We start from the raw sequence: 72089 nt of genomic DNA, 5'->3' as shown, positions 1-72089 counted from the left end.
GACAGCAGCTGCTGGCTGCTCTGTTTGTGTAAAAGGGGGTTCAACAACACTTGAGGAAGTGTCTTGGAAGTCAAAACCCTGAAAATTAAGAACTCTTCCTTAGAGAACCAGACCTTACCTCTTCAATGAGGACTGTTCTGGGACTGCTGGAGCCCTGCTCATCCCCTTCCTTAGCCCTCCAAGGAAATCACCAGCCACACCAGAAAACCTAATCTTAACATTCCCAGCATTGACAGAGGTGGAAAAGAAATGTAGAGAAACATCCTTTTTTTTTTTTTGATGATAAAAACCTTTTGGGTTGTTTCTGCCCTCAGATAAAGATATGGAAAACAGGAGAAATCTGATTCTGCAGGTCACCCTTACAGTCCTGACTAAATAATAGACACAAGGGTGTCAGTGACCCTCTTATAAGATGGTTATCTGCTGACCCGCTTGGAGCCAGTTGCGCCTGCATAGAACTGGTCCCACTGACGTGTTTACAGCTCTAAGCCTGTTACAAAGGCTGAAGGGGTTTAGATAAAGGAAGAAAAGAATACATATTTTCTGAGATTTATATCTACAGGGGGGCGGTGGTTTAAAGAATCCTATAGTAAACAGAAGTCAAACACTAATCCTCTTTTATTTTTTGTCTCTTTAGCAGAAGCGCAAGGCTCCAGAGGTGTGAGAAGTGCTTACTTGGGAGAGACAGGCAATAAGACAGGCTGAGAGCCCTCGGCTGTATTTGTACATCCCAGGCAGGGAGCTGGGGCACTCACACGGGAGAGTCAAGGTAGTGACTAACAGATCTACTGCTCTGGGCTGGAAAGACCTGGTCCTCTTCTGCAGAAACCTTGCTTACAGCTGCTATAGCAACAGGATAAGAAGGATGCAGAAGAGGACATTATTTTTTTTAACTCTGTGCTGAGTCACCTGCTCTGCCATGAAGAGCAGGTAAGATTGTTTCATCCTGAAACAAGTGGGTTGTTTCTGTAGTTCAAAACAAAGCATCACAAAGCAGTTAGTGCATATCACAGCTATAATCCCGGTACTCTGTACGAAATAATAGGTCCTGCTCACTACACCCATCGCTGAAACACAGACATACCACAGGGGGACAGCGATGCAGAAGAAGACGACAGTGTACCAGTAATCAAGAACCAGTGCAAGCAGGCAGAGCACAGTGCACATTATTACAGGTTACAGGGCTCACAGCCTTAGTGGTGCAAAGCCTGACACTGTCTAATTATGTCCTAAAATAATCAGGCCTTACCTCATACCACATCTAAAAGGCACCATGCATGCTAACATCATTGCGTACCTTTGGCTGATGCATGGGCCAGTGAGAGAAATCTCCATCTCAGTGGCCTATAGCGTCCTGGGTTGGAGGTTTCCTGTCCAAGTTCTGGCCAGCTTATGAAGACTGACGAGCTCAGGGTCCCCAAGCGTAGGTGCTCTGGGCACTGAGATAATTAAAGACACTTGGTTCCATCCCCAGCTGACTCAATCAGCAGTTGCAGGAGAAACTATGGTTGTGCTGTACAATACAGGGAAAGCCTTACTATCACCGTCTAGGGAAAAGTGACCCTCCTGTAAATATAGATTGTTATTTTGAGAAGGTTTTTTTGGTAACTAACATAGTGGTCCAAAGAACCCAGCCACCTTCATTCAGCAGAGCACACTCTAGAAACTATATTGCCCCAAAAACCCGGCTCCTACAAAAGCCAAGACAAAGCCTAGGAGCAGGAAACAGTCACATCTGCAGAACTGAAGCAAAAGGGATTTACTAACTGTCACACAGAAAGTCTGTGGCCAAGACAGCTGCTTTAAGACCTGTCAGTCTAACAGCTAAAACACAAGATGTTCCTCCCTTTGTAAGCCGAGCCCTGACAAACTTTCAGCTTTATTTTGAAGCTTTCATTTCACTTCACTTTCACTGCTAAAAGTAATACTGATTATCCCAAGAGGAGGAGAATATTTCTTTGCCTCTCAGAGGTGCCATGGCAATTAACATGGGTATAACTTTTTAGGAAGCTACAGAAATGGAAGGCACTGCAGAAGTTCAAAGCAATATTATTATATGGCTCAGAAAATGATACAATATGCTGACAGAAATTACACACTATAGTGCTTAATAAACTTACAGCCAGCATAATAAAAATTCTGTCAGTAATAAACTCCTTTCCCAGTTGACTGCAGACCTGTGTTGCCAAAAATTATCACCCCCTTGCAGATTCTATAGAACTCCACCTTCATACTCAGTAAAATGGTACCCCAGTGACATTGGCAGCCATTTTATTTATTATCTACAGTAATGAAAAATACAAATAATTGACCTTAGAATTCTTGGGCTTAGTCCTAAACTGACACATTAAAAAAGTAATAAGTCTTTATGCACACTTAGGTGAATGTGTCTGCATCCACGTGAGTAAGCCACCAAGCTATGGACCTACCTGAATGTAATATCTTAGAGGTAACCTTTATTCCCCGTTACAGTCTCTTCCTTGCTGACCCAGATGTCTTATTGCAGAATCATCTGGGCAATCCGTTCTTACATCCCTGTCTGGCCTGCAAAGGAACCAACACACATCCAGAAGCCTTAAAAATAATACAGAACAATAAAGTATTGGTAGATATTTTTTCACTTCTGGCATGATGTCAGCTTTTCCTGTTACTTTAACAAGTGGCCACAAATGATGTATTTGTGCACTCAAATGATTGTGGAGAACAAACATGCTGCCACAAATGACAATGGCCAGTAATGTCCATGGGACCATTTTGCAAGGCCTTGATTTACTTGTTAGGCATAAATGATCCAGTCACCGATTATCTGATCAAAACCAATATCTTGTCCACTCAGCTGTCAGCACTTTCCAAAAGGAGAACAACATAGAGAATAATTTGTAAATAACAAAGCAAAAGCTGTTCACGTAAACAGATCAATGGACAAACGCATAGAGAAAACAGCACCTATTGACAGATTAGTCATAAAGAGAAGTGATTAGAATTCATTAAATGAGCATTACCAGTTTACCAGCTCTAACTATCACACTGCAGCAGACACTGGATTTCAGAAGACAGTAGTTTGAGCACAACGTGTTTGAAGTATTTGAATACCCATGAACCACTGGTTTGAATCCACAACCTTTTGTCCCTTTATGGATGATAGGCCACATATTGGGATCCTTACTGAATGCAGATAAGACTCAGAAAGAAGTCTCCAATGCCAGTATAAAAACAATCACTTACTAGCTTTTAATTAAAGGAAAAGAATTAGTCAACAGTGTCCTTGGCCAGACTTCTCAAGTTCGGCACAAGCATGCTATGCATGACTCCTATCTTTCTGTTTGTTGCAAAGCTGTGGACAGTGGCTTTTTATGTTATGCATAGCACATATTTATGTTTCTGTACAGTCCCTTGCCTTGTCACACTGATCTGAAAGTTTACTGCAGACTCTGAAAGCACAGGTTCTGTCTTTCCATGTCATTTACCAGACCAGACCACCACTCACATCACTAACAGAGAATGTGTTAGTTTGTCTTTCCCATATGAATTGAAAGACAACCCAGAAGCAAAATTCAGGCGAACTCTAAAATACAGCCCACAGTCAAAACAAGAGGCACACGCAAGTTGTGGGGATGGAGGGGGCACGAGGGGGAGAGGGGAGACCCTAGGACCCCCTGACACCAGGGTTAGGTTCTGTAGCGTCTACAAATAATTTCTATTTCAAAGGCTGTTGAAGCTGTGGGAGTTCCAGAGAGATCACAGCGGGGCATGACAATAGAGTGCCTGTCAGATCCATGGGTGGGACATCCAGATTTAAGAGAAAGCTGCTGTCTGCACTATTTGATTCAAGTGCAGTGGGGTAGATGGCACTGACCCTACCTGTAACTAGCCAAAGCTGAGTGATAGAGTATGCCTGGCCAAACAGCATCAGCGGGGAGTGCAATTCATTACAGGGTACCAACTGTGCAGCTAGAAAGATACTACGACCAATGCTACAGCCATAAATCTTTACCTGAATCCTACCGAAGGGCTTAAGCATCATCCTGATGAGATTCTTCTCTTTGCATACGTTATAAAAGAGCACTCAATACTTGGAACTGATTCAGAGAAAAATTATTGTGTGAAATATGCAAAATCTAAGACCAGCCTGGTTTCTTCTTGCACTAAACATTTGCTTATGGCTGGTTAAAAAAAGCACAAAAAAAAAAACAAAAAACCAAAAAGAAAAAAAAAAGAGCGAGAGAGAGCTTAGCAAGTCATTTGGCAAAGGAAATTATGAAGAGGGAAGTGCTTTTTCAACACAATAATGTCTTGAGAATGATACAGATTTATCGTACTGTGGGAAACGTCAAAATTCTTTTGATATATTTACAGTGCTGTTACCCTGTGTTATGTCTTCAAAGGATGTGATGACCAAATGCCACAAGGCCTTCTCAGAAATGTAGCATGGACCTAATAAATACTTAAATAATCCAACATTTCTTTGACATTTATTGACTTCCCAGGGGCTCATGGAATATGAAAGACAGGCCTCTGGAATTTTAAGCAGTGTTGCCTTGCGTAATTGAAAGGCAAAAGATGGAAGGACTTTGTGTACCCGTAGTCTGACATGCGAAGAGAATACAAGAAGTTGAAGGTGGGAGGAGAGGAAGTAGCTACTGAGCATGTTCTGAAGTCAGAGATAATACAGGTACCAATCTCTCATCCAGAGGGCCCATCATTTAAATGTCATCTGTCAAAGTGAACTGTGATTGGTGTTTAAAATTCATATTCCATAAAAGAAACCAGAATTTAGGGTTGAGCAAAGTTTAAGATGCCTTCTCATGTCACAGTGCCTTTGCTGAGATTTCTCCCTTGTTCCCTCTATCGGGATGCCGATACTGCTAGAGTCATTCAGTGCACAAGCAGGAAAAAGAGGTTTTCCCCCCTACTGCATCCTACCTCATCAGACAGTGGTAAACGGGAAACAGATTCTGTCATTGTTCATGTACATAGTTTTTCTACAAGATGCTTCAAAATGTATGTAGTTTATGAAGATATTCAATTTGGATAAGAAGGAATGTACTGAGCAGGATTTCATGAAGCAAAACTAGCATTATTGGTGATAGCTGGTCCAATGTTGTGAAGATCTCAGAATTTGTGCTCTTTTTTTAAAATGTATTGTGGCTGAATTGCAAAACAATGAATGCAAATAGTTTATATCTCTGTGTGTATACATATCAGGAAAGAAGCAGAATGTAAAAACAATGGAATAGCTCAAACTCCAATTCAGCTATCATGCTTGCAGATCTTGATTTACTGTTTTTAATAGGGTGTCTTCTCTGTGCTGGAGCTGTCTTAGGCATCATTAAATTACTAAAATTTGTTGCAAGCTAAGAACATACATATGTTTTTACAACGGTTCAGCTCAAATACCATAACTCATCTGACAGCAATTGTAAACCACTGTGAGACGAGGCTGAGACCAGAGTGAACCCTCATGTACACTCTCCTCTCCCGCTCCCCTCCCTCCCCAACCCCCGCCCAAATAGCAAACAACCTCAACATTAGGGAAAAAATGGACTGACAGTTTAATTTCCAGGACTAAATCAGAGAGAACAGGGGTCTGAATCTTTTTATTCCGAATTCAGAACCACCAACCTGACTGCCAGACTGTGAACTCTTCTTCCCTCTATCTGAAAAATCCCGATCTGCTTTGGAATGGTAATAGATCCTTTGAAAATCAGCATTAGGAAGGTCTGCCCACATCTACTATAAGCCATGAAATGTGCATAGAAAGCACTGAAGCCAAACTTGAAGTCCCTTGTTATGGTGCTTTTGGTTGAACCCAAGACAAGGAGTCATGCCAGATGCATCAAGTGGATTCAAGAAAGGACGATACTGAAAAAGACTCTCCTTTTTGAAGTTCTTATGCTCCTGAAGGAACAAATCCAGGAAAGTTATTAGACCTCTTATCTCACTTTTGCACATTTTTTGTGAACATAATGGATCTAGTGTGGCTTCTCAATCTGAATTCCCCTAGAGTTAAAATCCAGATCTGTATGAAATCAATGGAAACTCAAAGAAAGAGGTTACTGAAGCTAGAATTTCACTGCAAATGACAAATGATTTCTTATATCCGTGACAAAAGATGTAATTTCCTTGATATCCTTTCATTTCCCATTCCAACCACAGGCAAAGGTGACAGGTACCCTATATTATGCTCAAGAGGATGCTGCAGCAATGAGATGGCTTTGAAAGTTGCCCATTAGTGGGTCTTTCCCTGCTCATGCAGAAGTAATTTTGAAAGCATCACAAGGAACACATTGCTATCCCTTCGCTACCCCATCAGGCAGTTGTTAAACACCATAATTTATTTGCGAGAAGCTGGTTCTTGTTTCCTCAGCCTCCTCGTTTTTTCCAGAGATCTGGCTGCCTTGACAGACGTTAGGAAAAAATCAGAACCATGTTGTCATTGTTCTCTCCAAGTGGAATTTTTCCCTTGAATTTTCCAAGATTAATTTTTTCCCATACCATACCAAAGACATCTTTTGCTACAGGATGGAAATTCCATTTTTCCATGTCAGTTACAAAAAGTGAATAAATAAAATACAAAAAAGAAGCCTTATCATTGCATTCATCCAAATGAAGTTTAGGCATTTAGGCATGCTTTACACAACAGACGAATGCCTCTCAGGTCTTGGACACAGTTCTCTGCCTGAAGCAGGTCCCAGTGTCCAGAGCTCAGCTTAAACCATTTCTGTGTGCATAGCAACTGAGCTTTCATTTCTCAGTTGTTGCGTTGCCATCACCTAACTACAGCCCAGGTTTTAGTATTCCAGTTCTCCAGGGTAAATTCCATTACATGATGCTGACTTCCTATAACGCAAGTTATTATTTCCAGGAGGGAAGGGGGAAGGGGAAAGGATTTTTAAAAGACAAGAGCTGTAATTCTTGTATTTGTTGTCTGAGTTATAATCATACTTTTTCATTTGTGATAGCATTTTTATGAATAGATTTCAAGGCTGGAAAATTGGAATAATGTTACTGGCACACCATTTTACAGACAGGGAATCTCGTATACAAGAAACTCACATCAGTGGCAAAAGACTACAAAAATCTTAACTCCAGGACTGGTGCCAAGACTGGGTAATTCTTCAGTAATTCACACACATTCCAATTTCAGGTTTACAGGGGTTTCTTTTCTTCAGTATTAGAACTCTGCCAACGGATTGACAACACTTCTGTGTTTGGCCTATCACTTTACAAGGGTACCAGCAGTACTAAAAGCCACTAGTGGATTAAGATGGGAGCATTCTGTCCCCTTGATCTGAACATGAAAACCTACCTCCTAAACTTCCTTAATCATCATTCCTTAAGACATCTTCGTGTCTTTTCATCAAGTGAGTAGTAAGGACAGAGTGCACAAATGAAGTCTAACCAGAAACCTTCACAGATCTGATCTGCAGAAGGGCTAACTACCCACAGCTGCAGCTGAAGGTCACCAACTTCCTTATCTTCACTTCCTCTGGGAGTTAGGTCCATTCCCTCACTTTAAAGATCTTGTAACTAACAGAGGGTTGCTCCTTAGACTGCTATTCCCAGGTACCCTGCCTTACTCCTTTGGTCTAGAGACTGGCACAAGCCCTCCATTTGATGTGGTGTTTTCCACATTACAGCTCTCAGGAGAAGACTCTGCTCTGCTGAGTGTTATGTATGGCTGTCTGAGGCATCAGATTATAGCTCAGCTCTGTTACTCGAACTCCTTCTTATTAACTTTACAGCTCTGTGCTACGTGTTACACACAAAGCAGCCCAAGCGCCCACCAGTGCTGCAGCACTGGGGCCAAACAGGTGGTTTGTCATCATGAAGGGGGAAGCCAGAAAGAGGAGCTCTTCCCAGCAACTGGCAAGTGCAGATTTACAACAGCGGCTTGTACAGGCTCTTCCTTCTCTCTCAGGAGGTAAAGTCTCTGTCTTAAGTAAATTCACTCACTAAATAACCCACAAGGAACTTTTCAAAATGACTCAAAGCGTTGCTAACAGGCTGCCAAGCTACAACCCTGCGCTGACTACACAAAACACAGTTGTCCTGGTATTATCTTGCTGGCCAAGACAGGGCCATATAACTCACCTGCTCCAAAGATACTTGTAAACAATCACTGTCCTCTACAGGCCATACGATATCTTGGGATCTCTCCTCCACTTTACTGTATCTTCACTTATCCAAGCACACTTTTTTGTAAACAATTTGTCTTCAAAGTACTGTGGGTGAAAGGGAAAACTTATCAAGGTTTCATGGTCACATTTCAGTCCCTTAGCACCTCTTGGTAATGTTTCTTTCTCATTTTTGCACAAGAAGACAAAGTTATAGCAAGGAAAGGCAAAATGAAAACCTGAGATGTTCCTGAAGATTACGTTCTGTCACAGCAGACTACAAGGAAAAGAGCTGTGACCCAAACAGCACAGCGCACGTAAGGACCTGTACTCCTTACTCCAACACTTGGAGGAATTTCATCAAGAAAATGGACAAAAAAATACACAGACAGTATTACGGTTATAAACCAATAAGCAAAATTTCTGTAGTTCTTTGAAGAAGATATTCCCTCTCATTAGACACAGGGACACGACACTCCCACAGAAAACATTATCTTCCTCCTCCGCAGAAACTCTTATGAAATGCTGGTCCTAAGAGCCACTTACAACAAATAAGCACCAAGTTCCATGCCTTGTGCCTTCTCCCCACCACACAAACGATATATCCACCCTTTAGAGAAGTGAACCTCATGGATGTCTTACATAAAAGCAGGACTAAAGAAGAACAGTGCCCACTTCAGTTTCACACGTCCTCTAAGTATTGCTATAAACTGTGTCAAAATCAGAAAATCAGAAGGCAAGGCATAGCGAATTTTTTCGTGTATCTTTGTTTTAAATTCCACAAGGTCCTTCTACTTCTAATCTCTACACACATCTGGGTAGGCCTTTTCTGGGACAATGCAAAGGGCACAGAAAAAAAAAAAACTGTGAACCCATAAATAAGGATTTCCTTGAGCAAGGTGTTACCAGAGAGGCTGAGCTGAAATGGCCCGTGCTTATGACCAGCGTTGAGCTGCCTGACATCGGCTGCCTGTGAGGGACAGGGAAGGACATCACCTCAGGAAGTCTGGGGCTCAATCTAGAGTGAAAGAAAATAGCTGTCTATTAACCTATGGCACATAAAGCTTTTGAAAACCTGGCATGAGGGAGTGAATTGCTTTCCCAGTAATCACTGCTCATTTACCTCTCCCATATTTCTGATTATGCTGTTCTGAGACACTTGATAATGGCCAAATGTATCCTCCCTTTCTGCTTTCACACTATTGAACCCTTTTCTTTTTTTTTTTTTTCGTAAGTTTCTCGCTCACCCCAAAGTCAGTCAGTTCCAGTTTTGAATGTGCTCTTCGTGTCCTCCCTTCGGCACCTGTTTACAGGGCTGCTGCCTTACCTTGTCTCCAGACCTCTTTGAGCCAAGAACTGCCTTGTTCAAGGACAAGCTGGATGACAGTTCCTCTACCAGTGCAAACATGCTGCTTCTTTCTCACAAAGTGTCTCTGTCCCTTGCAGCCGCCCAAGCTATCGATTTGATATTTTAAAATTAAAGCAGAAAAATATGAGTCCAACACCTCAGAAAACCTCAAAGTGACAGGAACTAACAGTCTTGCAGCTGTACACTGCAAAGAGCTTCTATACGCCTTTCTCATTTGCTGTCACATCTAGTCTGGGGCTTCATTCTGTGATCACGTCTGTGCGTGCGCAAAGCTCTCCTGTACAGAGTCTCAGCAGAGCACGTGTGGCCGCATGCAGCAGTACACATGCGCACCCTCGCAGGCAGACCTTCCAGTATGGGGGCTGTGGTGTGTAAAAGGCTTTTAGGATATGGGCTGTGTAGCAGCACAATTATCAGTGAAGAGCAAACACATTGTGCACTAAAAATAATCATTGCAGATCCTTTCACAGCTCGAACACATGAGTTAAAGATTACTGAGACTCACAGAAAAGCTATGCCACTGGCAGCAATTGGACATTTGGGGCTTTTTCTTGTTTTAATGACTTTGATCCAGACAAACCACTGTAGGTAATAGATGCTTTACAAAGCATTTAGTTTTTTATAGGTTAATCTGCTTAAAGCAGATGCAAAATTATTAAAAGACGAATTAGTATTCCTTCTAAGGGAAGCCTTGGGTTTTATGCACAGAAGGCTGTCCGTCGTCTCAGTCTTATCTTTCTTCTCAAGTAAAGCTGCCTTCATTCCTTCTTTTCATGGCTCAGAGAGGCTGGCCCCAAACCCAGCAAGGCAGCTATTTTCTTAGTCATACTTCCACTGCCATCTAGTGCCTCCGGAGCAGACCGCAAGGTCCTCCTTCCTTTACGAACTTGTCACAAAAGATAAAAAGTCCTAAGGTTCATGTCAAACCTCAATTTTTCATTTGGAAACCAATCTTTGTGATACCACTATAGATTTTTTTCTGAGTACAGATCAGACTTGCTGTAATGAGGTTTGGGGGTTTTTTTGTGTAGCCTGAAGTATGAGCCACCCCTCCTGACTGACTGGGGTGAGCGGTGGTTTCAAATACCGTGTCAGTCACGCTCAGTGAACTGGAATAGCGTTGCTGTTTATCTGGTTTTGGTTAGGACCGAGAGACTTTTCACAGGGAATTAGTTCTCCAAAGGAAAAGAAGTAGCTATAGTTAAGCAATAATGTGAACAGTCTTCATTAGCTTCAGGAATACGGCATTGAGAAAAGGTGACTGCAGACGTAACAAGGGGACTTGGCCTTGTTTTCCTCTTGTACCATTCTGCTCTTTTGCTAAGTACAACTTACACAATTTTTTTAAAGGAAAGAAGGGAGAGAGCCTGGCGACGAGCATTTCTGAAGGCATATTATGGACTCAGGCCTTTTATAGATGCATTAACACAACTCCTCCTATCTCGTTAAATCACAATAAGTACTTGGGGACTGATACAATTCCAAGGAGACACTATGTAAATTTTACACCACTCCCCAATCTGCTACTACATCAAGAAGGCCGTTTCCAACCTATCCTACTCATGTCCATTCTACCAGTTCCACTAGAAAGGCAGCTCCATGAAGCATAGCATGTTGCCTTACCTTCTCCAGAAGATTTCTTTGCGGGTAGTGGCAGCTATTGGTGATGTGCTTATGTTTCAGCTCACTGACTCCATCACTTTTGCCTGTTTTTCCCCTACTGTGAGACTGTTGGACAGAGAAACCACAGGACACCAAGGTACTGCTGGTACAAGGAATCAAGGGACTCCCCTCCAAAACTCTGTGAAAAGACCCACACCCACAGCGTGACTATCATTAGAGGTAGAGTATCATCACTGTCCTATGCACTGTAAGCCTCTGACATGAAGAATAAAAAAAGGCAGCATGTTCAGTGGCAGGTTCAAAAGGAAATAAAGCCACCGCTCCCAGTCCCCCACCATCACAAACGCAGAGCGGACAACTGGCAAGCAGAGGCACATCCACAGTGGCTTGCTCTCAGAGCACTGTCACACTTCCGATAGGAGGTGACACTGAGCTTTTAATCAGCGCTTTTCCCTGCTAATGCTTTCAGTCTTTGTAGGAAGGAAGTTAAAGCAGCAGCTCTATTTCATACCTATTAAGCAAGAATGTTCAGTGCCACTATATCCCTGTGTTGCATCCCTTTTCTAATGAGGAAACTGAGGCATGGAGTGAACCCAGGACACCATGTTAGGAAGAAATAGCATACTAGGACATCCAAGATTTCTTTAGATCTTCAAACTGTTTGTATTCATTCTGGTTTGCACAGGGACTTTGAACAGCAGTTGCAGTTTTCTACCCTTTGACTGGTGCACTCCATCTACCACTCACTTAAAGCTCAGGTAAATTTAGTGAATTTAAATGTTATAAAAAAATTCAGGACTATCCAGGACTGCACACAGTGCTCCATAACCACTTAAAACCATAACAGTACATTTTGAAAAGTCAATACAGCTTCATAGGTAAATGCATTATATTCTGCATTCACCCCAACAGAGATAAACCTAAATAGAGAATTTCCAGATCAGAAATGTACAGCATGCAACGCGCACTTCTCTTTTACCTGCAGTAGAGGGCAGTGGTAATACTTCCATGGTACTGAGCTCCTTGCAGGATTAAAGAAGTGGGATGTGGTCCACAATCTTTCGAAACAAGGAGGCACAGGGAGAAAAAGACAATTCAGTTAGACAATGCAAGGATAAAACCTCACAGGGCAGAAAATAATCATCACCACACCTGTAATCAGCACTTTAGTCGAAGCCAGCAACTTTTCAGAGAAACTGCCTTCTGAAATGACCTAGTATGGGTAACTACCCCCAGCAGAAGTCTTCAAAGGCATCTGAGGGTGTAGTATATGCTCATCAGGGAGGCTGCTAAACACAGACTTGCTGAAATCAGGTTTTGATCTAATAAAAGCAAGCCCGCACCCTTTCTGCATAAGGCCACTCGGAGAAAGGAGAAAAAAAAAAAAAAAAGAAGAAAAAAGTCAAATGTGAACATTTTGGTGGTAAAAGGAGGAATGATAAATAGAAACCTGGTCCAAAAGGAAAGAAAGAAAATTCTTCAGACTATTAACACTACAATGCCTGATTGCATAAGAAAAGTGAAATTGGCATCTACGATTCCAAAGTCACCAAAAACCAAAAGAAAAAAAACTCACCTTCAGTCATTAATAACACCACTGAGGTAGCCACCTTGTATGGCACTGGGGAGCCTGTGGGGCGATAAATGTAGAGAAGAAAAAATATAGATAGGATGACTGTGGCTTGGCAGCTAAAACACCATAAGGAAGTTTAATTGCCTACAGGGTCCTGCTGATGCCTTCTTGCAGAACCTGTTTTATATGTATTCTATTTATCACAAAAATCCTGTTCCAGTGAAAACCTATTCAGTTTCATTAACTGTAGACTATGTGGGAAAATCCAGTGAAGTGACAATATTCCAATTCAGCACAAGAAAAAAATTAATTAGCTGTAATTAATTGAATTGTACAAAAGATGAAGATTATTGCCTTTTCACCTGGCTAAGTATTTGAGTGGAAAGGGTGACAGATGTCTGTGAGTATCCAATATTTAAAAAGTCTGAACAGGGAAGGAGAATGAAACCAAGGGATATAAAGAATATATTTACGTTTCTGGAGGGTGGGATTTCTGTTGCAGAGATCTACTAGAACTATTGTTAAGAAAAAATTATTTACAGCTTTCTCTTATGGCATTTGAAAGGAATCTCCCACATGGGTTCAGCAACAGAAACTCCCACTGGCTTGGGAAGTTGGTATTCATAGTAATAGAATCATAGAATGGTTTAGGTTGGAAGGGACCTTAAAGATCGTCTAGTTCCAACCCCCCTGCCATAAGCAGGGACACCTCCCGCTAGACCAGGTTGCTCAACACTGGACACTGCCAGGGATGGGGCATCAACAGCTCCTCTGGGCAACCTGTTCCACTGCCTCACTGTCAATATATCTATATGAAAGCATTTCATCTCATCAAAGCATTTTGTCTCTCAAGGTAGAATCACAGGTATTTCACAAAGGGCTCAAGCCACCCCACAAATAAACACTAGAGCTCAATAGATATTAGATGCATTCAGCAGTATCAATCCTGCTTTTATCATAAATGGGGAAGAAAAGCTAAACTATCTCCCTCCACCTCTTACACAGATCATAAATGGAAGTAATGATGCTGTTTGTTTTAAAACCAATAGCAGAATAGCCACCTACAAAAGAAAAGTGGAAGTTCTCCCACTGTTTTGTCTCAGCAGTCAACTAAGGCAGGCCCCAAAAACATACAACAGGAAAAAATTCTTACTTGGCAAGGAAATGGGCTGAACGATCAACAGGGTGTTCTCAGCCTCCTCCTCCTGGTACAGACTTGCCCTGCTGCACTGAGCAAATTTCCTACAATGCTAGCAAAACGTTTTTTTAGGATAAAGGATCAGCTGAGCAGCAAGAAAAAAACCTGAAGTTGAACCATTAAACGGCAATCTTAGACTGAATAGGAAATAGGCAGCTTATGCCAGAGACATCATGCATCCCAATGCAGCTTTATAGATCTCTGCACCAAGACATTAGTGCGTACCTCAACTCGGCACAAAACCTGTCTGATCTCTTGCCAGCAAACACTACCATTTATTGCTCCCACTACAAGAGCAATCATATCAGAAGCGAACATGGACACCCTTAATAGGATTTGCTGTTTGCCATTGCCGTGTGCTCTTTCAAATGCCTCGCTTAACTTAGTGTAATCAAGCTGAAAGGCTATAGAGCCGCTCCTGGGCGATCTCCGATTGGCTGATGTACATGAAGCTTCCCAAAACCTTGGAAGGAGGGTGGCAATAACAGACAAACATTTTCCCTTTTGTCACAGCTCTGCTGCTATGCTAGCAGAGAAGAAACCTCTTGCAACCAGGAGCAGGACTGATTCACACATCACAGGCGTGCCTTTCAGATGCATAACCTGTTAGAAAACATGACAACCTTTTCTAATCCTCATGCTCTTGGAAAACAGCAGCGACTATAATTAGCTAAAGAACATTTGCTTTTTAGCAACAATGAAGTCTTGTATTCTCTATAGGCATTTTAATTAAATTATTGTTCATGGAAAACAGCAAGGAAGATGACTGCATTTCCCAGAAGGAACTGAACAAAGGAAGTCAAGCTAAACCTGGACTGTTCTTCGTTTTTCCCTGATTTTTTGGGTACATGTGTGCAGAGTATGTTTTGGGTTTGTTTCTTTTTGTTGTTATTGGTTTTGTGGTTTGGTTTTTTCAAGTCATTTTGTTGTTCATAGAATCATAGGGTTGGAATGGACCTCTGGAGATCATTCTAGTCCAACCCCCCTGCCAGAGCAGGGTCACCTAGAGCAGGTTGCACAGGAATGCATCCAGGCAGGTTTTGAATGTCTCCAGAGACAGAGACTCCACCACCTCTCTGGGCAGCCTGTTCCAGTGCTCTGCCACCCTCAGGGTAAAGAAGTTCCTCCTCATGTTTAGGTGGAACTTCCTGTGCTCAGGTTTGTGCCCATTACCTCTTGTCCTGTCGCTGGGCAACACTGAAAAGAGCCTGGCCCCATCCTCAGTCAGAGGTCAGATAAGGTGCCCCCTCAGTCGTCTTTTTTCCAGACTGAAGAGACCCAAATACCTCAGCCTTTATCTTCTTTTAGACCATCAAGGGTTCCCAGACCATGGCTACGCAACATTAGCCTACTGTACCAGGTTCTGTTTTCTCTTGCAAACCCTCAAAATAGTACAGTACTGAACCATCCTCTGCTATAGTTCTGCATTTTGAAATGCATCCACGAGCACAGTAAAACAAAAAGGACTGTTCTCCTGCTCTAAGTGAGGTACACTTGATACCAACAGAAAAGACTTTTTTGAAAAAAAATAAAAGTAAACACTAAAAAATATTTTTAGGTTCCTTTCATCTCCACTTTACAGAGATATGCCTAGGTTTAGCCTGGGGTGTACAAAAGTGAAGGACAGGTTTAATGCACTAGTTGCAAAGATAGTTGGAGCCCCCTGACAAAATTGATGTTTGGGTTCTGCATCTGTTTCTAACCTTACCCGAATAGAATTCCTTGAGGGAAAAAATACTGTTTTACAGTTGTTTGTCTTAGCCATGATGAAAACCACACAGAAGTATCTTGGCATATAGTGAAAGCTTGGCGACACTGCTGCAACACACATTTTCCTCTGCTCAATTGCTAGTAGGTGTTTTGGGTTTTTTTAAAAACACAAGTTCCAGAAACAACTACTTTATTGTTTCAGTGACACATGAGCATAAATCAAATGAACATATCTAGTACAAAAGGAACTTGCTCTTGCTAACTTCTCATGCATTACCAATATTAGGCAGGATGATTGCTAACATTCCAGCCACACACAAAAATCATTTAATCTTTACCTAAGATATCTTCGTTTAGAAAATGGATAATCATTTGCATTTTATTTCTCTGTTTCAGCAAGCCCTGACATCAATTGGCACATGGTATTTCTTCTCATTAAAGTATAATATGCTCAGAAACTTAAAATAGCTACCTGATGATTCTGCTACGAGCCTAGCAAGTCTTAAAACCAGGTGTTTTTTTTTTTACAGCCTTCCCCCAGAAAAACCACTCCTAGCATGTGCTAGACTTGTATGAATGTAGTACTTACAAGGGGGGGGTAAAAAAAAAAACCAAACCACAAAACCCAACAAAAACCAAAACAACCTCCCCCCAAAACATCGAAGTGAGGATAATAAGGTCTCCAAGCACTGCTATTTTCATAATATGCACACCCCTCCAGAACATGGACTCTGGCTAGAAATTTCAGGTAAGCCAATGAAAAATTAAGTGAGAACAACTAACCTGCTGCTACCATGCAATAAAACTGATTCCACAAGGAAAGAGCAAACCACTATCACCCCAAATCAAATCCTGAACTAGGAATTTACTTTTGATACAGTGAAACCAGGAGGTGGCTGCAAAAGCAACCATCATCAGTAGCCTAAGGTAAAAGTCTCCTGTAATTTTAAAACAAAGGAGTCCTGGTGTTTTGCAGGAATTTGAAAATCCCAAGAACTGCTGATCGTGTCCAACCTCAAAGGTGGGGTGACACAGAAGGGACAGAATTGATTTTGATGCAGTGTTTGTGTAGGTGGTAGTACATACCTGGCTACTGGAAGACAGCATTTCCAGGGTAATTCATATCTACTGGCATGATAGCCTTGAAAACATGAGTAGTTCTATGGAATGTCTCCCTGCCTTTTAAAGTTTAACGCTTAAGTTTGGGGAGGTGGGGGGAATAAAAAAGAACATTTGAAGCTAGATTCAAAAGGATACTCAGAGTAAAGAAGCCTCATTTAAACTTTAGAAGTACATCCATACAGCACTGTCTGTTTCCATAGCTCAAAACAGACTTTCAGCTAAATCTCCCAAGACTTTAGTACTCAGCAGTTCTGCATGACTCGCCCTCAAATACAACTTGAGTCCCTTAACTAAATGCAAGGTAAAAAAGAAAAAAAAAAAAAAAAAAAAAAACCCCAAAACAAACCAAAACACCAAACCAAAAAATAATAAAAAAAAAAACAACAGAAAGTAGTAAAATGTATATTGAGCACTGTTTTAAAAAAAAAGTCATTTTATCAACAGCACAAGTCCTAATGCATATGGATTTTGAGTTATTTGTTAATGAGGGCTGTTTGGCTATTCAGAGTGTCAAAAAAACTCTTCCAACCCAATTAAGCTAATGCCAAGCATATTTATCAGGAATCACAATGGACAAACCGTCAGCTTTCTTACTGGAGAAAACCAAGTCCCATTTACAGAAGCACTCTGCACAAATAAAGGGTTTTTAAGTGTTTTATTTGTCCTTTTGGAATGATTAGTATTTATAATCAACAACATAAATCCACCCCTCAGTGAAAGACCTGACAGCTTGTTATTGCCAAACATATTACAGCCTGCTGAAGGGTGAAGAATTACAGACACATAAAGATGAATAACATTATATCACCATTAAATCACTTACTCTGTTCTTAACAGTTTAATCCTCTAACATTATAAATTAAGATTAGAAAAAAAATAATCAACACTTCCAGTGACAAAATACATTGTGTTTAGTACACAATATAACAGTACAGTTTATTACACTAGTCCATTAAAAGGTAAAAAAACTGGACAGGTCCTTTGGAATAACTGCATCATTGCTGATCTCTTTCTTACACAAACACTGCTTGCAGCCACACAAGCTACCAAAAAATCTCCAAGAAGTATCCCACTAGGAAAATCCATCACAACTAAAATAAGTTTATTCTGAGAACTACTTCTCCTATACTCATATTACTTGAATATGAGGACCTAAAATTAGATTCCTTCACATCTGGAGTTACCAGTGACATCCATTCTGAAATCGAGCAAGTAGTGAACAGATTTGCACCCATACTTCAACCATCAAATGAAACTGAAGTGGAAAAATGGCTTTCATTTTTCACCCAGTTAAATAAATAGTAACCTAATATTTGGCAGCCTTCTACAAGAGTTTGAAAGTTAAGTGGTTTGGACCATTTTTCAAGGTTAACAGCATGTATGAAACTTGCACATATGAATGATTCATAACCAATCAATAGTAGTATCAGTATAATTGCTAAAAGATAAAACATTTTTTCTTATTAGAGATGTGATTTTGAGATCTCTTCTCCAAAAGCTAATTTCGAAGATAACCTTTATAAAAAATTTCCAGTAATGATTCATATTACATTAACTCTATATTAAATGACAACTTCAAAGACTGAAGTTAACACTTACTGGAATCAGCCTTCAAAATAAAGCAGATCAGAATAATAATCTGTATAAATCAAAGTATACTGCAAATCTGTTTCTCTAAGATAAGATTTTGCATGCTACAGATAGCCTCATACAGCTATTAGTGCCTTATCAAGACTGTGGAACTACTCGCTTTTCAGTTAGGATGTGAATGTGAAAAGTAGACGGACACAGGAGGCATGTTTCATTGTGGCAACAGACAGCACCTTCATTCAAACTGACCAATGGCAAACAAGGAAAATTCAGAAGCCGACATAATTTGGAATGTGTGTGATGAAAATCCTATTCAGTATCTCATTGTATTCCAAATGAATATTGTTTTTATGTAGTGTAGTAACTTGGAAAATAAAACAACAATGTAGTAACTTGGAAAATAAAACAACAATGAAGCAACGACAAAAAAGAATCCCTCCTTTCCCAAGGATCTGAAATTAGCTCTGAACTTTACTCCATGATGCCTAGAAAAATTTCTAAAACCAGATACTATTGTGTCAATGCCACTGCCTGGCACACTAAGCAATTCTGTCTGCGTCCACCTGCTGCCATTTACCTTATGAACAGATTGCAAGCTCTTAAGGGCAAAGACTATTTTTTTTTTGTTTTATTTTATACCAGGATGTGATAATATCCATATCTGCTCTGTGCTACAGTAATATAAGCAGCTGAATAACATTGTTATACTTTAATTATTTTCTGCTCTAAGCTTTAGATCCATCAAAAGTGAGAGATGTTTGCCCAAGTTTCTAGGAACAAAAGGCCAGTTTTAACACGTGTGATCTGAAACAAAAGTAAGCACTCTGCTTGCCAGCATAAATGACGCAAAGCTTTTATTCTTTGCACCATGCAAAAAACCCCCACAAGGCTATCATTAACGAACTGCAAGTTACAGTATCTCTTCATCCATTTCAACCCTTTCATTGGAAAGGGGAGGTAGTTTAGAAGTAAGGCACATCCTGCACTGCCTGATCAACCGTAAGGCACCTTTCCATTCCACTGAAAATACAATCTATTTTAAGGCTGGCAATTAAAGTTGGAAGAAGTAATCAAATGCACTTGGAGTACTGTAATGTCTAGCCTCAGACTGTAGCAGAAAAACAGACAAAACACCTTTTTTTTTTTTAACCTAGAAAAACTAAGTACTTTATCCAAATGAAATTTGAGAATGACAGACCTCCAAAAAGTATGGGGCCACTGGCTCATAAGGCTTACTGGCATTTAATTCTTTCTTTCAGAGTGAAAGGAATGGACACAATCATTTAAGTGTTAAAAGTGCATCTTGAGATGCCTCTGTCTTCTGTTAACTTCTAAAGTTATCTTAAAAGTGAGCTGGGAAGTTAAGAAGTTGTTATTAAGAGATTTAAATCCATGATTTTGTTTTCATCATTAGCTTGAACTAAAATTTACCCCAAAAAAATCGAAGAGCAAAAATCCCATAGCAACCAGGGGATAAAGTTACAGTCATGTTGATATCTATTCAAGTAAACCTTTAACAAATAATAAGGACAGAATTCAGATTCCTTGCCAACAGATCAATCTCAGAGTAGCATTAAGTTGCCCTCAAAGTTTGAGCTGGCTCATATTCAAAGTAATATGAGAACTGTGTTCTTCAAATGCAAAAGCTACCTCAGCTAGCTTCAACATGAAAGTTGTCAAACTGTGCAAACTCAAATGAGCGAGTTCCAATAGCCGCCCAGCCGTTACTTGGTTTAGAAATGGTGACATTCTCCCAGAGCGGATAACCATTTAACAGTCCTGAGGCAGAAGTACCCTGTCAAAGAAAGGAAAAAGTTAGCTTTGTAAAATCCAGTGATTAAGTAAGTGTGTTGACACTGAGCCTACTCACATGGGAGAAGAGACAAGGCAGAAAGATGTCAAGTCAAATTTCAACTATATTTCACACATTTTTCCATGCAGAGGCGCTTCTAAATATTGCACAGAATCCTCCAGTGCCCATGAGCTCTGTGAAACAGATCTAATGCCTTTACAGTGAATACGTAAAAGGCTTATCTTCCGCTAACTCTCAGCTTTGCAAACTCAGAGTAGAATCTGAAACATAAACTGGTTTTCCTCTTCCACTTGTGTCAGGTTCCCTCAAACAGCCCAACTGTCTTAAGGGATATGATACACCCGGCCCTGATTCTGCAGAATTCGGTAAAAATCAAAAGAAGAGAGAGAGATGTATTTTAGACATTAAGCTGAGAGGAAGAGGGGACAGCAGAACTTTTAAGTATCATGCTGCCATTAAAATTAAAAACCGTTTCACGAAAAGTTACAATTTATCTTGCCAGCGTTTCACTAAACAGTATTTAGAAAAAACTTACTTCAGTTTACTTGTATTTCTTAATCCGAAAGACAATCACAGACACAGATAAAAGCAAAGAATGCCTTTCAAGAAGCAGTCAGCGTGAGAATTCCTTAAAGAGGGCTCTGCACTTCTCTTGTTACATCAGAGGCATATTTGGTACAAAATACTCCAGCAGCACAGATGGAAGCTTGCAGCATTATCATTTTAAAATTAGAAGCGCTATTTTGTGTTTTAAACAATTTATGTTCACATTCAGCACCCCATTCAGGTTAGCAAATGTCTTGGCCCATTTTACAGATAAGTGTAGTGTACAAAAGCCAAAAATAAACTACATCCATTCCAGTAAATGCTTCAGGTACAAGTGTCTCTTTGTCTCCCAACGTAAAAGCACAAGAGACAGCTTCTAATACTCACTGACATTTTAGGATTAGAAGACTCAGTGCATAATTTTAAAAAAGAGTTTACTTCAGTAGGAGATCTCCCCAGCTACCCCAGCTAGGATTCAAGCTTCCTCACATTTCAGGCCCCATTGCAGTTGCAAAGGTTATATTGGTCAAAAGGAATAGGCATTCAGCAGAGGAACTTAAAGCTTTTTAGTTACTTGTGCCAGCGTCACAGATATATTTAAAGTAGAGCTTGGGACTACTTTCCTCATCAAGTGACTATGGCCAAAAGGGGTGGCAGGAGGGGGAAGAAAAACCGTGCACAGGCTTCTCATTATCGGTGACCCATTTTTACAGCAACGTTATGCCTACGCTTTTTCAGTATAAGAAGGAAGGATGGCAGCTCATCTGAGTTCTCCAGCCCTTAACTAGCTCCACATTCAAGGCCTTAGTACGCAAAGGGAACTGGTGGGAGTCAGATTTGTAAAACAGGCTAGTTTAGTAGTTTACTGACAGTCTTCGGAACAGGAGGACAAGTCATAATTTTTTCATTAGATTAAAAAGATTTGCCTCTCTAGCCCTCCTATCTCTGGCTTTCAATTGATCTTTACATTTCTTTTCTGTACCCTCTCCAGTTTGTCAAGATGTCTTTAAAAATACAGGCAACACAAGTTGGTATGGTATTTTAATATTGGTTTAAAATAACAGAGATATTACTTATGGTTTAGATACGGCAAACCAATGCAAGTAGACAGTCAACAGTATAGCACAGTTTTGTCTAAACCATTTAGGGCTGGAAGTTTCATAACTGGTTTTATAGCTTTTTGCCTGTGTCCTTACCTGAATGTTGAGAGTAAGCGTGTGCCACGCATTATCCCGGACACCGGAAAGGCCTTTCATTAATATTTCTTCTCCAGCTGCAAAACATGCTTAAGATTAGCAAAGTGTTACATCACCCCTTTGCTGAGACTGACAGATAAATACCAAGCCAACAAAAAGAAAATAATCCCTATTTTTCAGAAGCGTTCATGACTGGCATCTTACCACTTTCAACTGCAGCATGTAAGGCTTAACACACAAACCTGGACTCTACATGATTGGTGCATTCTCCTGTTTTGCCAGGACTGCATTTCCACTGAAATCTCCAACGCTCTCAGAAACCTGGCCTGAGATAAGGATTCCCCTCTATTGATAGCATGGGTTCATGAGTCTGACAGTAGTTACTGCTCTGCTTGTTCTACAGATTTCCTTGTTTATATATTGGAACTATTTTAAATTAGAGGGTTTGAGTTGCCACATAATTACGTAGCTTAGTTATAGTCAAAATTTAAGCTAAGCAAAAACTGGGTGTAACTGACACCTGGATGGAAGACCTGAAAAAAAATTAAGTGCTACAAGTAGGATCTTCAATTATTCAGCAGTTTTAGCTGCAAGTTAATTTAACATTCAGGCTCCCTTCCAGAAAACTATAAAGATCACTGAAAATAGCTGCACAGAAAAAAAATTATTATATTGTGTAACAAGTCTGAAATAATGAGGTGGTTAATCAAAATCCTTTCATTTCATCTAGGAAAAATTATTTTTGACAGCCTGAGAAACTTCTTGGGTAATGTTGTTATGTCTTATTAAAAGTAAATACTGGAGTCAATCCTAAACATGAGTATATTTTTACATACAGCTGAAACTTAAGTTGTTGTGGAGTTTGCGAAGTTTCCTTAGGGAGCACTGGTATGTTGTGAGAAGCTAATGCAAAGCCTTCTTTATGATACCCATGCATGGTAAAAAAGGAAAAGGGGGGGGGAAACTCAAACAAAAAACAAACCTAGAAAAATGAGAAGAAATGAGGAACTACAGCTACCAAATACAAGATGAGACTATTTTTAAGGTCCAGTACAGTGAGAAATGGGTCATTACAGGCTGTTTTCGTATTAGATATACTGCAGATCTAGAAATTGCATTTGACTCATCAAAAACTATTGAAAATTTTAATTTATTATCATGAAGTGATAGGAAATGCATCTAAACAACAAAACTTGTGACTAATTCAAAGCAAATTAAAAAGAACTTTTACCTATTTATGAAGTACTATGTCATACACTCTTTCGTGTGCCTGTCACGTGCTCTATGAATGATCACATATGAATGTTAGCACCACAAGTAGAATATGCTCTCACTCCACTGAGCTCGACTAACAGTAGAATGCATAATTTGTGGAAACAGTAGGCCACTCATCATCATCATCTAAGCCAAACGTATGCACATTGACTTGCACGGCTCTACGGAACAGGCCACTGCATTTCGAGCAGGACTTTCTTTTCAGGTGTAGTATAAGAATACAGATCAAACCTTCCTGTAAATAATATTGTATCAGAGTATTTAGGAAAAGCAAAATAATTTACATTTGGTAGTGTAAAATACGTTTTGCCAGCAGAAAAAAAAAAGAAAATATCCAGAAAGCTCAGACCAGTGGACCAGCCAGTAGCTTTCATATGCTCTCTTCACACACAGAATGTGGCCATCATTAGAGCACAATGGGTTAAATTCATAGTGACGACAACTGGATTACAAAATCTGAGGCTATCAAGGTTATCAAAATGACATGTCCATATGTCAGCACCCACTTTAGCAAAGAGCTGCTTACCTAGGTCACCAGTGACTCTGTAAGTGCCATCTGCAAAAACCCAGAAGAAAACTCCTTTGGTACGCCGAACGTATATCCCACCATTGTCAACTCTTCCTGCAATAAACACGCCCCCATCACGCTGTTTTTCTATGTAGATGTCACAAGTGACTGTCATGTTTACCCTATAAGAGAAGTTTAGTGTTTTAACAAGCAATGAATCAATTTTTTTGAGGAGGCAGTAGTTAGAAGAGTATTCCCTATTTAGTACAGTAAAGTTTTTGAGGAAAGATTTAGCAATCCTAATTGTGATCTGCAGATGCAAGACGCACAGGACTTGTCTAGACTGGTTGTTTCCCACCTGTGAATCCATAGATTTTCTTAGGAAGAGCAATTCTTCTCATAAACCAATAACAAAATGAAGTATATTGTCAGCAACTTTCAATTACTTATTTAAAAAACCACACACAAACAAACAAAACAAAAGCACACAGAAGGTCTGCACCTCCACAGAAAAACTTTCAGGTCTGCAAAATGAAGGGTTGCTTTTAGATAACTAAATCCAAGACTCAAGGTCATAGCACCACATCTGCTAACATTGGATCTTCATTTCTCTAGGATTTTTAATACAGGCCAACTCTTAAGTAATCCAGACCTCTTGCCCAAAAGCCAAAACAAACTTTTTTAAACAAAACTTTCAAGTAGGTTGAAATTATTTGATTTTCCTGAGATGACACTTCATCTCAACAGTAAAGCACCATGTTATACATATAATGACAGCTGTAAAGGAGAATAAAGTGAAGGAATACCAGAAAAATCAAATGGCACCTAGAAAATTTACACAACTTCCCCTGCCCCAGAGCTGCACTACAAGCGTCTTGATAATAAAAATTAAAGGCATTCTTTACCTCTATTAATGTACATTCAAGTTAGAAATCTACATCCTGTGTCTGAAAGGACTTGCAATATGGATACAGCCACAAGGTCGCATATTTAGAAAGTTTCTATTTATCTATAATTATTTACAGAATGGGAAAAGACTCTCTAAGACATCAGCTCAGCTGATAACTAAATCATATTTATTTTAGTAACAATTCTCCCCTCCTCTTACATAATAGTAAAAGTGACCCCAGATTTCATTCTAACGTAATGCTATTAGAAGTATCAAATTCTTGGATAGATATTCATTACACAAACAAGAGTTTTTTCCTGCCTTCCTGTGTACTAAACAAGAGATTCCCACATCTTGCTTAAGACATTATAAAGAGACTGGAAGCAATGTAGAATGAGTTAAATAGTAAAATTTTCAGGATACCGCTAGGTTCAATAAAACCAACAGAGCAAGACACTAACAAGTTCATGAGTAGAAACAAAAAGCTTTCACAAGCACAAGATTAAATTCAAACTAAAACTAACTAAATAATCCTGAAATTTAATCATAATAAATTGCCATTGATGACTGAAGTCAAATATCATTCCACAGAGAAATTCAGTGCAAGACTGGTTTGATGTTTCAATAGCATGCACCGATGGTTGAAAACATCTACCTAGGACAAGACGAGACTTAAATTGAGGATGAAGCAAAAAAATCAGAGGGCCTGAAATGAGGGAAAGTTGATTCTAGGGGAAATACAAGACTTTGCTTAACAGAGTACTGCAGAAGAAAACATCAGGTAACTGAAGAATAACATCCAGCTACAGTCTTCAGAGCAAAGTGATTCAATCACTTTTCCAGGACAGAAATTAGAAGTGCGAAGCATGTTCTGAAAAAGTATTTGGGGGATCAATGATCCAATCAAAGTGAAAAAAAAAAATAAAAGTGACCAAATGGCTATTTTAAAGAACATATCAAAGAATTTAAGCTAGACTTCCAAACAGAAGAAAAAGATTTAAGCATAAGTTCTGTGATTACTTACTATTACCAAACCAATTAGTTAACAGGCTCTTTCCCAAATGCTTTTTAATTTTAAATAACCATTATGCTAAAATATGCTGCTTGATTCCAAATTACCATGATTATAGCTCCTAGAAAGAATTGCAATCAGAAGCATGCTCTTATCAAACCAGTAAATCTCAGTTACGTTTACCCAGAAATAAAACTGTTTAAAGTAGCAGTTGAATCGCATCCACACAATTCTATGAACTGCTCAGGAGATGGCAGTCTGCAACAAATATAACTGAATTAACTCCCAGACTATTTCATTGATTCAAGATTGATCAAAATCATTAACAATCAAGCAAGACAATTCAAAATTAGGTAATTTAAACTGAATCAATTTTTTTGTTCCATTTAAAAATGTATTGAAACTCCATGCACACTTTGAATTAGGATTTTGACTTGGTCTTTCTAATATGCCAACCCACATCCATTATTCTGAAAAAACAGCTTGAACAAACATGCCCAGCAAGATATTAGGAAAAAAAAAATTCTAAGACAGTGCAGCAGTGGACCAAGCTACCAAGAGATGTGGTGGACTCTCCATCCTTGGATGTTTTTAAAACTCATTTAGACAGAGACACAGCTGATCTCTTAGAGTTGGCAAGAGCCCTGAGCAGGGCTCAATGACTTTTGGAAGTCCCTTTAAGTCATCATTTCTACATGCCTACAGAGAGTCTGAATGCAAAAGCCCTATGTCCAAGAGAAATGAGGCTTGAAACAGATTAACTGATCATAACTCAGACTGGTAAGGAGGTCATTTCCCCAGATGCCACTAGAAAATAGTATTTACATACCACTTAAAATTTCCTATGAGACTGATGGTCTGGTCTGCATCAGAAGCCCAAGTGATGGGTCGCTGAACCACCACCTGACGGAGCGTGAACACATGATCTCCTGGGTCAGAAACATTCATGAAGTATTCAAATACACCTGTCTGATCGGCAAAATTCGGGGCTTCACTGAAAGGTGGATTAACTGTTCAGAAAATAAAATACATATCAACACCAAAACATTACTTTTCTTCTGTGTATTCTTGTTTTCAGAAAATTCGTCTGAAAATATTCTCCAGAATTTTGACTTACTCTTTCAAAGCACAGCCTCCAAAGCTGAAGTTTCAGGAGTTACAAGGTGATTTTAATTTTGGTTTTGTTTTTAAGCAGACCCCAGTCTTTGCAAACACATCAAAGTAAATTGCCTTCTTCCCTATCTTCCATCCAAAAACTACTTCACTACGGTTATGAGCTATATCATTTGCATCAAGAACTTTAAAATTGTTAGTGACCACCCAGTTAAGACATAGAATTAAATACACCTCATTGCAAGTGACGTATACAGGTGTAAGTTGTTGGAGAAGCAGGCATAAATAAACAAAAATAAAACACACATTCAGACTACTTCATGTCACTTCCATTAGAGGACTCAAATAACGTAATTGTTATTGTCTTTCTACATTAAGACTATATCCATGTGTGAATTAAGTTTCTGGATAAGAGGATTCTGACTTACGAATATTGAAATCGTCTTTGTAATTTGAAGGAAAGGGTTGAGGTGGTGGAGGCTCTGGGCAACCACATTTCTTCCCTGTCTTGAGTGTGGTTAAAGTATAGACTTCATCCACATTTAGATCTAAAGAAAAACTTCCCTTCCACACCTGGAATTAAAGAAAGCTCAAGCTGCAAAAATCAAATGGGTAAATAACAAAATACTCAAGTTCCTGAAATAAAGGAGATCTATAAAGTCCTGATTTAAGGCAAAAATCTCATCTTCTTGCCTCAGCACTTAGTATCTCCGAGCTATTTTGAAGACCCCTTTCCCCCAGAACCCTTTATTACCTCCAGGTAAGCTTGAATATAGCTAGTAAAATTGTAGTCAAATGGAGCTAATGAAACACGCCCTAATTAGGCAGTTTAGTCATGAAAGTACAGGGGTTCCAGCAAAGGGAGAAAACCACCTGAAGTTGCAGACTGTAATTAAAACTGATCAACTTACCTTTACAGGATAGAGTTGCTGGAAAAGACTAGAGTTTCCAGATTCAAAACCAAGTCTAGAATGCCACACTTGAAGAGTTTCCACCATATACTACAATCAAACACAATATAAAATTAAAAAAAAACCCCAAACTAACAAACAACTTTAATATTCACCTTGAGAAATATCAGTCCTCTAAGGGTGTCTAATTTTTGTTATTTTAGAGCTGTTGATCACATTAGAGGCCACCACTCTATTCAGCTAGCCGTTACATATGGCTTATCTTTTTATAGATTATACGTCAATAAGCCATTGTCCTAACATGCAGTAATGCTGCTTATAAAGACAAAAAACATTGCAATCACACATGCAATCTTTAGCTTCTCTAATACCAACAACAGTATCCCTTTGATACAAACTCTCTCCCCCTAGGAGCAACCAGGCTGAAATAATCTCCTGCTAATTTTGCTTTAATGAGACCTTTAGTTTAGTTGCTGGTTCTTTTATATTATTTTTGAGCAAAGTACTTTGCTTACAGATCTCCAAACTTCTGCAATACTATGGCACATCACCTACATTAGTTACAGATTTTAATCATACACAACTCCTAGAATATTTTTTTTTTTAGTTACCCAGGTGAAAAACAAAGCAAGCAACCTAGAGTTTGGTTAGGATAAGCTGTCTGATGCTTCCCGCAAAGGGAGCTGTATATCATAAGTGACACTCAACTACACTTCCCGAGCAAACCAGATTATTGCCAAAAGTATTGTCCAAACTATCTCCTCCTAAATGAAAGGAAATTAATGCCACCAAAATTCAAATTCCAAATAAGTAAACACTTCCAGATTCTAAGAAGCAATCATCCAAATCAGCTTACAAAGATTCACTCCAGTTTACACTGTGAAAGTATTGTTCACTTTTTAGAGGGAAGTTCAGTTTAGCAAGGTTTTAAAAAACAAAAACCAAACAAACAAAAACAACAAAAAAACCCACAACTGTGAGGTTCTCATAATATCTCTTCATAGGATGGAACAACATAACCTACAATATACAGTCAACTGCAGCTACTCCCCTGGAAGCTGATAACAACCAGAAAGGTCGTGGCCATGATGGCTGGTCAAAGTATATCAGTATGTCAGGGCACCCTTGGAATAAATCCTAAAGAAAAATCCAATTGTATTTCTGTATTTCTCCTTCAGTACACAGATCATTAGACTGGGAGGTAGTAATTCTACAAATTCCATTATGACATTACATCTCACAGTAAAAGCAGAACTAGAATGCTTAAAACTGCCAGGTACGTAACAGCCTCTAGTATTAGAGATAAAGAACTCCAGTTTCTTGCTAACCTGTGATACTGTCTTGCATGTATTTGATTATGGATAGCAATTCATTTTACAAGACTGATCAAATGTATTCAAGATCCACTTACAAATGACCCTTTGAGGTAGAAAGTTGCCCTCTGAGGTGTCACACTGAAATGAGGTAGTGGAGGCCTGATACATTCAGAGTGATTATGAGTCTGAAGAGAAAAATAAATGTAACAGAAGGAACATACGTTACTGGGATGCATCATATGGCAATGTTCATGAAAAGTATATAGCATAAATTGAAATTAAAAAAGAAACATAGGATCGATTTACAATTATTTATTTTGCTGTTATCTGAATGACAACTGCAATTATACTAGCTTAATAATTTTATCTTGAATACCACTTAAAAAAAAGTACATGATTGAATTTCCTTACAGAGTGTCATCAAATTAAAGCTAATTTGTGATATAAAGATGACATATAAATTGGTCTCTGGGAAGATTCAACTACTCACTCAAAATTTAGACAGAAAGAAGGACCTCTACTGGTCTGACTAACAAAGCTACAAGCATCAAAGAACATATCCATAGATAATGAACTACATCGATCAAAGCAGGTTCTTCGTAACAAAACATTTCCTATCTCTTTTCTAGTTCATTGGAATTGCTGATGCACATACCATAGTTTCAATGATGATGGTAAGGTTTCCTAGGCCATCTGTCAGAGCTACAAAACTGCCACCTCCTTTTAAGTGTCCATCCACTTGCAAGTACGACCAGCCTGGCTGAGTAAATTGCGTCGTGTGTGCTGAGACAAACAGAACAAAAAGCAATAGAGGAAAATAATTAAGTCTTAATAAAAAATAATATAATTTGTGGTCTGAATTAAAATTTCTCTCCATTCTTACACAACATAACTTGATTTTGGGAAGCAAGTCATGGAACTTCCAAACAGATTCTACTGATACAAGAAGAAAGATTAAAGAATTACACTAAGGCACAATTAAAAACATTATCTCTGTGGCAGACCAAACAGTTAAAATAATAGCAATTATTCAGACTGGAAGAAAAAACTACTACACCACTATATAAGTCAGTCATGTGCATTCAATATGAATATTCACCAGAGTTTAGATTTTCCAAAATATCTTTTTTTTTTTTAAAAAAAAAAAAGATTTGAGTGAGAGAAAGCATAGATGGGAATCTCCATGAGGGATAACTAAATAAGTAAAGGTTTTCAGCACGTAAGAGAGAGTACGAAAGAAGTATATGACCTAGATCATGAAAATCCTGAGCAACATGGAAACAGGAAAAACTGCTCAGTTGTTCTGAACTGTTCATATGACAATATGGCCGTTGTTTTTTTAATATGTTTTTACATATACAGGTAACTAGCAGAAGAATAAAAAGGAAAGCATTTGCCTTGTCACTCCTTTATGGCATTGCATATGCTACCTACTCTACTGAACTGTGGCAAAGACAGTAAAATATTACAGGACTACAGAGTAGCCACTGAATACACGTGTCCATAAACACTATATCTACGTAATTCCCCTTTTCTCAAGCACAAGGAAATGCTGACTTACACAAGCCAAGAATCTCAAGCAGGACAAGAATACAGAGGTTCTTTGTTCCATTTTTTCAAATTTAGAGGTATCAAATGTCTACTTAAGGATAAAAAAAAAAAAAACGGAAAGGAACTAGGAAAGTACACTAACATTTATGGGCATTTTAGATCAAAACACTTTAATAGTAATAGCTATAAAAGGCAGTAGTTTGTTTATTTCTACTGCATCTAACAGTCAAGTATTAAGATTTCCCTTGCTAATGGATCTTTCTGCTTTCTATTGAAAGGAGATTTTTTTCCCTTCTTCTTCAAAGTATTCACAAAACTTTCCACAAAAATAATTTAATTTGGTACAAAAAATATTACACATAAAAACACTAAATAAATAAAGGCCTTGGAAAATACAGTTATGGTCTGTGTTAGATCATCACAAATTTATGTACAAACTTTTTACCTGTAATCCAGATAGGAGCTTCTACTTTGTAGTGGCCACTCCACGGCTCTTGTGCTGTCATTAATCCACATCGACCAAAGGGCAACTCTTCATAATAACTAGCTACCAAGTTCCATGCAATGGTTCTGGAAGAAAAACAGGTTTGCTTGCTTCATTCATACAGGTAGCATTAGATGAACTTAGTATAATAATTTATTCCTCTTTTCTCTAGCATACCAAAAAAAAAAATAATAATCTTTCCAGCTAAAGGAGAAAGGAAAAAAAAACCACAGGAGAGGAAAATAAAACAAATCAAACTCTTACAAAGCTGATGATACATTCTCTGGCTATATCACCATAAAAAGTTGCACATTAAAGGACATGTGCACTGAGGGTTAGAGACTATTCATATTTACTTTTCCTCCTGTTTTGAAGGGGAAAAAATTGAGTTACCAAAGTTCACAGCTTTTTGTTGAGGTAGTTTTTGGGGGTTTTTTTGGTTGGCTGGTTGTTCCCGCTGGTAACTTTTTTTTTTTTGGAAGCAAGGTGGGGATGGAGGGGTGGGACAGTAGAAGTACCAGTGAAAAAAAAAATAATCCTTCCTTTATCTGTATAAATAACAAACCAATAACAATGTTAACGAGCCATCCTCCAGGAGTTGCTGCCATTTCAAGCAGTTGTCAGGACACTGGCAAGGTTAATTACTTCAGGTCTTTTGATTTGGTCTTCACTGAAAATCTTCTGCTAGGACCTTGAACTTAAGACCTCTGCCCCCTAAGTATGGAAACGCAGCCAATAAAGCAGTTACGAAGAAACCAAAAGCTAGCATGCTGCTCTGCTATTGCATACAGATGAGTGCAAAGGCCTCATATTCTAAAGTCACTGCCATAGATTCAGCACACTATATATGCATTTCAGAAGAGATCTGAAATCCTACAAAAGTTGCTCATAAAATAAACAACTCCTGCATTGTAAATTCAACAACTTGCTCACATTAAACTTGTTCCGCATAGTTTCAATCTTAGAAAAGGCATGTAGGCAACTCAAATTCAAAGGAAATGAGCTTAGCAGAAAGATAAGCTGCCTGTCATCAGAAAGTCTGTTTACAATATAAAAGCCAAGATAACTTCAATATTGGATATATGGACTTGGAACTATTCCACAATAAGTTCTAAATACAATACATAGGTCTCGCTATCAGGTTGCTAAACAAATGGGGCATATATAATTACAAAGCGCTTGTCAAAATGAAAAAAAAAAATGGGAAAAGAAAGACTCTAAAGTAAGATACTAAAGTATATGAGAGTCAAGAGGCAACCAGAAGGGTCAGGAATTCACATAGGAAGTATTCACCTATTAGAAAATTTCAGCTTGGAGAGTAGACAGAAGAATCATAGAAACCATGTTACTCAAGAAACTTCCCTTTACGAGTATCCAAGTGCTTTGTGTTGTGCTCCATTTCAAGCATTTCAGACAAAAAACATTTGTCTTTTTTGTTGCAAAATGAAGTTACATAAAAACTAAAAACTTTGAACAATTATGCTTACATCTTGATGTCTAGATTTTCTTTAATCAGATTTTTTTTTTCTTTCAGATTAGTAGTTGTTGCACTGGAAACATCAAAGTGTGTTTTCTATTCTCTTTTAAAACTGCAAGTTACATATTTCCCAATAAACAGAACAGCTTTCTCCCATATTTCAGTTTGGAAAGAAAATGTGCAGGAAACAGTAAACATATCAAAAGACTACAGCAAGTTTTAGAATGGACTCTGAGAAAGAAGTTGTATGGAAAAACTAGATAATGACATCTGTACCTACTTGGACTACTGAAGACAAACAACATGATAAAGACCCTAAGAAAAATGTAGAAAAACTAGCTTTACTGTTATTTTCCTCCAATGTTTTTCGTGTTGTTAGTTCTTCTTAAGAACATTCCCTTTTTAACAAATATCGTCAGAGTCTCAAAGGCATCTGAACTCAGCTGCATAAGCCATTGGATACTGTGGAACAGTAACTCAAGAATAGATTAAAACTTGTGGGACTTCTACCCCTGAAAGAGGTAAGGACAGTAAACTTCATACCTTACTATATTTGAATTCAGACTGACAGTGGAAAGAGTTTCAGTTTACTTACTATATTACCATAGCAGATGGATGTGTTATATAGTACCTGAAACAATTCTTACATATGAAGCTGTGAAGGCGAGCAACAGTGCACAACACTTACGAGGTCATGTTTCCATTCACGTAGTTTTGGTTCAGGATCCGAGCCCAGCAGCCTGCACCAACTTCATCATTGAAAGTACTGTAATCTTCTGAAGACCACAGTTTCTTCTTAGTCAATAAGGCATTTGGCACTGTTTTTGTTCCAGGATAGTGAGCCCTACACAATGTTTTAAAAAGAAAGAGCACTTACCACAAAAAGAAAAATCAAAGCCCAGAAGTACAAACAGAAGCAATGATTCACTAAAAGCTATGGAAATAAGTTGGAAAAAATAGCGATGATAAACAGGATTAAGGTTACAGGCAGAACAAACAGGTTCTAGCGACAGACTCCTTCAGTGTATCTTTATTGACAGCTATGCTCCACTTACAAGCCCACACACATATAACATTCTCATTTTGTCCCATTGGTATGCAATCAGGTAAAACAGTTTCAACACCAGCTGAGAAATTAATAATTTTTCTCTGCTCTTAGATGCAATTTCTATTACTGTTAATGAACATAATTTACATTATATTTGCTTTTCACTTACAGTGCTGTTAACCGGGGGGGTTTGTTTTACTTTCATTAATATCTAGATTAGTCCTTAAGAAGTAGGACACAACTAAAGAGTTTGTAACTCCTATTTCATACGAACACTATCTTTTTAAAAAAATAAGTACACCAACCTTTTTTTTTTTTATAAACTTTTAATAGCACTGTAGAGCACATACTTTAAAAAGACCCACCCAAATACACATTTGCTATGGGATTATAATGAAGGCTTTCGCGCACAGTATGCGCTGGGCTTGCTGAACTCTATGCGATTTATATTTAAAGAAAACACTAGATCATGCCACAGCCCTCTTTTAGACCTCTTGTGCCACTCTACAGCCTCAACAACTAACAAAAGGTGTGCAGCAAAGGACAGGAGATTAGCTGCGTCCAGAACAGCATGCTCTGCTTCTTCAGTAGTGAAAACAATCTTTTTACCTCACTGGAAATGAAAACTCCTATGAAGGAGCGACTATACTCCAATTACCCCCAGGAAATAATTGGTCCACTCAAGGACCACTACCATTTGGAGAGACCTGAGTATCATGATTAATATTTCAAGAAAAACCACAGACACCTAAACACCTACTTTTCTTGCTGCCTGAAAAGATGAACTGGAGTAGATTTTATGCATCATTCTTACAAAAGCAATGCTTCAGCAGAAGCAGTGGGATTTTGGATTCTCTGGTCAAAAGAGCAGAGTCAGACACACTATAGCAGAAGACCATTTCAGAGAAAGAGGAAAATTGATGTATAACATGAAAGGGGGATAAAGAATGGATCTTGGTGGAGAAAAGGCAATGAAAGGAATAGTAGGAACAGAATTACAATAAAAGTGACACCTAAGTTTAAAGCTTACCTAAGTTTACAAAGAAAGACACCTAAGTTTAAAGTCACTGCGAGAGAAGAATTTACCAACAGCTATTACGATCAGTGTTTGAATTCTCCAAACCACTGTCATTTACTAAAAAAATAAAAAAGAAAAAAATATTTCCATTGTTCCCTCTTTCTTTCAGTCTCTCTGGAACCAGCAGATGGTTCTAGCTGGTTCATCTATCATTAGGGCCTCTAGCTGTTAGAGTGGTAACAAAGTGTTTTTAAAATAATAACTATTATGAGATTGAGTGTGTTTTATACAGCAGATGATGGAACAATATAGCTCCAATGTAAAAAAAAAAAAAAAAACCCAAAACCACAACACACAGTTGCCTGTGTAGGGCAGCTAGACTAAATCAGATATATTAAGAAAATAATATTAATTAAGAAAAGTTCTTCTACTTATGGATTGCAAATGCTGCTTTGCACAATTGTCCACAGTGACTTCATTTGAATAACTTTGTTAAAAAACAAACAAACAAAAATCTTTGTGTCATTTTTTGTTTTGCATATAGCAATGGTCTGCAGGAGAAAACGACAATAGAAATAGCACATTTTTCCACCATTTTTCTCTTATGCATCAGAACATGGCCTTAGAAATAACATAAATCTTAGAAAAGATCAGCCTATTTAATAATACACTACAATGAAGCTTTGCAGAAAAGCACTACCTATGAAAACCTAGTTCTCAAAAACATCTCTAGAAAACAGAAATCATCAGCTAACAACACTGTCTTTCCTGCTTCTCATTCTATGTCAGCACATAGGCCCGGGAGGGACTTGGGACAGTTTGCATTCCCACTACTATAGATGCTTCCAACCTAGACAATTCTATGATTCCATCATGGAGTAATGTCACATCATCTTGTTTTTCTTAGGTTGTTAACTTGGGCATAATTAGGTCTAACACATTGCTGTAAAGGTCTGGTTTTCTTTGACACAGCCAACTGTGTTCGGAACAGATCTGGTTAAGAACACTGATGCTGCTAACCAAAAAGACTGAATTGTCACCTAATGGCATATTAAATTTATATAAGATGAAAATGAAAGTTATTACTTCTAAACTCACTGAGACTTTCTGAACACTTCCTATTTTCTTTCAATTAATAGCAGGAAGAGCAATGGTGGGTGGCTGGGTGTGTGTAAATTTTCAACATGTAGAGTTGGAATAGCTTGGTCTCTAACTGTAGAGAATGCAAAAATCTAACTGGTTTAACTGTGTTACAAATAAGTAGCACATCTAAAGTACTACTACTACTAAAGCACACCTAAAGTAACCATGGAATTTGCAAGTCCATCCGTGAAAAACATTGTTTTCAAGAGCTACAATGTAATTTAAATTTGTTCAAAGTAGGAGTAATACTTGTTTATAATTCATTATATTTCATTTCACTGGTAAAATTGATGCATCCATAATAGCGCTGAAAAGCTGTTTGGAAGTATCACATTATAAAGAGCTTTGGTGACCTGTGTCATTCCTATGTGGGTGAACATCTATTAATAGTTTTACAGTGTGTCTTCAGGGCTCCACCTAGTTTCTAGCCATTACAGTATCTTACAGATGAAGCCCCAATGCAAATAGTGCAAAAAAAACCCCAAAAGCAGCAGTTTTAACTGATCTCCAATCCAGCTTGTCTGATGAGAGACCTCACAGATCACAAATTATGTTACAAAGTCCAAAACTGATTTATGTGCATTCATGTAAAATCCTGTCTATCTGAAATACTTTTGAAATAAAAAAAGAAAGCCAACAATTATTTTTTTAAAAAAATACCATGATGAGATGTGCACCACTAGGTGTCCAGTAGCCAACTGATTATCCATTACACAAGAGAGTGTTTCATCTCTCTGTTAAGATTGAATCAGAGTAAGGACATAAAACTCACATTTGCAAAGAGTTAAGCAACTATAGCTTAGTAAGATATTGTAAAAACCATTGAGCTTCAGGAACTGACTCTGGATGCATACTTGTAGCTGACAAAAGCAAGAAAGGACGCATGCTCACTACATTGGGATCATGGTAACTACAGTGGCTTTGTATCTGATCAGAGGGAATTCACAATTGCTTTCACTTGTTGATCCACAAATTATCCAAGACTCTACTTGCAAAAAACTGCCAGGATACTTTTTGTTATTCAGAATGGGGGGGAGAGATTGATCTGGAAGGGACATGGACTGTGTATCTGTATTTGGAGGGAAAGCCTTCATTTCTACACCTCCTGCGGGTCAGATATATAAAGATGAATTAAAAAGACTCAAATTGAGGCAAGGAACAGCCACATTTGAAACATGCCAATTGGGTCAGGCAAGTTTATGGAACCTAATAATTAAAATTTAGAACTACTATAAAAAGAAAAGTTAATGAACAAGTCTTACACACATATCCATTCAGCAGACAAGTCAGTAATCAATCTCACATTTAGTCTACTACTTTTGCAAAATATTAGTATTATATGATGAAACCCAGAACCGGAAAAACAAGTCAGCTGTTTGCATGCTTTTCAAAGAAAGCTTTCCCATCAAAACGGGGAGAATCAAGACGTTATTGTGACTCAAAAAAAGAATCACAGCCCCAATTCACTTCTGGATCACGCCCATTTCTGTAACAGACCAGTGGAAGTCTGTAATACAAGGCTGTATACAAAACTGTAAAGCTAGAGCACTTTTGCATACCAAATACAGGAACCAAAACAACCCTCAGAGTAAACAGGGTTGTCCCAAAAACCTGCAATTCATCAAAAGTGCAACCACAGCCAACCGGAATCTTCCACCTTACAGGAGACTCATGATTCAATTAAAGGGTTGAGGCTGTCACCAGAACAACAGCCAGGATGTTAGTAAGAAATATTATAGTATCAATCCTTTCATTGCAGGTAAGGGTACAGAAAGGTAAAGCTATGGTTGTGCTAGTTATAAATAAGTGAGGTGAAGACAAACTATGAACAAACCACCAAGAAAGAAAAAAAGAGAGAACCCCCTACCCAATCACATCGACCACTTCGTGGAGCTCAGAGTCAAGCAGCAAGACAAAGGAAATGGGCTCCCACAGTCTATCGCTGGCTATGATCCTCACCTGCTGCAGACCGTGCTTATCCAATGTGTATCTCAACAGCTTTGGGAAAAAAAAAAAAAAAAAGAAAAAAAAAAAGGAAAGCAAAGAACAGAGAGAAGGGAGAAATAAAAAAATGTTTTTCAAATTGTTAAAAATTTATATCGGGAAAGGCAGCATCTTCATCAGCACTATTTGAACAGATTTCAAAATAAATCATGTTCCAATTCTTGTTTTTACTCAGACAACAACTGTTACATAAAACGAAGCGTAATAGATTGTGGAGCACAAAGTGCCTTCAAAGAAGGACACCTTCTTCCTCTACCATGCCAAACCCCAAAGCACATGACAAAGGAAAAATTAAAAACATTTAGTTCTTATTTTCTTACACACAGAAATCTGCAGATAAAGTTAAAGACAAAGCATATCACATTTCATGCAAGATACTCTATGTGCAGATCAGCCACTTAGATGTTACAATGCTGAGGGCTAGCTACAAGGACCACATACAGGGCAACTGAATTGTAACTTAAAAACCTTGTGACAGCACAGTAAACATTCAATTAAGAAACGGAGTTGATTCCCCCCTATTATCCCTGCTAATCTACTATTTCATTTTAACAGTGAAGCAACACAAATGAGATCAGCTCTTCCTAAATACAAACAAAACAAGGAACGAGAAAAACACTGGACACATACACACCTTATTAGTCAACTGCATTTTATTCAAAGTTTTAAAACTGCAATGACTGTAAACTTCCCTAGAGACATTTTAAGGCCTCAAAAGTCAATGAAACAATTCTAAAATGTCACATAAGACCAAGTCTAACAACGTAGTTTCTTGAAGTCCAGAGGTCCCCTAAACAGCGTTTGCTGTACTTGTAAATTCAGATAACGTCAAATGCGTTACCTTCAAATCATTTCTTTCACCTTTCTGATTCTCACCCCTATCTCACTGGGGAGGAGTGAATGAGTAGCTGTGTGGGGCTAAGCTGCCTACCAGGGCTGACCCACAAAAGCAATTATATACTGAAAAAAAAGGGCTGTTGTTTAGAGGGAATTAATAGACCAGAAAAAAACAGTCTGACAGGAGCCTCATAAAGTTCAACAGATGCAATCACTAAGTCCTACACCTGGGACAGAATAACCCCTTGCAACAGTACAGGTTGTGGACTGAAGAAAGATTCAGTTATGTATAAGAACTTAAAAGAAATGGAAAAAAAAATAAAAAAAGAAAGAGCATGCGTATGCTCAAACACACAGAATAACTTGCCCAAAGGGGTTGTGAAGATATTAAAGCTAAACAAGCCTCAGCACCACAATCTAATTGCACTTGCTTGATGCAGTGGAGTTCAACAAGATAACCTCCAGAGGTCCTGTACAAACCAAGTTAGTCAATAATTCTACCTAATTATGGATAACATCCCCAGAAATAAGATCCAAAAAAAGCAGCCCCACACAAGGCTGTTCTACCACTAAAATCTATTGTTGTTAATTGAAACAAACATTATGTCTTAAGATCAGTTACAGCTTGTGCTCTGAACTATGTAATACAAAAATCCTGTTTAAAATCATGGCAAAAGCAGCGTGTTCCAAAATCATAAAATAAATGCAGAAGACAGTATTTTCTGTAATTAATCTTTATTGTTGCACCAGCTTAGCACAGTCTCAGCCAATTCAATTCATCTTTCTCTCTTACAGAAAATGTTTTCTACCTCAGGAAGAGCAAGTAACAGTGAAGTGAACTTGTTCTTCCCACTGAACTGAGAAAGCATTCCTGGATCATAAGACTAATGCTTCCTCCAAAATTGCAACTATATTAGCTACGAAAATCAACAGAACTCCTTACATAAAAGCCAGAGTCATTGACAAATAGGTCTTATATATGTCACCCATCATCTTTGTTCATTATGAATTACCATGATTGTTTTCTTTCTTTTTAACTAACAGACACTAGGAGACCAAAAAAAAAAAAAACCAAACACCACAACCTGAATTGTTTCTGCTATTTTTTGCTATTTGAACATTGTATTAGAAAAGCCTCCTGCTACATCAACTTAAAATAAAATATGATTTGTTCTGTCTGGTAAATAAAAACTGATGAAAGCAGATTTTTTCCTACCACCTGATATACAATTACTGTCCACTGTAATGGCTTACAAGGGAAAGATAACTTAAATCATTGATAACTATGGAAAAACATTTTCAGTTTGTCCACTTTTGGATAAAGATCAGAAAAAAAAATATCATGGCATGTATTCAAGTCTAATTGTGTATTGGCATACAGGCCCTTAACAAAGACTTGAAAAATAGAGCTAGGCATTGTTAAACACAGCAACCATAATCCCAGTCTAATAGAAGATGTAGTACTGAGCCATAATACAGCCTGGGAGAAAATTAATATGAATATATACTATAGAAATACAGAAATAGCACCCATCAAAATAGCATAGGAAGAGAGTAGTGAAGACGGTCTTCCAAATAAAACAAGGAAGCATAACATAACGCAGTTTAAGACTTGAGCTAACTATATTCCAATTATTTTTCCCCATTTTCAAGCATTTTATGAATACTGGGTAAGCAATTAGATTTAGTACCAGATAAACACTTTTCCTCTTCTAACAAAATTCCTGTTTTCAATGGCAAGTACTGCAACTCATTGGTATGAAATGATGGCAAGCAATATGCTCAAGACAACCACTCCCTCAACCAATGATAATAGCTGGGTAGCCTTTACTCTAAAGAGAAAACAAGAAGTCCTCTATCTTTCAAATCACAAGCCAGCAGACAGCAAATACGGAGGGGAAAAACAAACATACAAACTTTACCTTAAATCTACCTTAGATATGCTTGGGATTGCAAATGGTATTTTAGGCAGGGATAAAGCTCCACAGGGAGCAGTGCTATCAAGGTAAAAATTACCCGATGTGAAAAAGAAAAGAAAGGAGAAAAGAAAATGAAAGGAAACACAAAGAAATGGAAAAGTTACTTTTTGTGGATGGATGCCAAAGCAGTAATTTCAACTATCTTGATAATTTCTAAATAAAACAATATAAATTCAATCCCAGGTTTCCCTTTCAAAATAGAAAAAGTAAGAAAAAGTTACAGAGAGGCTTATACTTGAAAAAGAGTACAATGTACAGGAAAGGATTTCTGAGAAAAGAACTTAAGACTATTTAGGAAAACAGATTGTCAAGCAGATTTTGCAAACAAACACAATTATCTAAGAGACATACAGATACAGTGTACTTTTAGCAACTTTCTGAACCTGAGCATTTGAAGCACAGACAGCTAAATATTATTATCTTTTTCTAGGTCAGCAAGAACTCTGTTTGGTAGTTAATGCCTTCAAGTCAGCACTGGCTGAGAAACATGGTGTTTTGTACTAACCTTAATTTCTTGATATGTAACAACACTACTGCACAGGAAATATTCTCCTAACTCTTAATTTTTTTCTGATCAGTAGGAGTGGGGGAGTTGGGAATAAAATATGTGTGACATTCAAGAAAAATCTCTGATAAAAGGGACTTTCATCTTAAAAAAAAAAAACAACAACAAAACAACATGTCCATAGCCCTGAGGGCTACAAACAGAAATAGGTACTTCTAGCCTTGATTCTGTCAAGCTCTTAAAGAAATAAGAAGCATAGACACTCAGTGCATTCATTCTGGAAGTTTCACTGGCATGGAAATCACAACTAAAACATTTCCTAATGCACTATAACTTGCTGAGGTGCAAGTCTTGCCTAACCTAGAATCATAAGTTTTTAAACCAACGCTGGCATTATAATTAGCATTTATCAGGCAGCCACTTCCAGGTGATCAATTTTTATAAGCTCCACACATACACAAGCAGTTGCTTTATGAAATCCCTGCTTAACTGATTTGCTATAACCTTTGGACCATGCATTTGTTTAAAAAATTATGAGTATATTATCACAGTCTCTTACATATAGATGAGGATAAATGGTACACTAGGGACCACAAGCATGTTCTTATCACAGTAAGGTTAACCATAGAGGTAAGCATGTTAACAAATGTAATACAAGTGAACAATTTATACCTGTATAAGTCATTTACACTGGGAGCATGCTACAAATTTTGAAAACCTATTTATAGTTTTGAGAAATCGGAGGTTACCAGAAAAGCAAGAGCAGCAGAATAAGTATCAAGCCACTTGACAGAAGCAAGGTAGTAAGAAAGCGTATTATGGAGCAAGAGTGCAGACAAACTTTCAAGTTGCCATTTGCTAGAACTACAACAGTGGGCTTCCTAGCTGCTAAAACTGAGATGGTGGTATTAGTTTAAAAGAAAACAAACAAACAAACAAAAACTTCGGATGCTTGCTTTTACTTCTACTTCACCAACTGTGTGTGCACTTTAATACTATCTGTTATCAGATAAAAGACACAAACAGAAACTCCTTGTTTAGGACATGACCAGAAAAATCTCAAGCAAAGGACACATAACAGAGAATGCTGCAAGCATGGAAAGTCCCAGAGTGATAAATTCTAGTGTTAAAGTTCAAGTTCACCTAAAATTAAAACTGACTGCAGACTAATAATTCAGTCCTAAGGTTTTTCTGACTTTGAAGATGCACATGCAGATTTGCTAAAAGTCTCTTGTCATTCACTAGTGCCAAGATAAGAAGCCTAAAACACAGCTCCTAACTGAACACTTGAAAGAAGTGATGGAAGCGTGGTAAGGTTACCTTACACATGCACTAAACTGCAAGAAGAGGGGAAGACATGAAAGAGTAATCAGTCACCACTGTACGTGATGGTGACAAAACTGGAAAAGGCTAGGAAGTATGAAATAAGAATATATGGCTTCTCAAAATGGAGATGAAGATTTACTTACAGAAATGAAGTAATAAGCAATGTGTAAAACTTCTTCCTTCTCCCACACTTACCCGACTACCTCAACAGCATCATTAAGATAGGGATCAACTATCATCTCCTTTGAAATGTTCCAATCTCCATCTGCAGCGATGATGCCAACGTTCCTTAGACCCACTCTGTCCAAAGATTGTCGAAGTACCTTAGTAACAGATAACACCACAGCCTTCATCAACCAGGCAACATGAAAATTTTAGACTGAAAACAATTTAAGAACTGCAGTAGTCATCAGTGGAAGCATTTGTCTTCAAACCAAGATGGATAAGAAAAGTTCTCACTTCCCAAAAGACAGCTACGATGATAACTAAGACAAAGATAAGTATTTTTAACACTGGAGGGTTATTTATGACATTCAGATAGCCATTACATAAAAATGGGCTTCTCATCAACTTGGATTACTTTTGACACCCCATGTGCATACGTGTACTCCACTCAGAAACTTTCAACATACTGACTCCATCCACCGCATGCATGTAATGCATTACTTATGAGTAATGGATTTATCATACAGTCAGTCACGTTAAGTTCATCTAAAAGTGATGATCGGATGGAACGTGGAAGTGGACACGCCTTTACAAGTGATCAAAAGTGAAAGTTAACTTGATCCAAAAAGAAGTCTATTGAGAAAACAGGGATTGAAGTTTTAAAATAGAAAAAAACTTGCAACCATGCAGTTCACTACAAGAACAAAAGTCTTTGCCAAGCATCTGTCCTTTTCAAGTGAAGAGCATCCAAGCATTCTTTTCACAGGCAATTTTACTGAACAAAAAAAAAAAAAAAAAATCATTGGTGTTTTAAGTGTCTGATATTTAAGTTTACCCACTACTTGGCTCTCATATGTCACTAATTTTCAAGAACATAATGCATAAAACTGGAATTGCATATTTACAACAAAACTGACAGCAGTCAACTTTGAACTCAAACATGCCAGTAGAACAGAATTCCTATTCTGTATTTCCAGATTCTCCTTATTATTTCACTATCAAAGATGATAAACCTCTCACATCTGCCTGTAGATGTATACCTGCAAAATATACCCAGCTCTAACAGTTAAGAATGAACCAGGTCTATACAGGACTGATATTATACAAGCATGTTTCATCTGAACACTCAATTGAAAAAAAAAAATTAAGAGAGAATTTTCACCAGCTTCCACATACAGTTGCGTCTGAAAAAGGACATCAGTCCACAGTTGAAACTCCTTTTTTCAATCTTGAATATAAAGGAATGATGTACTACGTGCTGTATGTATGCATGCATAAGAAAGATTTTTACAACCATTTGAAGATCAGTAGGCGTGAATCCTTAAATAATTGTAATAGCCCTCCAGCAATGTGAAGGAGAATAGGGAGCATTTATATTTTGACTTTAGTCAAATAAGAACACAAAGCAAAGTGCAAGTGTTGGTGATAATAAAAACTTAGATCTAAAGGACATAAAACTTATTAAGAAGAAGAAAAGTAACAATGAAGTTACATGCAGCTGCTTGAAGCCTTTGAAGCATAAAGTTTACCAGAAGAAAAATTCATAATGGCAGAAATACTTACAGTAAGGTCCTTGCAATTGAAAGCTTTCTCACTAGCTAGACATTCAGGAAAACTGCTTAAACATGGAGATAGTTCAGAAGAACAAAAGGACTAGAAAGGGTGCAGAACTTCCACGTTGATAGATAAGTGTACCAAGGACACAGAACTGTAGACACTCAAAATGCACTCCATAACAACATATGCAGATTGCTTCCCCCACACCCAGTATTCACATTTATATACACATACTACTTAAATTATAGGGTTATTTTAAGATGACAATATTTAAAAATCTAATTGGAAGAATACGATCTTCTTGAATAAGAATTTATAAGACATAGAATCATTTCTTTTTTCATTTTTTCTACTTAAGAAACATAACTAGCACCTTAGTGGATGAAGTAAGTAAAAATATAGTAAGATAACTAAGAGCTTATCTGTGTCATGTATTTGTCAGACATTACCGACAATGTTTGGTGTGCAACAGCATACTTCAGTAAATAGACCATTTTCCAAAGTGGCAAATAGAACTATCATGCTGATTAGAGAATAAATGCTACACAACACTGCAAAGTAAGAGAATGAATGGTAAAACAGGTGTTTAATAAAAAGCCTTATATCAATTAATGTACAGCGGAGGGAAGGCTGACACTTTTCAGCAAACATTGGGGTGATTTTATGATCAAATTTTAAACTAAACATTTAGCTCTAGAAACCAAAAGCTTAGTCCTAATTCAACAGCATTTAAAAAACTAACAAGCAGAATGCCACACCTACGCTCCATAGTTTGTTAATTCATTCTCCCCACCTTAGGAAGCCAAGTCAAACAGATGAGAAAACCTCCAGGTGACATGACATAGGACTGAGCGAAACAGAACACTTCTATTTCTTACAAGACATACAGAAAGCCAGAAAAACAGTTTTTTTTAAAAAAGAGCCAGTGATATAGGGAAATAAAATTAGTATTTTATTTACAATAAAATCTGCCTTCTCTCTGATGATTCTTTGTAAAAAGGGTTCAGTCTCATAGGCATTCCAAGCAAGATAACATCTAGTCAGAAAAGACATAATATTTGCAGCTCAAAAAAAAGAAAAAAAATACATTTCTCACTATTTATCTTCCATTTTACTTGCATTGGTTTACTCCAGCCTGCAAACAAGTGTTTCCAGTTCTGTTTAGTTTTGCTTCTGTAGTATACATACTGAAGAACTAGAGATTTCTACTTAAAGTCCACACACACATCTCCCCCTCCTAGCCTACCAGCATAACGTACCTACTATTAGGGTTATCCTTTAGGAGACTACTAGTAACCTTACTGATTTCTCCATTGAAAAAGAAATCCCTGGACCCCATGCTGCCTGAGGCTAAATATAACAGAAAACTTCTGTTTCCTGAGGGGTTTTTGTAATAGACAGCACCCTATGAACTTGTTTCCCAGCTTTAAAAAGTTAGGCTATGGTTTGTAGTTAACACACACTGGGATGGGATATTTTAAGAGGATTCTAAGCACACCCACTGAACAAGTTTAGACAGGGATTTAAGTTGCTTCACTAGCAAAATCTGAAGCATCTACACATCCACTAGAGTTTTGTTACTTAACGTGCCCAAAGAAAGAAGACACCTTGACATAGGTGCCAAGATATTCTGCTGTGTCACACTTCAGTGTATTTTTGTTTTCTCTAGAAGGGATTTTGTAAGTCACTTGAAAACTCTAGTGCCAAACCTCTGTGTCCAAAGGAACTAATGACCTAGCAGCCTACAAAAGCGAGAGTCTAGAAAATACCTTTAATGAAATTAGTTGTGGAGTGAAATATACATAACAGAATTTGGTCTAAGATGTGATAAGAATTGGAAACTAAGTTACTGTGGTTACTGACCCAGTAGATCAGTTTAAAATACATGGTTGATTAACATATTTTTTAACAAGAAACTCAAAGCTGGATATAAGGTATTCCTCTTTCTTTGTACAAGCTATACGCCCAGCATAGAACTTTCTGCCAGTGCTTCCTGCCCTCCCTCAGTCAAAGCATTGCATAAATCATAGGAAATGGCTATAAGGGTATTCATCTAATTCTACATTCTAGGAAATAACATTTTAAAAAGTAACATTTTATAGGACAGCATTCTCAGTTTTCAAGAGTAGGCAGAATTTTATATGCCAGCTTCATGACAAATACTTTTTTGCTCTACTGCAATGTCAAGTTTAACTGTTGTACACCATTTCCTGTATCATTCTATTAAAACTAATGATTGAAAAAAAAAATAACTACAGAAGTTGCCAAGGACAAATGATGTGAGTAACCTCATCCAGTGTATACAAACTGTAAGAACTGAAGCTTTTCTAACAGCCATGAATTGGCTAATTTTAAGCAGATTGGATTCAATCCCTGCTAAAAAAAAAAAAAATCAATTCCTGGAAAAAAAATCAGCATTTTTTCTAGACATTCAATTTAACTCTTACTTGCTTTTAAGAAGCGGTAATGCTATTGCTTCTTAGCCTTGAAGCAGCAACATGGAAATGAACAAAGCAGAAGCTTGTACTTAAGATTCCACTTCAACATAACATAACAAACTGAAGTGAGTTTTCATAAAGGGCAGGGAGCAGCAGGGGCTGACAAGCAGCAGGGGCTGAGAGCAGTGAGAGATATTAGAGATATCTCAAGGTTGGTTATGTGGAATACTGTATTCTTTCAACTCCTTTGGAACAGGAAGTACTGAATTTTACAAAACTAAAAACAGAGAGCCTTTATTATGTTTTCCATAAAATAAGAACCTAGAGTTTTATAGCAATAAATATAGTATTATATCCACTGGAACTTTACTACAGAATTTTAAGTAATTCCAGGTCTTGGACTATATCCAAGGCAGTAGAAAGATGATGAATTTGTATGATTTCAGTAGCATCAACTGGAGCTTCCATTAAAATGTAGAGGCCCTAAACATTTAGCATAGACTGACACCTTTAAACTTCAAACTAACAGTTTCACACACACACAAAAAGATATGTAGAGATCTGATCCTGTTAACATTCCATGCCTGCAATTATGAGAAACAGAGCTCAGTAAGCAAAGCAGTTGCAGAATTAAGGTCCCTTTTCTAGGCAAATTCAGAAAAGCTAGTTGTTTACATATGATAACAAAGACAAACATTTCACTTTGGAGAAAGAAGAAAAAATACATACCTTAATATATTTGCTACTAAATGCCCTTTCATTCCATATCTATAAAGGAAAAGCAAAAAGCCATTTAGAAAAATCAGGATATGGCAATCCATAATGAAAGATTTTATTTACGTATATGTAAAATTATACAATCCATTAATGAACTCCATGGTTTCAGTTTGCTAGAGGAAAGTACTCTGGTTGGTTTTGTTATCAGCTCTTCAGGGGAAAATTCTGTATGAAACTTCAAAATAACTGCTTGTTTATCTATCTCTGAGGTCTACTGATCGCTGCTTTGCTGAAAAGAACTCTAGAGCTGCTTGAACTCTACAATGGTAGCAGTGTTACGCATTACTACTAATGGGTCTACAGTTTGTTAGAAATCATTGAGAAACACATTGTGGCTTCAAGGTGTGGTCCTAATGAATGGCTGCTGTTGCCACACACTGACGTAGGAAAGCTAGAGTAAGTTACAGTTGCCTACAGTTTCAGGGGGTTATTCAATTACACTTATAGTTCTTTCTAAGCATGGACTAAATCCATACTTGAGTAAGAGAGACTAGCATAGTTTAAGTAAACAGAAACAGACGTAAAATGATCTCATTTCTGTTGCTCTGCATTTTCCATCTTTTATGGAAAGAGTGTTTAAGCTAAACACAGCTAAAAATTTAAATGCAGGAATGCTGGTCTTCCTTTCTACCGAATACCCTGGCCAATAAAATGCATAGTCAAAAACCTTCTTTCTTTTTTTCTAATCACAACATAAGCGCTATGTCTCGCATTCACCAGTAAAGGTGAAAGCATCCCCCTGTACGTGTAGATTACCCAACCATGTACAAGCAGACAGTTTCTTGCAAGTGGGATGTGTCCATTTGATTTTGATACTTCTAGATCTTTCCATAAGTGCTAATATGTGACTTCAGAAATGAGCCAAGCAAAAAGTCACTTACTGAAAGGCTCATTTCATCATAAAGGAAATAATGATATATAATACCTGCTATAAACCAAAAGTGCAGTAAAGGCTAACAATGTAGAATCAGAACAGCACTAAAATTGTTTTGACAGTTTCTGAGCCTTCACAGACCTCACTGCTTTCCTGTATTTCAGATCATACCCACAGAGAAATCAGACAATATGCAATGTTCTGCACATACGTAAAGTGCAGAACTTACCTTCTACTCTAAGAGCATAGCAAAGAGAAAAATTAACAGCAGTTGTTCTCCCTGTCTCACAAGTTGAATTGCTGAAGCATCACTGTGTTACTCAAAATGCAAGACTGACACAGCTGAACTAAGTCAGCAACGTCAAGGGGACTCCGCTTCCACAAAACAGTGATCATATTTTATGCCAAGAAGTCATGTTAGCTGACTTTCACAAACTCTCTTAATTAATGCTTTTTGTTAGCTGGTAACTGCTGAAATCCAAGCAGAACAAGCAAGGCAGAAAATGACAAGCCCAAGACTCAAGCAGATTTCAGAATTCTCAAATTCTCTGGTAACTTTGTTCTAGAATTGTGAAAACAGGAGACTGGCCATTTTACACTGGTTCTGCTTTAATGGCCATAATTGCAGAATGACTGTAAACTACCATAACTTCTGCCTTTCCTCTTGCAACAGAAAATGCCAAAACTGCAATTACAAAACAATATCTCTTCCCATCCCCCTCCTCCAGTAATCAACAAATAGAGACAAGACCAAGATTTTGCAACTGAAGACAGATAAAATATACAGGAGATTTTGCTTTACTGACCCCAACATAATCAATGTCTAAATCATGATACTGTTTAGCTCCTAATATCCAAGAAATAATATAATAAGCAGTGACATCTGGATAGTCATAGGGCCAGTTTTCACCCTTCCCTATCCATGCTGGAAATGTCCACGGTAATCCTGAAAAAAGAGAAGAAAAGCAAATGAATTAAGTCGTTGGTCTACATTACTCAGTAAGCTTCAATAGCAAGCTGTAATTTGTTCTACCCAAAATGACGGAGCAGATATGGACTTCCAATTCACATAGTTCCAGTGAAGACGTTGAAACAGAACTTTTTTAACTGGCGAGTATGCTCTAATATAAATATTGATCAAACATATTATAGTTGCTTCTTTTTCTAAGCTAGAAAACCTTCATTACTGGAGAATAGCTGACTACGTGCAGTCTTACAATTTTGTGGTACTGGCTCTAACAGGTTTAAAATTCCAAAGATTTTAGGATAAAAATTTACAAAGTTATAGACAAAGGATCAATACCGAACACCAAAAATCATTAATCTCCTCAATATGAATTTCAGAAGTGATGATCTGATCGTAATAGGGGAAGAAAGATTAGGATAATGAAAAAGCATTTCCAAGTCTCAGCTGTTTACTGGATCTTGAAGTAAACAAGAACAATAAATTTACCTAACCTGATCCTGCTAAGTTTTCAACTGACTTTGTACAAGATACCATAGGCTAATTCAAAGGCAAACCCTCCTTCCTTTGTTGAGAGCTTGATCTGAGGGAAGAGGGAGGTTATTAATAATCACAATCATTCATAGATGGTAAGCTTACTGCTTGTCACAGTGCTTGTCTAACAGAACCTGACGAGCAAATCCTGCCCCAAGTCATGCCTTGTGGCTGGATGCGGCAAAGACTGATCCCTGGAAGAAGGGGCATTAGATACTTTTTAATTGATAGATTTATTACCTTGCTTCATGCGAAATACATTTCGTAAAGTGTTTCAACTAAAATCTAGGGTTCCACATTTGTATTGTCACAGCACACACACAACTCGTCATCAAAACAGGGAGACAGGAAAGTCCCCTTACAACTTAGCTACAGACATAAGAGAATTCAGAAGACAAGAACCACTACAACGGTGAGGGGGTGATTGGTTTGTAGTAAGAACATATAATTGAATTTAGTGCATATAAGATTTACATATATGCTTCCTGTAAGTTTAATTTATCCCTCCCAATTTTTTTTACTCTATTATTCATAAATTCAGCTGATGATAAACCATTTATGTTCATTGCTGTGATACAGTCTAAGCATTAATGTTACTTGACAAAAGCAAATGATCCTATGCTACTTGTTACATTCATTCTTGTTATGCTACTTGTTACAGTAGCACAAAATAAGAATGTTTTGCTACTGTAACAAAATAAAACACGGTAAGTTTAAGTAAAGCATCAAGGCAAGCTTACGAAATATCAGAGATTCTGCTTTGTCTACTGCAACATCAAAACATCTACCCATTAAAATAAATATGCTAATTAAGGGTCAGATATGACATTTAGTTGGGGGGAAAAAAGCATTTAAATCCTAAAGCTTGAAGCAATTTACCAATCAGTTTAATTTGGGGATTCCTCTTTTTAGCTTCTTTCATCAGCCACCATTCATAGCCCCGGAAGTAGTTCTCATCATTTTCATAGTGCATATGGGAGGGTTCAGTACCATCTAGGAAGGAAAGAGGCAGCTCACAATTATCTTCTGTGTCATACACTGTTACACATCACAAAGTTTTCTGTATTGCTCACCACCATAGTATGTGAGCACATATCTCCAACATGGTTCACACATTCTTTGGCTTATATTTCACAGCAAAATGACTAGTTGGAGGAGCACACAAGACTTGCCACCCTTCATTCTTAGCATATTAACTTAGCATAAATTTAATATTTTTAAAGGACTATGCCTGCTTTTAATATCAGAATGTGATTAACTATTGGACATTTTCTATCCCTAACTATGATAATACTAAATCTATATTCACAATTATTTTGGTCCCAACAACCACTAGGAAAGTTACAGCATTAAGATCAGGAAGGGGAAGAACCCCCAACGTTTGTAGAAGCAGGTTATATCTAAACCAGAAGGCAAACAAAAGAAGGTTATAGTTTGTTTCTTCTGTGCAAGGCAAGTCCAGGTACAGAAAGGAAAGGAACTGCCATTACAGGACAGAGATTGTTTTATTTTTATAGTAAAAGATCTGGTTTATAATTTCCATGGTGCTTTGTGACTGCAAGAAGAGTTTTCAGAATTGAAGGCTAAGCACAAACTTCCCTCAGGCAAAGGCAAACAAATTAGAAAGGTGCAAAAGAATCAGTGCTGCATGGGAAGTCATTACACATAAAAAAAATCAATTAATAACTTGTGCATGCAACTGCAACAATTACTCATGCTAAACTATATGCCTAATTGTTCCAGAGATCTCTTCTGATGAGACACTTTTTTTCTTGTTATAAAACCTGCTGAAACAGCACATTTCATTACAGAAAATAGGACTGATTTTTTTTACCTGACTATTTGAAAGTTCTACTTGTCAGAGACATAGAACAACAATTATATTCCAAACTTAAGACTCCTGATCACACCTCTGAGGTCAGAATAAGAACTGCAGTCTAGTGTGTTAAAACATATGCATCTTATTTGTTCTACTTCTAAAATCTGGAAAGCGATCAAAGAAGCATGTAACTTCTCCTTCGCCAGTAGCAAGAGCGTTTGAAAAGAAGGTCTGTGTATGCATGAAGATGACTCCATTCTCCTCTAACCAGCAATTTATTGATCAAATACCAAGCTCTTAAATGCAGCATAATACTTTTCACCATGTTAATTTTTCTTAAGGAAAGTAAACAAAAGACATATATAAAATGCAGCAAAGACAGATGCTATGCTTTCTATTTATTAACCGAGCCTGCTTTAAGTCTACTATTGATGTGCTGTAGTCTAGCTACTGCTTCTCAGCTTCACAAGCAGTTACTAAACAGTTTCTCCTATATGTAAATATAACCAGCTAGGCAAATTACACCAGGCCATTTTCATTTGCAATTGTGGCCAGGCAAAAAAAAAAAAAAAAAAAAAAAATATAGTGCCTACTGTCAGACAGTGCTACTCCAGTGAAATGTAGCAGCTCATTAAACCAAAGAAACAAAATTGCTTCTCACCAGCTGTCTTCACATTTTCATGTTTTTAAGATATAAACTACCTAGTCCTACACTAGTTTTACAGTTTGTATTACAAAACCAGTGTTTGAGAAATGCTCAGCAATTCAGAAAGCTACAAGAACTTCCTAAATCTTGGGGGGTGGGGGCGGTGTGTGCAGGGGGAGGAAAGAGCTCATTTGCTCTAGAATGCAACTTATTAACCACATGATAGTGACAACTGTCTCCAGAATGTTAGTGTAAATTTCTCTTCTAAAAGTTAGCAGACTTCATTATGTTTTTCTGCAGCTTTAGTAGAACTACAGAATGCAACTCCACACTTCAGCTAAGTGACACATGCAGGATGTGTTGCTTACGGCATCACTGCAACAATAAATTAAACCCTGTTCATGCAAAATCCATACCTGTTGATTGTCCATCACCTCCAATCTCTACTTTAAGGATATGTAAAGAAGCACCAAAATTAGGCTATAAAAAAAGAGAGACAGAAAAACAAACAGAATCCTTCTGTTAACAAGAAGAATGCAATAAATAAGTGTACAATTTTGAGGATGCTAAAAATTCAATACTTTTTTTTTTAAAACATCCATTACAGACACAATGAGAGATTATACAAAATTCTGCTTCAAAAGGAAATTGAGCAAGATAAATAGTACACGTATCTTTAGGCAGTTTTACTGACTCTCGAAACAGTAATGACACTTCTCTCCAACTGTGCAAATTTTAAAACGGTTATGCTCAAGAAAATACTGAAGCACTCTTAAAGTAGAATACAGGCTATATGAGAAACACAATACTTTTAATGCTATTATAAGTCAAGCTTGTTTTCTTTTAAAACAAATTATTGAAGTTAATATTTCTGTAAATAATTTATTATGAAAAGGATTACACTGCTTATGTGAAAGAGCATATATACGCGTCAGAAATAATCTGCTAACTACAGGTGAGAGAATAAAAAACACCACACGGGAAAACAAATGGCCACAAAGTCCACTATCCTCTTCCCCCGGCATCTGACTGGTGGAGCAGAATATAAAATTCAAGCTGATATAGGTGATTCTACTCCTAGTATGTTCTTCCAGCCATTAGTGGCTTAACAGTTGCTCAAGCCAGAAGCTACAACTAATCATTATTTTAATAAGCACTAATGAGCTGGCCTCTTCCATGGCATTACCCAAGTATAATTTTGGCATTCAAAAAAAGTTTTAAGATGTAAGAATGCAGTTTGATTAAAAAAATATGCTGCATAGACAATAATTTGCTTGGCTTACAAGTTCTGGATATTTTTAATTGTTTTCAATAAGAAGTAAATATTCCCAATTCACCATTTTTCTGCCTGACATTTCTGATTTTAAATTTCTAACACATTTTCTCTCCCATCCCCATCATGAAAGCTGACTGACATTAAAAGACAAGGAGAAGGAGGCAAAGTATACCCCTCCCAGGTATCTTATGACAGCTTGAGAGGTTTTGGTGAAAGAACATGCCAAAAATTCTTTGAAAATCATGAACTCTCAGCCAGACTTTCTTTTACCACATGCCTATTGATTCCTTCAGAAAACTCATATTTGTAACACACAGCTTCAGTCTCCAAAAAACATAGGTTTTGATCACCCAGTCACATATTATGCCTTACTACTCCCTTTACAACCAAATCTTTAACTTCACAGTAAATTATTCCCCTCCAGCCATCTGGATTACACTACTTGAAAGTGACATGACATCCGCTTCCAGCAGAGTAATTTACAGTGTCAAAAGCAAAACAAGTTATTACTATCCATTGCAATAATCTTACCATATATTAAATTAGGTAACTCCACAGGTTACACTTGCTAACTAAAGCAGCTTACAAACCAGTAACGTTCACGCACCTTCTAGAGTAACTGCACTTGAGACTAGTTTGAAGCAGATACGCTATTGAAATGATGCATTCTGCACAGTCATTTTCACATTCTGTGAATCTATCTGTCCTCAAAAAAAAAAAAAAAATCAAAACTGCCTGAAGACCCACTTCCTGCAATTGCTAGGAAGAGCCAATCCCCTCATTTTAGCCACAAAAATGATTTAATCCTCTTTACACCCGCATGGATAATCAAAATATGTTGAAAACATATTTTTAAAATATGTCATAAAAACATAAAAGGAATTTTCATAGTAATTTGAAGAAACAGGCTCCTGAACAACATGCTGGTTGACAAAAACAACAGCTAAAATTTAAGGTTCTGATAAAAACCAACATTAAAGTACATGATTTACAAGACAGGATTTTGTCTAATTTCAAGTAGTACTGAATATAGTATAGGAGTTCCAACATTACACAATAAGAAATTCTGCACAAAATTAGAGGTTATTGTAGCAATGAAACCAACTTTACCTTGAACAGATAATCTAAAATCTGGGAGCGATAGGGTTCTTGGTAGTTCACCAGGAGTCTAGATGTGGCCTAAAATGGAAAGAAAGCATAATAATACAAAAACGTAACTTTCAAATAAATACATACATTCCAGTTCATCAGTCTGTGATTTTCACATAGCTAATAAACCTACAAAAATAATTACAGCACCAGCAACTCTGCCAAGCACCTACAAAACCTCTTTTCTAAGTCTTCAGTTGTGCATTTCTGCTTGCATAGATTGCAATTGCCTTATATTCCAGTAACCTACAATTTACCGCAAAGAGAGTCCAGAGAATAGAGGAACAAAAAGATCTCACAAACTTATCACAAGCAAAATGCAGCTCCTTCCCATCACCATTTCTCCTGCTCTACTCAAATCCCCCATGCTTTGGCTCAGCCAAAGGCAATGGGGGCTCACAGGGCACGCAGGTGGGAGGGCAAGGAAACCAACTCAGCAGGTCCAAGAGTGGGTAAGAATTCACAGGATCTCATGACTCTGCTTGCTGGACCACAGGAAAGCATACAACAGGCTGTTGGCTCGTCCAACATTTTAAAACTCAAAGAGACAAGCAGCTAAGATGACCCACTACAGAAAAAATCCACCCTCTTCTCCAACGGTGCCAACGATGTGGCTGGCCCTCGGCACCCCAAGCAGCCTGACAAGAAAGAGCCACTTGCACAGCTGATCGGAGGACAGGCACAAAGCAGGGCCCGGCTCCAGCCAGGACCACTGCACACACAGCTCCCCTTAGAGCCCCATTCACGTACCACTCACCCCCCTCTGCCCTCATGGCTTCCCCCGGAGACCCCCAGCCCTCATGGCTCCCCCCAGAGTTCTTCCTCACGTCAGAGACCCCCAGCCCTCACAGCTCCCCTCAGTGCCCACCTCAGCCCTCACAGTTCCCCTCAGAGACCCCCCAGCCCTCACAGCTCCCCTCAGTGCCCACCTCAGCCCTCACAGCTCCCCTCAGTGCCCACCCCAGCCTTCACAGCTCCCCTCAGAGAGCCCCAGCCCTCACAGCTCCCCTCAGTGCCCACCTCAGCCCTCACGGCTCCCCTCAGTGCCCACCCCAGCCCTCACGGCTCCCCTCAGTGCCCACCCCAGCCCTCACGGCTCCCCTCAGTGCCCACCCCAGCCCTCACGGCTCCCCTCAGAGACACCCCAGCCCTCACGGCTCCCCTCAGAGACCCCGGCCCAGGCCCCACCGAAGCCTCGACGGCCAGCACCCGAGCCACCAAACACACCCACTGCCGGTATCCACCGCCCAAACGTCCGTTGCCCCGAGTAAGGTACTGGCACCACAGCACCGGAGAAGCCCCCACGCCGGCCGGCGCCGCTCACCCCGCCGCCGCTGACAGCCCCGATCCCGTCGAACTGCCTGCCCAGCCCGCCGGCATCGTCCAGCACGTAGGTGGCCGACGAGAACGCAGCGGCACCGACCCCGGGGGGTCCCAGGCCCCAGCTGCAGCCAATCAGGAGCCATCCCCACAGCAGAGCCGCGCACCCCATCCCGCTTCGCTCGCTCCGCGTTGCCGACAGCGTCCCGTCCGCTCCGCGCCGCCCGTCCCGTCCCTACAGCAACTCGGCACTGCCCGGCTCCGCGCGTCACGTGACCGCGCAACCTGGCAATCACCTGGAGGGGGCGGGGCGTGAACGCCCGCTGCCGCCATTTTGCTAAAGGGAAAGGCTTTTAGCCCTTTCGGGCAACCCCCTCCCGCGGCCGGGTTGAAGTTATGTGTTTGCCATTTTGAGAAAGGGCAAGACAAGCGCCGGCTGGTGGGAAGCGTGCCGCCATGCTGAGACTGGGCACTGAATAGGGAGTGAAGCTGTGGCGGAGCCATCTTGGGTGTGGGCAAGCTGGCGGGCTGTGAGGCGAGGCGGTTGTGGGCGTCGCGGTTGCTCGGGGAACGCACGGGGAAGTTGTGTTTAGTGCAGTCTGAGCAGCCAGGTGGTGAGAGCTACACCAAACTGACCTTTTTTCAGGGCAAGACACCTCCAAGGCTGTTTTCTTGGGAGAGGAATGGTGTTTCCCAGTGAATCTTTCATTTTCAGGCCCTCGCCAGCAGCCAGTTTCCTGGCTTTGGGTTGCTCTCAGGCTGCCGCCAAATGCCATGTAAAGTAGGCAAAAATCGGCACTTTGAAGGAGAAAACTCCAGCACGTTGTAAGAAAGACCTTTGATTGTTTGCACAGGAAGAGGCAGGGAGTGGCCCTGGGGCACAGGGACAGGCCCTGCCCCAGAGAAGGGTGCTGGCAGCCCCGAGGGCTTCCCTGGGACTCCCAGTTGGCCCCAGTTAGATCTGAAGCTGGGTTGACAGGAACCCGGAGAGGGATCCTGAAAGCGGGTTTTGACTCGCCCCGCTAGCAGGGTTGAACAAGCCTTTCAGTTTTACAGCCTTCATTGGTAACGCTGCAAGGCAGCTGCATAAAAATATGACCAGCTGAGATGGTGCCGTGCCACATGTTAAAAGTCCATGAGGGTAGCCAGGGTGTTCCCTCAGACTCCAGTTATTGAAAGCATTTGGCTCAGAGGAAAAGTAATAAGGAGATTGGCGATCAGCTTCGTTATCCTATAGAAGTCCTTATAGGGGAACTGCCTGCCTGCTGACCACAGTGTTTTACAGAGGCAATGCTCCATGTGCTTAAAGGAAGAATGAGGCACTGGGAGGTGCTATGGGTGATGTCATGCAGGCAGTGTGTTAGAGCTGTGGAAAAGCCCCGGTTTTGCATGGTTCTGTCCATAAAGAATGCTGTTACTCGAGCCACTGCCTCTCTTGTCCATGTCATTGTGGGATCTAATGCCTCAGTGATGACATTATCTGACTGACGTTTCCTGTTTATTTCTTTTTTAATAACAATACCAAACACTCACAAAACATTTTGCACTTTACAGCAATATCAAGCACTAACTAATGAACCTGCTCACACCCAAATGAGCTACACAGTGTCATTATTACATGCAGAAGGACAGAGTGACTTCCTCAAGGCTACAGTGAGTCAGTGGCAGAGGTAGAATTATGCTCATGGTCCTAATTCACATTCATTCAAGCAGACTGTACAGCTTTGCACACCTGGAAGGTTTGCAAAATGATCATGAATTATTAATTGGTTAATTTTGATAATTTCTTAAATTAATGCATCAAAGGCTTCAGCTTTGGAATTCAGTCTCTTATTCACTCATAGCAGCCTAAAAGTGTCAGCTTTCAAAACTCATATTTCCATCCTATGATGTACTGAGTGCCTCCCCTTTTCAGTTGGTATAGAAAAACATTCTTAGAATCTGTTTTGGTGGAAAGAAGAGGATATTTTGGGGGGACTCTGAGGGCTTTTATTCTGCATTAGGAATCTCAGCCTTGCTTTTTATCTGTTTTTTCCTTTACACCTTTGTCCATGACCCAAGGGCATGTGATCTGGACCTTTTGTAAGCCCAAGTATAACCAATAAAATTATTGAGGACTTATTAATTGCTTCTTTTGCAGATAATATAATTTTCCACTGTTAATGCTTTTCTATTTCAGTTGTTGTTTCTTGATAGTACTTTAGTCTCAGCCAATCCAAAGAACACCTGCTGTTCTGAGATGAACTGATTTGAGATACCATGTATGTCCAGATCTCCAAAAAAGCCTGGGAAACTGTGCTGCTTGCATCAGAAATTAAATTGTTCCATATGGACATACACTTTTTGCATATAGCTTTAATTCCAGAACGTATAAAATGCATCATGTCCCCTCTTGCTTCCTGTGATCTTTCAGTCCCACTATCAATTTTTACAGTGTAGAAATGTATCAACTATATTTGTCTGTTTCTAATAATGATAAGAACTGCTTTTTCTTCAGTGAAGTATAGGAACCCTCAACAGAACAGCAGAACCAGCTCACCAGACATCGTTCTTAGCAGGTACCGTGTTAGGAAAAGGCAGGTGAAAAATGATAAAAGGAAAAACGAGAAAATGACTTTTCTCTGAGTTCAAATAAATGTTTGACTAAATTTATTATAGAAATTATTCTAACCAAGTGACTGGAAAGTCTCCCTTTCACCAAACTTCAGGAGGCTATCATACCAGTTCAGGAATGACCACAAGGAGGATGATTTAATAATTTAGGCTTCATATAACAAGCGCATCAGTAGAAAAACTGTGGATGAAAAAGTCATGCTCTGGCTGGAAAAAAAGTAGGAACCCAATCTCTGCATCCAGTGGTGAAATATTATAAAGCTGCCTGATATTGTTCTCAAGGAAGTCAGTATGTCCTATTTTAGAGATTTTCAGTTTGCTCATCTGTTTCATTTCTCCTTAGCATTTGAATCATCCAACAGGCCAGTTTTTGTGTTACCCAACAGATGTGCATTTAAAGTGAAATTGTAGCCAGTTTCTTAGAAGCTGAATTCAATCATTGCAGACAGAATGTAAGAAAAAAAATCAGAGCGCACAATAAATTATTCTGATCACAGAGGGAAAAGAGAAACTGTGCTCATGTAACAGTTTTTCACCTGCCTAATTGAACAGAATTATCTGTTAAAAGAATCACTTGTATGAAAGACGCATCCAACCTCAGATTCAGTTTATATAAAAATATATAAATGTGCAACCTGTTGCCATGCATAAAATTCTGTTATCCTTTGCTAACTAGAACTGTTCACAAACTTCCTCCCATCAATAGGCAAAAGGAAAAAAAAAACAGTAATACAAATTCTGAAAATAATTATTTTTTTGGGGACAAGCTCCTAAAGTAATTGTGCTATATTTTTATGGGGTCTTCTTAGGTGGATTCTTATTTGATTCTGTGGTAAATTTGTTGGTAAATGCAAGTGACAGGTCCTCCAGTCAAAAAAAGACCCTATGTTTTGAACATATACAAGTAAACACAGATAAATACATACACACTCCACAGTATTTTATTTCTGTGGCGTTGTTTCTCTGCAGAATGTATCGTGTCCTAGATAAGAGGTTTATAACATACTCCACTCATGTAATAATGCAATATTTTCAATAAAACTTTTATAAACTTTCTAAAAGTATTCCCAGATTTACCAAGGTTGGTACCATCCTTTCTGCATACTTCTACGTAACTATGTCGCCTTTTTTTCCTATGGATAAGTTTAGATTAATAAGGTCAAAAAAAAAAAAAAAAAAAGAAGTTGAGAGATGTGAGGGCTGTTGCTTCATTGGTGTATCGAAGAGCAGCTTCCTGTTGCTTTATCTGATGAAGCTGTTTCTTCTCAGAAGCAGACACGGGGTACACTACCGATGGCATCACTGTGAAACTGCTACGCGGGGACGCATGGCTGCCTAGGTAAGTGTTCAAACACCAAGAAGTCAGATAGGCAGATTATGTTCTGGTACGGATTTCAACCTTGCTCTCCCTTAATGAGACGCTGACATCGTACAACAAAAGGAAGGGACACAAAAGGGGCTGGAAAATACTGCTTTGGGAGAAGGAGTATTTCACTCCCAGCACAAGTGAAACATGAGACAAAAGGGCAAACGACATCAAAAGATTGAATTAGTAAAGGCATGCCAGCTTGATTTATTTATGTAATGGTTGCCATCATCAAAATTGTTGCTTAGGAGAGGGGGAAAGGATAGAGAAGAACAGTATCTGGGGGTGAGTTTTCAGGATTGTGAGCTGTCCTGTCTTCAGTGCAAAAAATGCCTCAGGCCTCACGGGGGCTTCTGATAGCTTTTCTATGTTCTTTAATATTCTATGGCACTAACAAGGTATTCAGCACTATTTATATGAATATACACAATGGTTAAAACTTAGCAGAAAAATAAGCTGTGTTAAACGTAGCTGCTTAGAATACCAAGTATCATGTACATGAAAATATTTTGTACAGGATCTTTCTGTATACATAGAGGAAAACATGATGCACGTAAGGTTAAAGCAAAGTAGTACTCACCTGCATGGCCTGCATCCTAATAAAGCATAGTGGTTTTTTTCTGTTTGCTCATGTTAACAAAATTTTTATGTTCTATAAAACAGTCTATAAAGTGTATCTCAAAGTTAAAAAGACCGAGCTTTTTTAGACCTGTTTGAGTCTCTACAGAATCTCATGGAGCCCTGTGAGTGAAATTTAGTGTTGCATGAGGAAAAACGCAGTTCATTTTAAGAAAAAATATTCGTGTTACAAAAGGCATGTTTCAACTCTCCTAAACTGTGAAGTTTTTCAGAATTAAGTTTTGAAATCTGCTCATTAGGAAAAAATATCCAGCTATGGAAGGTCCTTGTGCTTGAGGAAGTCAGCTTGGCACTGTAACTTATTTTGAGAACACAAAGCAATCTACTTTGTTGAAATTGCTTTGAGAGAAAAAAGAAATCAAGAAACCATCTGTCTTTCCATCCTGTGGCTGGTATACAATAACACCAGTACAGCAGCTACTGCAGTAGCTCACACAACATTGTTTTCTTCCCCTGAAACTTAACTAAAAAACAAAGTACTTGCAAAAACTTACCACATTATAGTGAATGTTGCTTACAGCAACTTGCTTTTTTATGAACTTGAAGTAAAGGGTGAAATGTATCAGTTGCAGATGTTTCCAAAATTAAACTGGTGTTTATTAGCTAATGGAAGATTTAAATTTTTTTAATTACTGACTAAACTTTCCTGTTAATAACACAAAATCCTTACAGTCTCCATCTTTCCTCACTTCCCAAACTATAGCAGAATTCATTTATCTGAAAAATAAAAAAAGTCTCTTCCATTCTTCCCTCAGAAAGTTGTTTCCAGATAAAGAGTATGGAATATCATTTTGTATTTGTCTTATGAAAGTATAATTTTATACTTACTTTGTTGCTTTCAAAATGTCATAAATGGAGAGACCGCATAAAGCTCTCTGAATCTGCAAAATATACTGTAAGAATGCATTGATACAAATACAATATGTAATGAGTACTTCAGAAACTTTCACAAGGTTCCTTTACAGGCTTGTTTGCATAAATTACTTGAAGCGTAGCATTTGCTAGTCCATATCTCTAAGTTTTACGTCTGACTGACTTTTTTCAGAGTTCTGTACAGCAGGTTTTCTGTTGCAAAATGACAAAGAGACAGGGACAGTGATAATCACTGAATAATGTGGCTAAAAGATTAAATTACTGTTGAGATTATTTTTTTTTTCATTTGAAACCCATCAGATACCAAACCAAGTCTATAAAATAAGTCACACAAATCTACAGAATTACTCACAATGGGTTTGGAACATGAAAGTCAAACCATTAGACTATATTCTTGATAAATTTTTAGAAAAAATTAACAATCAGTGGGAAAATTTATCAAACATTGTGTTTTAGGATAGCTGTAAGCCAATACCATCCTCCTGGGCAAAACCAGCAGGTACACTCAGTAGCTGAGAGAAAGCCTGGGGATGCTTCAGATCATGCGTTCAGGTAAGACATATCATTTTGAATTACGTAGTCCTAATTATCAGAAAAAAACTAAGCAAGGAAGTATGGTATGGACCACTTCCCCTGAGATAAGGCCCCAAGTAACTAAAGAAATGTGTTGTAATCGTAATGAAACAATGCTTTCTGCTTTTATGTTTCCGTGCAAGAAACTGCAGCATGCATTGTGGTATACAGCATTTGCTGGCTCATTGACACACTTCAGTATAGGTCATCAATACATGCCAGAATGACACACTTGTTATTATTCTCACTGAAAGCATGTCCACCTATAAGTAGCACCAATGTGTCATCAAAGCTAGGACATGGATTACCTGGGAAATTCTAGACAGCTTCCAGGGCTTTGTCCATAGAAACTGTTGATGGTACTGGTTAAAAATAAAAGAAAAACATGAGGTATGGTGGCGTATAACCATGAAGGACAGAAAAAAAATGCCGAGGTGGCAAATTTCATGTGGTCTCAAGTCTCTTCTTTGAATCCCATCTTCAGTGTCCCAGCCTGCCGTTGGCCAGTTTTATCTTAAGATATTAGTTCCTTAAGGCAGATCACAGAACAGCAAAGCAAGGTCTTTCCCCAAAGAATATGCTGTTTATTCAGACAAGTGCAATATAAGGACAAGTGTTTTACATTATGATCAGTGATATCAACAGAGCAAAACTTTTAGAAACAGCTAAAAAGAGAAAGCTGAAGAAAAAAACGTGGGTGGTGTGAAGAAATTGGCATGTTGGTCTGTGAGTAGATACGAAAGAGCTAATAAAGGTAACCGTGAGAGGAGCTGTTGTGAGTAACATAGAGACAAGTCGGGAGCTTGTAAGGATGGATCTGTAATATAACAAGTCAACTAACAATGGATAAAGATTTTGTGGGGGAGGGAGAAGGAATTCCAGTTTCTCAGTCACGCGACTAGTAAACACTGCCTCATACTCTTGCTACATTACACACATGCTTCTGAAAGGGCACGTTTCCCTGTTAAACATGAAGAGACCTGCCATAGGAAAAAAAATGCTAAAATGTGATTAGAAGAAGAGGTAGGTGTTTCATCTTTTACTCATCTGGTCAGTTTGCATATGTTTGCTTTGCTTCTGGTGAGAAGTGGGTCATCAAAACCCCTGGATCCAGTTTCTAGAACTAGATTTTTAGTTTGTGATACTTATCTACACTGGTAATCTTATGATGACCTGTTTACTGTGTGGTTTTATTAAACCACGCTGAAAAGCAGGCATTTATGTTTTTCTTCGATACAGACACTGCGGTTTTTTAATTAGTCATCATGTAAGTAACGCTGCTCAATGGACCAAATTGGCAAGTCCTTCTCAAGAATTTTACTTGTCTTTCAAGCCTGTGAATGAATTTAGTTCTGACTGTGAAAAGATAGCCAACTTGATCAAATAAAGCAGTGGCTGGTAAAATTAAATATGTGCTTTGTGACTAGTTTTGTCATTGCTCTCTTTTTTTTCTGAATATGCATAAAAGTTTATTTTTTATCAAAAAAAGATCCATATAACCTCTCAACAGAGGCAATAGACGCGCTTGGGTTTCTCTAATAAACCCACAAACCTCCACACACACACATCAAACTCATAAAAGGCAGAATGAATGCGCCTATGACGTGGGAAAGTCCTTGGAAGACTCCAAGCTGTCTTCAGTTTGAACTGTTTCCTACGTGGGAAGAGTTATAGACGGTGCTATCTTGCAACCTACTCATTCTACACCTTCTTCACCTCTCTGCTGGCAGCCTAGGCTCAAACCACAGATTGGTTATCACAGGCAGTCTCTGAAGCAGTTAGTGTACTTGGCAGTAGAACTGGACCACAACAAATATTGCGCATTCTCATATTTCCTGAACTTAACAATTAGATCTTTGGAGGAGAGAATTACTGAGTGTCAGAGCTGTGATGTAATCAGTGATTAACTGGCAGTGTCATAGCTATGATTTTACACCCTTTCTTACTTAAAGGTCAGCTCCTCTAAGCGCTTCTAAGGCTCACACACACAACTCCTCCAGTCCCACTGCTTTAGTCAGGGCTGCCATTTTATGGTATTTTCATGCTGAAGCTGTTGATGCCCACAGCCCTGGTAGCGCCTAAGATAAGCTTAATTGCTACTGGTTTTGTAAACTCATGCATGGCAATTGCAATTCTCAGAGGAAAGAAACGTAAATGAAAAATTTACATTTCTTTAATGTAAATTAAACAGGTACTCAGAGAGTCTCCACCTCACGTGAGTCTGAGTGACACCCTGGCAGATTCTCCTGTGCATGCGGGAACACAATAGCCTGCCAGGTTTCACATGAGGGTTCCTGGGACGTGCAGTAAGCTTTGCTGGAATAGCACAGTTGATGGCAAGTTCTTGGGGGATTGGATACAAAGGAGGGGAGGGGAAGCGGGAAAGTGTGAGGATGCGACAAGAGAAGAGAGTGATTCGCAATAGGGAGACATACCAGCCACATATTCTCTTCTGAGCAGATCCCAACATCTAGCAGTACCTGAATCCCTGTCTTTCTATCCTTGCCTCTCCATTGTCTTAGAGGGGAGGAGGTTATTGCGGATAAGAAATCTGTCATATTCGTATGGCCAAATCCCTAGTGTGGTCACCAGAGTAATAGAAGGTGCACTTTTGTTATTTGTGGTGTACTTTCTGATCTCCTTCGGCTCTCTGACAAGAGAGACCTAGGATTGGAGGACCCTACCCCTCTGGAAATGTCTTGACCACTCATCCTCTTTCTGATGTAGAAGCTTGCATCTGACTGACCTTGACCACCTTAGACATTTGGGTTCCTCTTCCTGTGCGCTTTTAGCTCCAGGAGTCTTTAAAACCTTTGATCTCCTACAAACACAGTTTCTTCCTTCTAAAAAAAGGCATTCATCAAGAAGCCCATGAGAAACAAACAAAAATGTTATAGCTGACATTTTTCCTTTTTGGTAACAGAAGGCTGGAATCTTACCAACCAGGTCCTGAAGAACTAACAGATGACCACACATCAGACTACAGAGGGGGTTTTATTGCATCCAGGCTGGAATTAGCCTAAAGATACTACTCAGGGTGGACAATGAACAACACTACTAAGTGCCATGATGATCACACCCTGGATAAGTATTTGTTTCCATTTGTGTACAGCGTTGTGGTGTTGATCAGCATTCCCATCAACTGCATATCCCTCTATGCATCTTGCATTCAGGTGAGGAAAAAGAATGAGCTAGCGGTCTACCTCTTCAGCCTGTCCCTGGCTGACCTTTTGTACTCTCTGATTCTGCCTCTGTGGATTGATTATGCCTGGAATGGAGATGACTGGAGGCTCTCTACCTTGCTTTGTCGGATTTCTGCCTTCCTTATGTATATGAATTTCTACACCAGCACTGCGTTCCTTGCTTGCATCTCTATTGACAGGTACCTGGCGTTAGTTCACCCCTTGAAGCTCCAGCACTTGCGCACAAGGAGATTTTCGTTGATTGTCAGCATAATTGTTTGGCTTCTGGAAAGCATCTTGAATTCAGTCATATTGGTGAACAAAGAAGTATTCAGTGATCCTTGCAATTTCACTAATCATACATTATGCTATGACAAATACCCCCTGGAACCGTGGCAGGCACGGATAAATCTATTCCGGATATGCTCGGGGTACCTGGTCCCTTTGATAATCATCGTGTTTTGCTACTATAAAATCTACCAAGTAGTGAAATATAATCAAGCCACAGTAGATGAAGAAAAGAAAAAAGTCAGGAAGCTTATTCTGAATATCACAGTTACTTTCATTGTTTGCTTCACTCCTTATCACGTTATGTTGCTTATTCGCAGCATCAAAGAACCTCAGACCACCGACCCACAGATTCTGCAGTCAATGTATAAGGTTTACAGAGTCACACAGGCCTTAACAAGTTTGAATTGCATTGCCGATCCCATTCTTTACTGCTTTGTGAGTGAAACTGCACGAACAGACATACAAAATTTGCTCAGGTGTTGCTTTTGCCGACGAGAACGTGAGAGAGACCAAGCGAAACACCATGCTCTGTGCAGTTCTGCTACAAAAGACAGAGCGCTGATCACCTACAGAACTTCCTGTGAAACAGAGACTGTCAGAATGTCAGAAACGAGCGAGCACATTCAAAGCAAAATTTGATAACCTAAAGGAGAAAGAAAGAAAAACCCTCCCCCAGTCTGTACCTAGGAAATACCCCAAAAGTCACAGATACTAATCTAAGTATCTGGAACTAATAAGAACTTATTACAGGATGAATGACATCAATGGAGTATCAGCACATGTCTTTAAATCAGGCATGGTACATAAATCAACGTCAACAAACAAACGCACAGTCAAGAAAGATGACCACAACAGGCTGACAAAATTACTGAGGATCACCCACAGAACTGCCTCCTGTCGCAACTTGCTAGCTAGCCCGCGTGCTGGGCATACACATACTCAGCTGGAGGAAGGCTGAAGTCCTCTTAACCAAGTCATTTGTTTTTCAGTTTTAATGGAAACCTGAGGCTTAGCTGAGAAGAAGCCCCCAAAGGGATTTTTTTAAAAAAAATCAGTACTGCGATAGAAGTGAATAAAGCACGCACACACACGGAGATCATTCAAATGATTGACAAAGGAGCAGACAGTGGTAAATCTTGTCTCTAACCTCATGGTGTAATTTATGCTGCTATATGGTTCCTGTGTTGCATTAATTACTGAAGTTCTCTTTCAACACACCCCTGACATCAGTTACTTAAAATTGTTTACCATGTGTAGATGGCTACTTACCTGCTTTTAAGCTTTTCATCTTTTGTGTTCTAATGTATAACTATATGTCATGCAGTTTCATTACAATGTCAATATTGGGTTCAGATAGTTGAAGATTCATTATTTCAAGTGCCTATAAGGAACCAAATTATAGCCACCGGTAGTTTAACTCAGATGAAATTTTTCCTGATACATGCAGGGAGGAAAGGGAAGGATTGAAAGGCGAGGTTTCGTATCTCCACAATGTAAAGGACCAGCCTTTAGCCTTGCTTATTATGACTGAAATCTGGAGTGTGGTTACGTTTGCAGAGTCAATAGAGCAAGAAGGTTTCTGGAGGCCTCAGCTAGAGGTTCCAGGGCTCTCAGTCTGCCAGTTCTAAAACAATCAAACAACAAACCAACAAGCAATACTGACAAACCAGCAAAGAACACAAATGTACCAACACACAATAACAATGGCAACAAAAGAACCCACATTTTGAAAGGGTTGAAGTTAGCACAAATCAAAAGTACAGCTGTTAATTCAGGGACCTGTTCCTGTGTAGGCTCCTGCAATGGCTGTGTGGTTCCCTGGTAGCCCTGGGCACTCAACCCTCTGAGAAGAGTTAAAATACCATGCAAAGTTGTTTTCTTTTTCTTCTCCTTTCACAACCTTTTCCCTTTTATTTAGTTGCCAGGAAGGATGTTTGTTTATGGCGGTTGTTCGGTTTCGTAGGGAAAAAAATTTTCTTTCCATCAAAAAAATCCCCCTCTAGCAAGTCTATTTAGTGGAAAGATTTTGACCAGCATGCATCTAGGTCTGACAATATACAGTGGCAATATGGAAATTCTTGTGAGAAGATCCCACTGTGTGGAAATTACAAATTACCCCATTACAAAGAGACACTTGCATTGTTTTCATGAGTTCCTGTTTGTGTCTATTTATACTTTCAATTAATTTCCCATTCCGAGAGGGGAACTTGAGAGGCTGAGCATGTTCAGGCTGGAGAAGAGAAGGCTTTGGGGGACCTAATGGCAGCCTTGCAACACCTGCAACGAGGGTATTAAGAAGATGGAACCAAGCTCTTCACAAGACTGCACAGCAGGAGGACAAGAAATCATGTGCATAACTTGAAGCAAGAAGGGTCAGAGTTGGTATAAGGAAAAGCTTTTGAGCTATGAGGACTGCCAAGCAGAGGAGCAGGTTGCACCAAGATGTTCTGCATTCTCCATCCTGACAGGTTTTCAGGACCCAACTGAACAAAGCCCTGAGCAACCTGGTCCGGCCTCATAGCTGACCTTCCTTTGAGCAGAAGTTTGGAACTGAGACTTCTGAGGTCCTTTCCAACCAGAATTGTCCTGTGATTCTATGAACTGTGTATGTCACTATTCTGGCTGTTGCCTTCCTCTCTAAAAAAAAACACTGTGTTTCCTCCCCTTCATTGTTTCCATTTGCTGGATTTTGTTTTGTTTTGATGTGTTGGGTTTTTTTTCTGTAATACCTTCTTGTGTATTATGAAGGAAAAAGTATGCAAGCAGCAGTGCAAGTTACTTCACCACAGATTTGTCCCTGTACTGACCCACGTATTTTGCAACAGAATGTGAAATTTCACTGCAGCACTGGAATAAAAGCAGAACCAAGTTTCACTGTAACTTCATGGAAAAAAGAACTCACTGGTTCATTTCTCAACCTTTCGCACACCAGAAAGGATGGAAAGTTAATTCTATTGGGGTTTTTACTTTGGTTCGAATAAAGAATAATGAAAACTAAAACTAAAAAGCAAAACTGAGTCAAATTTAACTTGTGCCACAGGGAGTAGTGAAAGCTGGCTGCTCTGCAAGGGACGGGGAGCCAGGAGCTGAGGGTGACAGCCAGACAGGCTGGGCAGCATCCTCACTGACAAGGCAGGCAGTCCCACGGCCCCCCAGTGAGGCACACAGAGCAGGTCCAGAGCAGGTAACCAGCGTTGGCCAACAGCTCTGAGATCACCAGACTAATCCATAGTGACGAAGCAGGTCCGAGGTCAAGCCAGGAAGACAAGTCAGGAAGGCAAGGTCAAGATTAGCAAGGTATGAGGCCGGGCACAGCTGCACCATGTCAGCACTGGCCTCCACACAGCCAGCCAAAGCCCAAGGAGGCAGGAGAAGAGACCACAAACTCTGTTGGTAAACTTAGGGCCCTAACCGTGTGCAAAAAGAGCTTAATTTCCACAAAATTTAAGCCTGAGATTTTAGACTTTGTAATATTCCACCAATGGTCGTGAAAGCTGTGGCTTGGACCAGCTTACGTTGGTGTTTTTCATAGCATCATTTCCTATAGTACCTCCCTGCATTGCTGAAGATACACTTCAAGATAAAGGAAGACAATGTTGATGACTGGCCTATAGGCTGGGCTTCGCAAAAAAAAGCTCAGGTAAGTTCAGGGTCCTGTCACTTTAGGAGAATAAAATGTAAGCACCTAATCCCTTAGATTCTTCTGAAATGCTCAGTCTTTGTGTTCAAAACACAGCCCTCTGGAGAAACGAGGAAACTTTTAGATGTAGAGACTACAACGTCCTGTTCTTCAATCATTTGTGCATTTACCTCATCATTCTTACATAGCTAAAAATTTACACTTTTTTTTTCATTCTCTCTCCAAATTTGTTTGTCCCAGCTGGACCAAATTTACCATATGAAAGCGACCAATTTCTTTTTAAAATTGCAGTGTTACAGGAGAGGTACTTCTCACTATGCAAAAACGGCGTAGTGAAAAGTGCATGTCTTCATCCGGGCTCCAATCCACACTGTGTATTATTGTTATTGAATATTCCACTTTGAATTCCTGATGGCTCTGCGGGCAAAAAAGAATTGCAAATTCACAGGAACCCTTCCCAATGCAGGGACATTCCTCACAGAAAAGCGTTTATAAAATCCAAATGTCTATTTAGTGGCAAGAAGAAACGCATGCAGTCAAATTCCATCTTCCTCACAGACAATGCCTAAAATCATTAGTATGTGGCCCCAGTGAGTCACTGTAGTTCTATCTCACTTGCCAATCTATACAATAAGAACATGGATAATTAAAAGGACTGTGATGGTAATTTAGTTAATATCCACAGGGTATGAAATGTCAGTGGCAAATGGTGGTGTTGTCAGCATAATAACAGCAGAGGTGAATTTATATGTCAATAATTCACTTAAAGCAGAATCCATCTGCCAAAAGTCCAGCAAAGACAGAGCTCAGCTTTGTAAGTTGGGAGCTTTTCAGTGAACTGTGGTGACCTTGCTGGTGGAGTTTCAGACTTCATTTAATCTGTTTTTCCTGGGATCTTAGCCGCAACCTGCATCACCGCATTCATGATGGAGATCATTATTCTTTTCTGATGTAGCTACACATCAGCTTTGCTTTATTAATGTCACTGGGGTCAGCCCTACTCACATGGTTGTAGGCTAACAGAGACACTTGCACAGCCTTTTTTTTTTTTTTTTTTTTTTTTTTTTTTTTTTTTTTTTGAGTCTTCAACACATCTATCTAACTTCAGAGCCACTGAGAAACATGAAGGGAAGTGTGAATTTGAGTTATAAGATTAATATATTCCACTTCCTGTTTCCATTCTCGGAAAATGTCGCTTCTAAAATGATTCTGATTAGTGACAATCTTCAGCAATGCCACCCCTAATTTAATGCCAGTAAAGAAGGGAGCATTGGCCCACAGTTTAGCCATGTGCCACTTTCCATATTACTTACCAGTTTCATCAGTGTCATCATTGCTCTAGTTCTCTGTTTTCTAAGGTGGTAAAGGAGCAAAGTGTTCATTTCCCTCAACGCGGTGTAGGGAGAGAATACGGGTGGGAGTATTGAAGCACTTGGGACCAGCACGACCACACCAGCAGAAGATCTGCTTGCGCAGAAGAAGGCTGCGTGGAAGGAAGGCGAAGCGTGGCTCTGTGCTCAGCAGGAGCCAGGGGCAGCTGCTGCACCCACCGGCCGGGGCTGCCGATTGCCAGGGTTTTCATTCTGCGTGAGATGGCAGCTCCTTGTGGTCCCAGAGCCCTGCGAGATGGCAGCTCGCCCCTGCCCAAGGCCACCTGCTCCGCTGCACCTGCAGCATCCCCAACTGCGCTGATCCAAGGCAGCATCTGATAAGTGGTGCTCTGGTGCTGATAAGGGGAAAGAGAGCGAAACACCTTGTGCATATCATAAACGTTTTTCTTCTATCGCTGCACCAGAATGGCTGTGTTACTGGTAAATTGCTAGCCTACGCTGACACAGGGAGGTTTTGGCTGCTCAGCTATGAATTAAAAGTAAACAAGCCATTTCACCTAAATCTTGTAGTATCCTAGAAAGACATAAAGTCTGTTCTGGACTGGGGAATTGGGGGGAAAAAAAAAAAAAACCAACGAAACAAAACACCACCAAAAAAAAACCAAACAGAAAACAGTAAAGAAAAGGCTGTATCAAATCACATGTAAAAAGCCTGACGCAGGTGAATCACAAAGGCAGTGGCCAAGACACAGTCAGATCCTCATCTGTGCCAGCCCAGAGGCTCTGTGGGCAGAGTGTGTCACCTGCACCCTCTGTCCAGCCTGTGTACAGCACAGCTGAACCCCTGTCCCTTCGCACCTCGCTGAACAGCAGAGTGCACATATATGTACTGATCACATCGCCAATATGGAAAGGGAATGCTAAAACAGTGGGAGGTGTGAAACACCTGGAAAAAAAAAAAAGTGGGAAAATAGGCCAGTCGCTTTTTTGTTCTGTTTTTAAAATTAACTTTGAGTATTTTGGTGACAGGAGTACAGACTCCCATCTTCTTTAAACGGAGTGAGAGAGAAATTGAAAAAAAAAAAAAAAGCTGATATCTCACAAGAGCTGAGGTAGCTCTCAGGAGCTGTTACTTTAAATTTAGTATTTTGAGAAATGTTATTGCTATAGCAACTACTTGGTTAAAAATTCAATACCAGGGACAAAAGATTCTTTTCTTTTCCACTGTTTTGTTTTCCTGGTAAAGTCAAGATCTGTAGCTGGATGAACAAATGAGGTGGTGACAGATTGGGCAGATGCACACCCAGATAGTGCACTAGTGTCCAATCACATATAAATATATATAAACATCACATTTGGTTTTATCTTTATTACCTATGAAGGTAAAGTAAACAAGATAGGGGTGCAGCTCATGCCTCATCATGATTTTCTCTATGGTTTTTCAGATTGTCTACATGTGGCACATTGCCTTTCAGATGAGATACTGGAGTTATTTATCATAAACAACAACTTTCACAACCTTTTCCCAAGATCTGGTCCTAATATCCCCAAATCTGTGCTATATTCCATCCCAGCTGAAGCTTTATTTTGACTTCTTGTAGAACCTTGACCTTATCTATCTTTTCTCACTGTTTAAAAGCTTTCTCCCTTTTAACAACAGATGTGCAAAGTAGGGCTGTTTTTCCAACCCGGCATGAAAAACTACACCCAGGAACAATCCTGTTTCAAGTTTCTAGTATTTTAGCACAGGGTTTATTTGTCTCTTGATCCTAGCCCTCTCTCAGGGATATATTGAGCTATTGGAAGAAT

At 39.0% G+C, this 72089-nt stretch overlaps 2 protein-coding genes across 5 annotated transcripts; one reads left to right on the top strand and one right to left on the bottom strand.

Moving 5' to 3' along the window:
* Positions 1–17358: 17358 nt before the first annotated feature.
* On the bottom strand, positions 17359–56002 carry GALC (galactosylceramidase). 3 transcript variants are annotated; one of them, XM_054201138.1, is made up of 17 exons: positions 55777–56002; positions 54414–54482; positions 52444–52507; positions 50442–50555; positions 48871–49010; positions 47143–47181; positions 42449–42576; positions 33082–33237; positions 30878–31002; positions 29537–29664; positions 28977–29066; positions 27566–27655; positions 27083–27227; positions 26371–26551; positions 23659–23822; positions 21858–21934; positions 17359–20097 (listed from the first exon to the last, which is right to left on the bottom strand). In XM_054201138.1, the coding sequence occupies exons 1-17, from the start codon at positions 55942–55944 to the stop codon at positions 19954–19956; spliced, it is 2022 nt and encodes a 673-aa protein (XP_054057113.1). In that variant the 5' UTR covers positions 55945–56002; the 3' UTR covers positions 17359–19953. The 3 variants fall into 3 exon arrangements, with proteins under 3 accessions (XP_054057113.1, XP_054057112.1, XP_054057114.1); XM_054201137.1 differs by lacking the exon at positions 42449–42576 and adding an exon at positions 37470–37600; XM_054201139.1 differs by lacking the exons at positions 42449–42576; positions 55777–56002 and adding exons at positions 37470–37600; positions 54586–54667.
* A 3640-nt stretch (positions 56003–59642) lies between these two features.
* Positions 59643–68498, top strand: GPR65 (G protein-coupled receptor 65). Of its 2 annotated transcripts, XM_054201038.1 has the most exons (3): positions 59643–59724; positions 61720–61815; positions 64760–68498. In XM_054201038.1, the coding sequence occupies exon 3, from the start codon at positions 64881–64883 to the stop codon at positions 65946–65948; it is 1068 nt and encodes a 355-aa protein (XP_054057013.1). In that variant the 5' UTR covers positions 59643–59724; positions 61720–61815; positions 64760–64880; the 3' UTR covers positions 65949–68498. The 2 variants fall into 2 exon arrangements, with proteins under 2 accessions (XP_054057013.1, XP_054057014.1); XM_054201039.1 differs by lacking the exons at positions 59643–59724; positions 61720–61815 and having other exon boundaries at positions 64875–65009; positions 65219–68498.
* Positions 68499–72089: the final 3591 nt, after the last annotated feature.

The sequence above is a fragment of the Rissa tridactyla genome, chromosome 4 (genome assembly GCF_028500815.1).
Source record: "Rissa tridactyla isolate bRisTri1 chromosome 4, bRisTri1.patW.cur.20221130, whole genome shotgun sequence".
In the NCBI taxonomy this organism is placed as follows: domain Eukaryota; kingdom Metazoa; phylum Chordata; class Aves; order Charadriiformes; family Laridae; genus Rissa; species Rissa tridactyla.
This window is presented reverse-complemented; position numbering and strand designations above follow the sequence as displayed.

Excerpts from the sequence above, each read along its gene's own strand:
- GPR65 (XM_054201038.1), top strand. The coding sequence starts at position 64,881 with ATGAACAACACTACTAAGTGCCATGATGATCACACCCTGGATAAGTAT.
- GALC (XM_054201137.1), bottom strand. The coding sequence starts at position 55,944 with ATGGGGTGCGCGGCTCTGCTGTGGGGATGGCTCCTGATTGGCTGCAGC. Across the intron at positions 54,483-55,776 it reads GGGCTGTCAGCGGCGGCGGG|GCCACATCTAGACTCCTGGT; the intron begins GTGAGCGGCGCC and ends TTTCCATTTTAG. Across the intron at positions 50,556-52,443 it reads AGGTGATGGACAATCAACAG|ATGGTACTGAACCCTCCCAT; the intron begins GTATGGATTTTG and ends TTTCCTTCCTAG.